The sequence below is a fragment of the Thalia democratica genome, chromosome 2 (genome assembly GCF_965202585.1).
Source record: "Thalia democratica chromosome 2, ktThaDemo2.hap1.1, whole genome shotgun sequence".
Taxonomy (NCBI): Eukaryota; Metazoa; Chordata; class Thaliacea; order Salpida; family Salpidae; genus Thalia; species Thalia democratica.
Window position 1 is genome coordinate 48,559,670 of NC_139166.1, and position 72,089 is coordinate 48,631,758.

At 26.1% G+C, this 72,089-nt stretch overlaps 3 protein-coding genes across 3 annotated transcripts; all 3 read right to left on the reverse strand.

The window, feature by feature from the left end:
- Positions 1–23,164: 23,164 nt before the first annotated feature.
- LOC145829838 (stAR-related lipid transfer protein 5-like) lies at positions 23,165–26,714 on the reverse strand. The gene is made up of 7 exons (XM_082937707.1): positions 26,590–26,714; positions 26,227–26,276; positions 25,662–25,794; positions 24,919–25,039; positions 24,386–24,412; positions 23,956–24,049; positions 23,165–23,679 (listed from the first exon to the last, which is right to left on the reverse strand). The coding sequence occupies exons 1-7, from the start codon at positions 26,674–26,676 to the stop codon at positions 23,514–23,516; spliced, it is 678 nt and encodes a 225-aa protein (XP_082793833.1). The 5' UTR covers positions 26,677–26,714; the 3' UTR covers positions 23,165–23,513.
- A 16,130-nt stretch (positions 26,715–42,844) lies between these two features.
- On the reverse strand, positions 42,845–48,497 carry LOC145829678 (uncharacterized). Its single transcript, XM_082937534.1, has 2 exons — positions 48,393–48,497; positions 42,845–43,986 (listed from the first exon to the last, which is right to left on the reverse strand). Exons 1-2 carry the CDS (start codon positions 48,459–48,461, stop codon positions 43,642–43,644), a joined length of 414 nt encoding a protein of 137 aa, XP_082793660.1. The 5' UTR covers positions 48,462–48,497; the 3' UTR covers positions 42,845–43,641.
- A 1,156-nt stretch (positions 48,498–49,653) lies between these two features.
- LOC145828638 (DNA-directed primase/polymerase protein-like) lies at positions 49,654–51,160 on the reverse strand. Its single transcript, XM_082936392.1, has one exon. The coding sequence runs from the start codon at positions 51,145–51,147 to the stop codon at positions 49,654–49,656; it is 1,494 nt and encodes a 497-aa protein (XP_082792518.1). The 5' UTR covers positions 51,148–51,160.
- Positions 51,161–72,089: the final 20,929 nt, after the last annotated feature.

Consider the following 72,089-nt stretch of genomic DNA (forward strand, 5'->3'; position numbering starts at 1 on the left):
TACAACTGTAGAAGTATCATGTTGTAAAATTATCAATTTATCCTACAGGAAAAGTTTGTTCTCAGAAGAGGAAGTTTATGAAGAGGGATGGAGGTATTTTGACGAGTGGGATCGTTACAGAACTGAAGTATTCAATAACACATTTGTCAGATTTAACCATTCTTACTTTATTGACATATGCATAACTAAAACGAAGTATGTTTGTTTTTTTAAACAAAATTATAATGAATAAGCTTGAATTATCATATTTAGTTTTAAGTGATTTATGTTGCTATATACTGAAATAATTTTTGCCAGTTTTTAGATTTTTTTTTATAAAGTACTATTATATCACTTCAAACTTTCATATCTTATTACAAAAAAATTGTTTCACTCGATTAAGTATTTTAAACGAGATCTTCAGTTGATTAATAAAATCTGTAAAAACTGTTATAAAATTAAAGAAGACATTAGACTAAACTTAAAATAAAACTGGCAATTATGATTTACTATTAATTCAAAAATGTTTAAAAACTTTCACTTATTAAGTTTGAATATTCTCAGTATGGTAATTTATTAGTATTTTCGAAATAAATACATTAAAGCTTTTCAATAGGTATGACTGTCTATATAAAAAAAGCTATGACTATTTAACCGTCCATAGAGTTTATGCACAAAATAAAAATTATTTTGATAACTAGTATACATTTTATTACACTTTAAATTCTTTTAAATTTTTTTTTAAATGTCAGATGTTTTATTTAATATTGAGATATAGGTAAAACATATTAATATATTTGAAGTATTTGAAGAAAGTTTAAACTTATTCGTTTTTTAATGTTTTTTTACAAAAATAAAACAGTTTATTTAAAATAAAATCTATGTAAAACGAAGGAAGGAATAAAACATGTATCAAAAAATTACATTTCAAAATATATTTTTAAAATAGTTATTTGTAATGTAAGTTTATGAAATTTAGCTATGATTTAGTTTTTCTTAATAAGTATTTTAAACCAGTTACGGATTCAAAAACTCTGAAGCAAACTACATAGTTAATCGGTTTCATAGGAGATTAAAACTAAAAAACGAAGAATTTTATAATGCTGGAATTGATCTAGTAGATATAAATGAATGTGCTGAAACTTTATGCTATTAATAAAATCTCTTCGAATTATCCTAAGCCGCCTTAACTAACTTTCACTGTATTTTTTAACTCATATGTTTTTTTTTAATAACTTTTATTTCTTTTTTGGAATATAATTCAATATATTCAGTTTTTTAATTTTATGTATGATTGTTGAAAAATGTGTTTTTTTTCGTATTTTTATGGTCTTAAACAAAAAAGTAGCAACTAGTAAAACTTAGCAAGTAGTTAAAAATAGATTACAGTAGACTACCGCTTAAGTACGCACTTTTTTTGGTACGCATCACGCCTTAAGTACGCACTTATCAAGAAAGGTAGAATGGCCAACCTGCTGAGTTAGCCTAAGACTTTCACAAATTTTAAACTAGGGTGAGTAATCCTGAGTAGTCTAAGTGGCCAATTGTGATAGTCCTGTTGCTAAATGTTAATAAACTAAATACTTATGTAGTGGTTGCAGAAAAGTGAAAAGAATAATGATGTTTGAGCTGTAATGCTATTAAATTAATAAATCTAGATGACAAAGCTAAAAAAACCTACAAATACAACATAGTTAAGTCATAACTTAATTAAAATGTACAAAAATTGATGTAATCAAAATGTTTGGTAAATACAATGTAGTTTGGTACTTTACTTCTAACAAAACAAAATATGGCTTAATATTCTTTTTTATACCATTGACTGACATTGACTTTCTATATTAATAGTATGTATTAATTATGTAGAAACTTTTTATAGACAAAATATTTTTTCCTTAAATCTAATAAAAAGTTTTGCAGATTAGAATTATGTATTAAATGTTATTTAAAATAAAAAGACTTGTTTATTTGGCTTAATTATTTGGTGGCTAGTTTTAAGAAAGAAAACAAACAACTAAAGTTCATATTATACTATGTCTTTAAAAAGTACGCACTACCTTTGCTAAGTACGCACTTTTTGGTCGGGTTCAATTTGCGTACTTAAGCGGTAGTGTACTGTATTTACTATTTTTCTAGAACTTTCTTTAGGTTATTTTATAGTTGAATACTAAAAGTAAAATCCTAAAATACGTTTATTAAAGTATGCCTATCTGGTCCTCATAACTTAAAATACAGTTGATTTTTTTTGATGTTATAGTGTTTATAGGATTCAGCATTTATTTAACAGATACCTATTGTAATTCAAACTAAAATTTACGGATTGGTTAGTTAGAAAACAATGAGTTTAGATTAATACTAAGAAGTTTAAACTATTTTTTTATTTTTTCAGACAATCGAACGGAAACATGATTAGTTTTTAGAAAAAATATATTTTCAACAAATAAAATGAATAAAAAAAACTCCTAAAGTATTTATTGTTTTTTCTTATTGTCTACAATTTTTATTTTAGAAACTTCGCTTTAGTATTAAAGTATAATGTAGAACGTATGTACAGTACACTGTAAATGTATTTAAAAATTCAATTTGTTAATGAATAACTCAAAGTTTTACACTTTGCATGTATCATCAGCAAATAATTATTAGTATGGCCTTTAAAAAATACTTATGGGCTAAAAAGCGCTTCTTTAATCTACATTTTTTTCTACAAATCTTATCATGTCTAAAATAGATTTATGTTTTTTTACTCTTCAAAAAATATAACTAGACTTTAAAGGAAGCTTTAAACTGTAGCATCTATTTGTTTAAAACCAGTATTTATTTCGGCCATCGTCAACAAGTTGAGATGTTTTATGCCATCGAATATAAACAATGAACTTCACCGCACGATCTACAACAACAGCATCCGAGACAATCCTACGACCGGTTTCGTCCTTATTAGGACTCATCAGGCAGGAATAGTCGCGTGAAACCGCTGTTGTGATCTAACCAAGCGGGCATAAGTACGAAGTACTGAAGCATCTGTTTGTGGGTAAAGTCCGAAAAATTGACGCAGGCAAATATTCACAGCTCAACGTCTTAGACATTGTCAGCTTAATGTGAGATTTTACTCTCTACGCTCGTTTTGATCAGTTTTAGCCAGTATTTCATATATTCAGTTTTTGAATTTTATGTATGAGTGTTGAAAAATGTGTTTTTTTTTCGTATTTTTATGGTCTTAAACAAAAAAGTAGCAACTAGTAAAACTTAGCAAGTAGTTAAAAATAGATTATTTACTATTTTTCTAGAACTTTCTTTAGGTTATTTTATAGTTGAATACTAAAAGTAAAATCCTAAAATATGTTTATTAAAGTATGCCTATCTGGTCCTCATAACTTAAAATACAGTTGATTTTTTTTGATGTTATAGTGTTTATAGGATTCAGCATTTATTTAACAGATACCTATTGTAATTCAAACTAAAATTTACGGATTGATTAGTTAGTTAGAGAATAATCTTTAGCATTCTACCGTATATAATTTTTCATCATTGTTTATTTAAACTTATACGTGTGCAGTTCTAAGTAACTTAGTAGGTCATTTAATACTAAACACTTACTCTATTTATATATCGCCTAGACATTAAAACATTGACAAACTATGTTTAACAGAACAGTTTTTAATTTTTAACAAACTTATTTGAAAATAGTTTTTTTGATTCTATTCAAATTCTAGTTTTTAAATAGCAAAAAATGCCTTAATTGTAGACAGGCCTATTGTGTTATAAATACTATATATAATATTTTCGATTTTTCTAAAATCTAGCATAAATCGCAAAAGAAATCAAATATATTATATGAATATATAAAAAAACGTCTTATGTCCAAAGTATATAATAACAGAAAATGCACATTTTGGTAATTTTTTTTTTTTTCATCCCGTTTTAGCAGAACTATTTTGTATGATCAAATAAATTTATTAAAATAGCTTAATTGTTTAATTTAAAAACAACATATAAGGTATTTAAATCAAGCTGTGTAAAATAATTTGTATAACCTAAGTTTTGTACGAGCAGTTGCATTTTTACAATAGGATTGAAAGAGAATGTTCGTTTACTTAAAAATTTAAAATAAAAGAGAGAATGGTATGCAATTTAAGAAGAAATTACCTGACATATATAGTTTTAGGTAAGAATAAACTTATGCATAACTTGAATGATATGATTGATATATATCTCAGCAAATAGAACAGCTTCTTTAAATATTCTTTTATTGTATCAATACATACAAATTAATGTATCAGTAGTAACAAAAGATTAAACTTACTTGGTTAATAAAACTATTAGTCAAAGTCTTTTGAAAACATACATGACTATGTATATATAAACTTCAAAATTATTAAGTGTTTTAACTTATATATTAAATAGTAAATTTTTAAAACTAGTCTTCTTTTTTTTGATATTTAAAATTGATTGTTAAAAATTGTTTATAAGAACAAATTTTATTTTTTTTACATTTCACTTTATTTTCTTTCACACTAAATTTTGAAACTTAAAATTTAATTAACAAAATAAGTTGTCTATTTAACACCTTTAAATATTGATAAACCCGGTTTAGTAAACATTATGAACAAAAATTTGTCAGCTTTTCAATACCGTAGCTTTATATATTGATGATTTTACATTTTTACACGAAGATTTATACAAAGCTTTCTACCCTGCTTTGAGCTTTTACTATACAACTTTTATAAATACTTTTTTTAAAACCTAAATATCGAAAAAGAAAAAGGCGATGTTGATCACTGCCTATATTTTGCTCAAACTGAAAACCGATTTTTTTTAAGTTTAGAGTTATTTAGTAATATATATTATTTTACTACTAAGTTAAAAAGAGAAAAAATATTCAACGAATTTTATTCATATAACTGAACAAGAAAACAAAAGGCTTCGAACTAAATAGAATGAGGTATAAACTTCAAGCAGTAAAACTGTACTAGCCTTGTTTAGATGTAATAGACTTATAATAAACAATTTGCATTTTCGTTGGTTATGTTTCACTTGTTATTACGTATAATAAATATTTGCATCTTTTAAAAATAGCATTTTTACCAATAATTTTTGTTGTTGAAAGTTTTAATAGAATCTCTAAAAGTAATTTTGAAGGAAGAAAAGGTTTCGAACACCTTATTAGCTTTCAACATCTAAACCAAGGATCGTTTAAGATTTGTTCCATGGTGCATCTTGTTTTTGGATTAGGATCTAAAATTCTGCACAGCAGACTTGCGCATTTCTGAGACACTTCGTTTTCTACCGGTCTCATGTCAACATGGAAATTACCACTTTGCGTGTCAGCTTCACCAAAACAGTGCTGTTTGGCAATGAGCAGGTACAGCATGAGTCCGAGCGTCCAAATATCCAACTGTGTCGGTAGCACCATTCCATCGCGGAAAAATTCAGGAGGGTAACAAACAGTAGTTCCTAAGCATCTATCGGTCGGCCCTTCCTGCGATGATTTTTTGAAGTACTTAGACAACAGCGTTTTATACTAGTATGTTGATATGAAGAGAAAATTTGCATTATGTACTTGTATGCAATCTTTAGTTTTAGTATTTCAGACTAAAAACGGTATCTTATTACTTTAAGTTTCAAAACGGTACTACGCACATTGTACATACTAGTTGGCTGAGAATAATTTTTTAAACAAAATACAGAAAGTTTTAGCTTTAAAAACTTAAATCAGTTTGCAAATTATTAACAATTAAGAAATTTACATAATCTAAAAAAGTTATGTCATTAAGATACATATTTTAATATAACTGTCAATAAAAGTTTCAGGTAATACATAAAAAAATTAAAATACACATCCTAAAAAATATGCATATATTTATGCTTATTTTTTATAAATCAACTTTTTTATTCAACTAACGAGTTAAAACCTGCAGTACTTTGAAATTACGTGGATGTTCTTAATTTACAAAAATTTTAAGCAATATGCTATGTGTTTATTTTTTCATTAGCTTAAACAAGTTTAAATACATTAGATTTCGATTTTAAATCGAAATATGTTAGTAGATCTTTTTATTATTTCGATATGGTAAGCAGTTTATTAAGTAAAATAGTTTTGTCTTTAGATTAACTATGCACAGTTTTAAAAATTTTTGAATGATTTTTTTCATAGGTTATTGTTTGTTTTAAGTTGTGATCTACCGATAAAAGGGTTATTAAAAAAATTCAATCCGGCAGGATTTACATAACATTAAAATTTTAAAGTAGTATATGCTAAATGACACTACAAAAACAATTTGAGTAATAGTTAGTGGTTTACCTAACATTATACTGTAGTTTTTACGTAAGCAAATTTTTAATCGGCGGGCTAGATATACAAAGTCATTTTTAGGACGGAATTATTAAAATTCTAGCATTTAATTTAATTTAACCAGTCATGAATTTTTTTTAGTTTGCTTTATAAAAATATTTAAATAAACACTACTAACCCTTGAGCTTAGTGCAGATCCAAAGTCAATCAGTTTAACTTTTAAAGTTTTTCTGTTAATTAATATATTTTCTACTTTAATATCGCAATGACAAACTCCTTTCTGATGACATTTAGCTACAGTAAGAGCTACCTGAAAAAAATTGTAAACATAAAATTTATTTATATAATTTATTCTCTAAGAAAAAAATACTAAACTTTTGTATTCCTTGCTTAAAATAAATGAAACAGTACTTTGTTTTGCTTTTTCAAATGGATGTTCTGTAACTTTTAAGTTATATCACATAGAGCATGAATTACTATTCTTAAAAAAAATGCATTATTAGTAGTATTATTTTTATACAGATGCAAAACCCTTTATTATTTTGTAAATCGGTGGTCTTTACTGTGTGTACCTGTACATAATGTGAGCACAACCTTTGATAAATGCTTCTAGTAGAAATTATTTTAATGTACACAGAAAATTTATTAAAAAAAACATATTTACCATGTCTTTTTCTATTAGAGAAGCTAATTATCACACAAACTAACAGTTCTTAGCATGCTATAAATAAATTAAGGCCCTCAAAACGTAAAAAGTAATGTACTTTTCATACTTTATAGTTTAGTATGAACTTGATTTATTTTGTACTAATTTAATTTGCGTAGCTTTTGAAAAGGGAGAAGACTAATAGATAGTCGGTGTAGTTGTCGAAAATCGGCTCAATAACAGTAAAGTCTAATAAAACTACATGTATTTTTTAAATAAAAATGTAATATTTAGCAGAAATATTCGAATTTTTTAACCTGTTTGAAAATATGTCTAACTTCTCCTTCCGTGAAATTTTGAACCCTTTTTTCTATGATATCTTCTATATAAGTGAACAGATCAACACAATCATCAAACAATTCGAGTACAATGACAACCAGTTTGTTTTTATCATTGTGTAGATTCTTTTCGATTTCAAACCAATCATACAATTGAATGACGCCTGTCAAAAAATTTGAAATTAAAAAAAAATCATTTAATTACAAATAAAGTTAGCACAAATAGTAGAAAAAAACTTAAATTTTAGTAATTTTTTTATTGCAAGCTGCCTTTATAGTGTAATTTTAATGTAAAATACTTAAACTAAATTTATATCTAAATGTTTTTTTTAAGACTAAAAATAGTCATTGTTATTTAGTACAGTAAACTAAAATTTGTAACCTACTTTCCTTTTTAATTTTAGATACAGTTTGAAGCCGTTATAACATTTGTGATCAAGATGTTTAGAAAAAAAGGGTTTAATGTTTAAGATTAAATGTACTGTACATTTAAAAACTCAATTAAACTGTTCTTATAATAACACAATAAAGTAGACTTCAGTAACATTCCTAAACACAGGGTTGCCACTCGTTTTTTCAAATTTTTTCCAGGTTTTTAAAATTACACATTTTTGGGTCTATTTTTAGTTTTAAGTTAATTTCTATAAGAGAAACTGTGTTAAATAGTATAAAAATATTGAAAAGATACTGTAAAGTTACTTTAAATGTAATTTTTAATAAAAACAATTTTTGATGATGGCAAAAAATCTTAATTATATGATAGATTTTTTGTGTCAAACCAAAATTTTACTATTGAAAATGTTAAAATTATTAAATTTTCCAGGTTTTTTGATCGAAATTCCGGGTATTTCCAGTTTTTTTTTCAAAATTTCTCAAATTCCAGGTTTTCCAGGTTATTTTAGCCTAAATTGTCAAATTCCAGGGTTTTCTAGGTTTCCAGGTAAAGTGGCAACCCTGTAAACATTTACTACAAAATAAAATAAACTTAAAACATCTAATAAAAATTATGTCACATACATTCTAAGAAAATTAAATTAAAACTTAAAACTTTTATTGATTAAATAAAACCAAAAAGAAAAGAAAGGAAATCTAGTTTTCTTCTATAAGGTAATAAATTTACATAAGTAAAACTTTATAAATTAAGCGGGGAGGATTTAAACAAGTAAAATTTTCTACTTAAAGCTCCTTTGAATGATACTAAAAGTCTATCATTTTCTTAATAATTTCTGCAACAAATTTATTATTATAAGTTATGAAAAACAGTAGTTTTATTTTATAACTACTCAAGTTTTAAAACTTTAAATCATTTTGTGTTTTATTCAGAGATATAACCTCATTAACAAATTGTTTGTCAATAGTTTGTGTAATAAATCTTTTTAAAGAAGGTTTACAAAATAAGTTTGCGTTTTGAAACATAAAATGTATATACAAGTAAAAATTTACAATAACTTAAATGTTTTTTAATACCTTGATTGCCATCCTTTGCTTCATTATGGTAGTAAATTTCTGCTGGAACTGGGTAATTTCCGCCATCAGTTTTAACTGTAACTTGTTCACGTCTACACCTTGATACTTTTATGACAACTTTTTGATTTTGAACACGAATGTTATATCCTGTAAAAAATACATAAACATAGTTTCCTATTTCCTTTAAGATTAGTTGTTTTTTTTTTGACAAATAATGCAATTTAATATTGTTTCATTGTATTCATTTTTAACATATTATTACAAAAACTTAACTGATAATGATAGAACTACACTCAAGTTTAGTTTTTTAATTAAATATTGTGTCATATGATTAAAATAGAAAGGTATTCATTAAAACATTTGTGTTTCAGCAACAAATTAGCATTTTGTTTCAAACAAACAATGTAGTATTTAAAAAAAAAATAATTAAAAGCACATTACAAAACACGTATTATAAAATTTTTAAGTTTGTTTATTTTGTAGATGTTATTTTTAAGATAAAAATGCGGTTAAAAATATTTGCTTGGCAAGCTGGATTCGGCTAGTGAGCCCAGATTACTGACACCTATTCTAAACTAAAGCCAAAAGCAGACATTAAAAAAAAATGTTTTCAGAAAAAAATAATTTACATTAATATTTCTTTCAACAAACATTAAGTCGCTTATACATTTTCTTTTTATATTATACAAATATATATAATTAATAAACTTTACCGCAAGATCAACAACAACAGCATCCGAGACAATCCTACAGCCGGTTTCGTCCTAATTAGGACTCATCAGGCAGGAATAGTCGCGAGAAACCGCTGTTGTGATCTTAACCAAGCGGCTTAATTACAAAGTACGGAAGCGACCGTTTGTGGGTAAAATTGAAAAAATTGACACAGCTAAATAATTCACAGCCCAACATCTCAGACATTGTCAGCTTATTGTGAGATTATAGTCTGCGCTCGTTCGATAAGTTTCAACCAGAAGTTATTACGGCCATCATCAACAGAGTTGAGATGTTTCGCGCCATCAATAATAATTAATGAACTTTACCGCAAGATCAACAAAATCTTTAATACAAGAAGATATAAAACTAGAAAAAATATTACTAAAATGTAAATATAATAAATAAGCTAACCGGTAAAAACTCTTGCCAATCCGCCTTCTCCTATTAACTTTTTCTTGTTTATTTTCCAATTATGTTCTCTGCACACACTCTGTAATTGCTCAAAATTTACTTTACAAAAGTCTTTATCTTCTGTTAAGTTTTCTTCTTTTCTGACCTTAACCACATTCTGGTTTTCATTTAAATGAGAAAAACTATTAGGATTTTTCAGATGCTCATACTTGTTGCCTAATGTTGGTAGGTTCGAATCTACTAAAGTGCTTCTGATACTGCTATTTTTTAAAAGCGTTTGAGGTTCAGAGTTACTGCTTGATGAAAGTATTTTTTGAACAGTTTCATTAATACTTGCCACTGTTTTTTCAATTACTTGCTGACTATCATTTTTGCCGCTAATGGACTTTGACGTGTTTTGAAAACCATACTGATCTCTTGAAAATTGGTCACCATTAGAACCCAAGTTTGCAACATTATTTTTTGTATTGTTTTTATTTACATAAAATCGTTCCTGTACATTCTGAAGTGGTTTTTCTTTATGATGAACTTCTTGAATATCAGGTAACACTTTTTGACCTACGAACTTGCCAAAGCTTCTTTGTTTGTTAACAGAGTTCGAAAAACCTCTTAAAGCTTGATTATTAGGCTGATTTTCAAAAGCACTTTCCACAGGAATATTTGCAGGTTGAACTTTATCTTCACGCAACAAGTTTCTTGTTATATTTATCTTTTTGCTGTGGTTGCTTTTATCCAATGTATCACTTTTTGATTCCTCATAAGTGGGAGGTTTGAGAAACTGAAAGTCTGCATTATTAAAAGTGTGTTGTTGAAAATTCGCAGGTCTATTTACGTCATCAACAGAACACTTGTTCGAAAAATTTCGAACATCTTTGAAGTCATGATAATGCATACTTCGCCTTTCTGGTATTGATTGATGACGCTGTCTGTGAGGTCGCATTTTAACATTGCTTGCAGTATTTGAAGAGTTTTCTTTTTTTGAACTGCTCCTATCTAAAAAATCATTTAAATCTGTCAATTTTCTAGATAAATCTTTTCTAGACTCAGATGAAGTTTTATTACATTCAAATCGTTCGCCTTCACTTGTATAGTACTTTCTTTCTTTGTCATACCCTTGGCGAAAATCGTTACTACTTCCTAAGTAATGATGCCTGTAAGACAAACCATCTGCATCGTAGTTTCGTTGATTAGTTTCTGTTACGCAGCGAGGACGGGACATTTCAAAATTTCGTCTACCTTGTTCAACTCTACCTTCATAACGATGGCAACAAGCATTTTCATTTTGTCTGTTGTACATGCCGTTTCTAAACATTTCAGGCTGATGGTAATCAGAATATTCTCTTTGGGGAGGTGAACTATAACAACTTTTTTCTACATAATGAGACTCGTTTTGCGAATCGAACCTATTGTACATACCATTGTTAGCAAAGTTTTTGTTTTCAAATCTTTTATTTTCAGCCAAGCATTGTTGTGAAAACTTACTCTCGCTACCTTTTAAGTTTGTTGGCTCTAAAACTTTAACCTGATTTTTATTTTTGTCTTTCTTCTTTTTCTTTTTAAATATTTTATTGAACAATCCCATACTAAGATATTATTTTACTTAACTTCTAAATTAAATTTTTATATGTTTTTTTATATAAATTTTAGTAAATAATTTCAATTAATCAAAAAAAAAATTAAATGTTTGGCATGATTAATGTCTAAAATTAATTTAAACTTTGCTCTTAAATCTGTAATAGTATATATGTCAACTAAATTTATTTTCCAGATAATATAAAACACTTTTGTATAGACAGATAAATATAGAGGGAATAAAAGATAAATTTCGTATATGTAAGAAAGAAGTGGAAAATAACAAGCTAAAAGTATTTAAATAATATAAGTAGTAGTTTAAAAAATAAATCTAGTTATAAAGTTAATTTTTTGTTAAATAGCCTTTGAATTTAAACAAAACAGCACAAAAAAGCATAAAGTTTAAGGTATGATATCAATACTTTTATTTAATAGTTAAATTGAAAATAATTAGAAATACATACAACTATTTATATATTAATTATTTCTTAATCGACTCATTAAACAAAACACTTGACAACATATTTTACTAAAAAAATAAGCTTTTACTAATTCCAGGGTTGCCAATTGTTTTTTAAATTTTTTTCCAGGTTTTCCAAATTTCTTCCAGGTTTTTAAAATTACACATTTTTGGGTCTATTTTTAGTTTTAAGTTAATTTCTATTTAAGAAACTGTGTTAATTAGTATAAAAATATTGAAAAGATACTGTTAAGTTACTTTAAATGTGTTTTTTAATAAAAAAAAAACTTAATGATGACATAAAATTTTAATTATATGATAGATTTTTTGTATCAAATCAAAATTTTACAACTGAAAATGTTAAAATTATTAAAAATTCCAGGTTTTTCCAGGTTTTTTGATCAAAATTCCAGGTTTTTTACAAAATTTCTCAAATTCCAGGTTTTTCCAGATTATTTTAGCCTAAATTGTCAAATTCCAAGTTTCCAGGTTAAGTGGCAACCCTGTAATTTATAAAACAAAAAAAGTTTCACTTTAGACCACTAATCCAAAAAACCTAAAAGAATAAGTAGACATACAACAAAAAATATAGTAGAAAAAGTAATTTGTATAAGTCAGACTTTAAAAATAACCAAAACTATTTAATCGTTAAGAAAAACAACTTAAATGAGTAAAATGTATAAAAGAGATTAAAATTAATTATAAACAGTTACAAAAATAAGATTAAATTGTGTACAAAAGTATTTTGTAATTTATTGTAATTAGATACAGTTATCATATTAATCACTTACTTTATATAATTCTTTCTTTAAATAAAGAAGCTTTTAAATATTAAAATTAATTTTTTCTTTCCTTTTAATTACCTTGACTTTCAATATAAATAAAATCTCAAAATTAAACTGCAAAAAATAATAAATGTTTTTAAATAATTTCACAATTGTATATATTTTTAATTTGTTTCAAAACCAGTCCAAATGTACTAATCAATTTAACGCTTATTACTATATAAGACTTTTGCAAGTCACAAAAAGTATAAGTACCGTATTTAAATCAATCGGAAATGGCTTTATATATTTTATTTGTTTTATAAAGACTTTAAATGCTTTATCACTTAAAAAATTTATATAAGTTGACTTTATAAAAGTTCAAAAACATTTTCCTTAAGTAAAGTGGTGAAAAGAGAAAATTTAAAATAAAAAATCTGTTGAAACAATCATTTACATTTAACTTTCAAAATTAAAAGAATTTATAACTGTTATTTTTATACACAATTTTAATAGGGTTTCCACTTTTATAGACAAAACAGCCATCCTGAGTGATTAAACCCTATCCTGAGTTACATCAAGCTCACCTGATTCGGTCTTTGAGTATGAGAAAATTGAAAAAAAAAAACACATTTAATCTACTGTTGTTAACAGGGTTGCCATTTTCTACATCGAAAAAACTGTCTTAGGAATCAAAAATCTGTCTTGAGTGATTTTAACTTGTCCTGAGTCATCCTGATTTTTTTTTCTTAACTTTTTTTTAAATCAATAAAAATCAAGTTTTTAAACAAAATTGGGTATACATTTCAAAATATTACGACTAAATTAATTAAATCTTATTCAAAAACCAGAAAAAAACTTGCCTGATATTTTCAGATATTTTAAAACTATGTTGAGTAATTATGGAAAAAAAAAACATGCTTTAGTCACCCTGAATTAAAAAAAAACAAACAAGCCCGAGTTATCTTGAGATTTTCAAAAATTTAAAACTGTCATGAGTTATCTTTAGTATTCTGAGTTTGTGGCAACCTTGTATTAAAGCTTAAATATCTACTAGTACAAAAATAAAATGAACTGATAATAAAAGAATTTTTAGGAAAGAAAGAATCAAACTCAAAAAAACTAGGGTTTAAGAAAATTATAAAGCCTAGAATATTTTGCAAAAAATAAATCTAGCAATCCTGAGTTAAATTGAGATTTTCAAAACACTTAAATTAGCCTGAGTAGCTTAAATGTTTAGCAACCCTGTTTTAGAACTTTTTTGAAACTTTTAAAAATACTATTGTAAATTATATTTTTATAAGAATTACATATACTTTTCAATCTGGTGTGCATAGGACTTTTTCTTTAACTATTTATTGTGTACAGATATCTAAAAACTAGAGAAACAATGACTTTAATTAAGTTTATCTATTTATTTTTTTACTTTTGATAACAGTTTATTATTAGATAATATTTAACTTTCATCATTTTAAATTATTGGTTAATTTTTATAAAATAAAATTTGCTTTAAACTGTTTTTTAAATACAGTTTACACAATTTATAAAACCATAATAAAAATCAACTGCTATGAAATTATTAAACTAAATGCAGGAGCACCAATTAAGTATGATAACAAGGATGTAAATGTAAATTATTTAACATTAAATATAATTTTATTAATAGTTAAAAAATTATATCAGCTCTAAAAAAAAATAAATTTCTGGTTTTTTATGATTAAAAAAATAAACATGAAGCTTGTGATATGAAAAAAATAATTTAAAGTTTTTTTTTGAACGTTTGTTATACAATTGATTTTTTAATATTAGGATGTTAAAAATTGGTAAGTGTCAAATGTGCACCAAGGGACACTTTTGCACAGATTGAATTTTATTTTTTTATTTTTTAGTTTGCATTTTTTTAGTAAAACTGTTACCCCTAACCCTTATACTTGTTTTTTTTTCCTATTTTTATTATGTTTTTTTTCTCTTTCAATGTATATTTCTTAACTATCACTATACCCCTAACCATTATTGTCGGTAACTTTGTTTTCTTCTTATCATAATTATTTATTTTGTCTTAATAATAATAAAAAAATACACGGTCACTGTTACCCCTAACCCCTGCCCTTGGTTGGTTTTTTATTTACTTATTTATTAATATCTTATTTTTATTGTTACTTTTTATTATAATTCTATTTTACTATCACTGTCACCCCTAACCCTTGGTTGAATATATTTTTTTATTAATTACTTTATTATTTTAGCTCTCTAGCAAAAATGACCCTTTGTGCAAAAGTATCCCTTCGTGTAAAATTGATCTAATCAAAAACCCTTACAACATGCCAAAATGAATAACTTGTTAGTAGATGGAACTTTTAAATTTAATTTCCTTATAACAGGGTTGTCACTCTTTGAAGTAAAAAGTCAGCTTAAGTGATCAAAAACTAGCCAAAGTTACATCCAGCTAACCTGAGCTTATAACAAAATTGAAATTTTTAAGTAAAATAAGCCTTTAACTATATATATATATAATATCTAACTACAGGGTTGCCAAATGTTTTTTCCAAATTTTTTCCAGGCTTTCCTAATTTCTTCCAGCTTTTTAAAACTACATATTACTGAGTCTATTTTTAATTTAAAATTAAGTTTAAGGTTAGATACTGTGTTAAATAGTATTAAACATTGGAAAGATACTGTAAAACTACTTTAAATATGTTTTTTAATAAAAAAAAATTAATGATGACAAAAATATTTTATTTATATGACAGATTTTTTGAGTCAAATCAAAATTTTACTACTGAACATGTGAAAATTGTTAAAATTCCAGATTTTACAAGGTAAAGTAGCAACTATATTTAAAGTACATATTTTTGGGTCTATTTTTAGTTTAAAGTAAGTTTAAGGTAAGACACTGTGTTAAATAGTATAAAGACAGTGAAAAGATACTGTAAAGCTACTTTAAATGTGTTTTTTAACAAAAATAATTTTTGATGATAACAAATTTTTGTCAATTTATATCATATATTTTTTGTGTCAAATCGAAATTTTACTAATTAAAATGTTAGAATTGTTAAAAAATTCAGGTTTTTTTAGTGATTTTTGTTCAAAATTCCAGGTTTTTTAGCCTAAATTGTCAAACTCAAAGTTTTCCCAAGTTGTTGCAGGTTTTTTGGCAACCCTGTAACTACAAATATTACTTAAAACTTTGCTAAAAAAAATAATATATAAAAATAATAGTAAAATAACTTTACATAAACTCAGTTTTTAAGAAGGATATTTAGAGTCAAAAAAACTAGCCTGAGATTTAGGCAAAATACCACAAAAGTCTGAGATTTAAAATAAATTTAAACTAGTCTCAGTTGAACTGAGTTTTTCAAAAAAAATTTGAGTAGCTTAAGTGTAAAGCAACCTTGTTTTAAATGCAGTGGGATCTTGGTTTTATAGTCACAATTTTTTTTTAAATAATTCAAAAGTTCTTTTTTTAGTTGCTGGCCCACTGAGAGTTGTCACTATTTCAATCAAAAAATTCAGCCTAAGTTATTAAAAAACCTGTTTCAGCCTTAGTTTATACTTAAATTGAAAAAATTAATAAAAGCCAAATACTTTAAAAAATGTTAACACGCTTGAAAACCCTAAGTCAAAGTATTGTAATAAAAAAATAAACATATAAGAAATAATAAAAATTTAAAAATAGGTGTCAAGTCATAAAAACTAAAAGAGAATATCAATTAAGTCTGAGCTATGCTAAAAAAAAACTTCAAACAAAGCTTAGTCAGCCCGAGTTTTTCCAAAAACTAAGTATTAAACTAGCCTTAGGTATTCTGAAGGTGTTGCAACCCTGATAAGATTCAACATTCTCTTATAAGCAACAATCAGGTTTATAACTATTAGTAATTGAAAAAACATTTATATTTAGTTTGCGATAAAAAATTTAGTAAAACTAAGCAGTAGAAACTTTTTTCCTAACTTTGATTTTTTTTCCTGTAAAAGGGTATAAAATAAAATGGTTGTCTAGAAATAAAGTTCCACTTAATAATAAACAGTTACATAAAAAATATTTTGAGTCAAATTAAGAAACCAATGATATATACCATAAAGTTTTGGTATTCAAGGGTTATAAAGTTACATTAATTGAGATAGTAAAGATATAAATCCTTAATGTATTTTGCATTATTATTTAAAAAGTTTAAAAAAAAAATAAATATATATAAACAAATAAAATGTAGGCACATAAAAAGTACTTTTATAAATTATTTAGTAAAACACTTATAAGAACTTTTTTTGCAACACTATTATGCAGAAAATCCAGCCTGATTTAACACTAAAACAAAATAAAAACTAAAATGCCAAAAAAGTAATCTTAATTAAACTTAAAGACCTGAAAAAATGACAGAAAAACTTGAAGAGAAATAATTAAAAGGCATACTTGAAGTAAAAAAGCTAGTCTGAGATTTAAGAAAGTTATTCTAACTACCCTGCGTTTTACAGAAAAGTTCAAACAAGCCTAAGTCAAGCTGAGTTAAAAAAATCAAACTAGTTTGTGTTAGTCTGAGTGTGTGGGTACTGTGATTCAACCAATTTATAAAAAAAAATATTTTTAAACAGACTCACTCTCAGTAGAAAACTGAGAGTGAGTCTGTTTCTTTTGATATCCGCTTTTCATTTTTATAAATTTATGATCAACTATTTAACATATATTGACCATTACATTACTAAGGTGACATATTAATTTTTATTTATTTATTAATTTAACTATAATGTTGTATTATTTTTAAACACATACAAAAATGATATAAACATATTTTCAAAGGAATTGTAACTAGTTTTTAGGCAAAAAGATATTAAAAAAAAAATAATTTAAAGTAAAAAAAAAATTTAAGTCTAAAAAGTTGAAATGCAGGGTTGGCAAATTTTCTCTAGGTTTTGAAAAGTAAACATTTTAGGGTCTATTTTTAGTTTAAAGTTTAAGATAGGAAACTGTGTTGGTTAGGACAAAAACATTGAAAAGATACTTTAAATGTGTATTTTTAATATTTTTTTTTCCATGATGACAAAAAGTTCTTATCCTTATGACAGATTTTTTGTGTCAAACTAAAAATTTTCTACTTAAAATGTTAAAATTCCAGGTTTTGAGGCTTTTGGCAACCCTGTGAAATATCATAAATCTATACATAATCTAAACATAATGCTGTCATCAGTAAAGTTTTGATATTTTTCAAATTACATGTCAATTTCTAGTGAACAAGTAAAAATTAAAACCTAAAAAAAAAAGAAATATGAATCAAGGTAAACAATCTGCGGCATTCTGTATTATTATAAACCAATTTTAGATTATTTTTTTCTTGATTAAAAAGATTTCTATATTACTAAAAAAGTGTAAAGCTAACTTTTTATAGGATTAAGCTATTATGGCATTTTATCTGTAAAATATTGAAACAAGAAATACTTTTGTACTAAACTTACATACTTGAAAAACTTTTTGTACTGATAGTAACCTTTTTTTGAATTGTTTAATTAAAATTGTAGTTTTTTAACAAACTTAAATAGCTGAGTAAAGTTTTACTAAGTTATTAGTTTTTAAATTGAAAAAAAAAAAAAGCTTCTTTTTGTCTGCTTATCTAGTTTTTGATAAAAACCTAGAAATTTCATTAATTTTCTAGTTAAAAAGGGGATTAAAGAAATATTATTGCCCACTGCCTATATTTAACACATATTTTCAGCTTTTATTGATCTTTTGCATTCTGCTTCTTTTAAAAACACATGCATGTAGCTTTTTCAGCTACGGTTTGTACTGATTTTGAATGTTACATGTAATTATTTAATTTGCTTTTAAACAGACATTAAGTTTTAGCACTAAAGATTCGTAGCTATGAAAAATTTTTACAATGGTATAACATTATTCAAGGTTACTATTTCAATAGATAAAGGTATTTCTAAATCAAGCGATACAATTAAAGTTTATATTAACAACAATAATAATTTTAAATAAAATAATTATTACAAAGTAATGGTGTAATTAAATTATTCAAGCTGTAACTAAATTTTTTTTGTAAGTACTATAAAGATTTTAAAAAACAATAAAAATTAAAATATACAAACATTTGTTGAAACTAAATTATAGTCTGACTGATGTATTACAACAGTTTAAACAACTTTAACGGGTAAAATACAGAACAGACTTATTCAATGTTCAAAAAAATAAGTCATTTAATACTATAGATAGAACATTTATGCCATGGTTTGATGAAAGTGAAATTTTTGTAATTCTATCTGTTGTAAATGCTGTTTTTTACACTTAATCGTCATTTAGCTAGTTTTGGTAAAACAAATAGAAAAGTCATACTTTTTACAACCGCTATACTTAAAGTAAGATTCGCAAGTGGTAACTTTGTTATACAATAGTTTGGTAAGAATGCCAGAAATAGAAAATTATTAAAACTGAATAAACAACTTTTTGTTTTTGTTTAAACTATCTGTTCGAGTATTTTTGGCTATACGTTTATCGCTAAAACAACAGTTATGCAGTATGCTATATAAGAATACAAGAAATGTATACTTAAAGGTCAGTTAGAGCTAAAAAAAGCTGAGTCAGACAAAATTTAAAAGCATTTTTCATTAGTTTTTTATTTATACCTTTATCGGTAACCCACCTTACCTAAACTTATTATAAATTAAAGAAAAAAAAGTGTAAACTTATCATAAATATGCTAGATTAGAATAAAAATAAAATTTACAAAGCATATAATCTAATTAAGCAAAACAACTAAAGTTTTAAGTTAGCAATTTGATTTCTTAACTTAAGTAGTTACTTTAATTTTTTATTTAGCTTGGTATAACTTAGCTATCATCCTCTTTTACTGAAAAAAAAGAAAATAAAGGTTAAAACAGTATACTTTTTTAACTATAAGGCATAATCTTTTCCATATTTTTGTTCAATATTGTTATATACAACTCTCAAGTAAAAAAAAACTAACTGATTTGTTACCTTGAAAATAATTGTTTTAAAAACTTTCACAGTGTTTGTAATAACCTAAAAAAGTTAAATAATTACTAGTACATAAAGAAGTTAATTTGTGTGATTTGTTTATACAAAACTATTATTTAATAATACATACAAAGATTACCGAGATATCATGAAGATAATACTAATTTTGATATTATTTGATGATTAATAAGATTTAAGTTAGACGCTACTTAAACTTAATTATAGTTTAAGATTATTATGCATTTTTGCATTACTTGCTAATTTATAAGGTATTGTTAATAGTTGGCTAACTTTGATAAACTAAGATTGATTTTAAAAGTGTAAGTTAAATACACTTATGCTGTTAAAGATTACTACATTTTATCCTAGCTGTACCAAGCTAATACGAATTGTGTTAACAAAAAGAAGAAAACTAGAAAAACCATAAAATTTGTAAAAAATATTTTAATTTATTACCAAACCTAGCTAGGTAAGTATATTTTTACTTATTAACTATAAACTAAAATCTAAAGTAATATACAGTAGAATAAGAAAAAAATGCTTTAATATATTTTTTAGTTTAACACAAACAAAAAATTGTTAAAATAAAAAAAAATACAGAAATTTTACCTGGGTTGGGTACCACTTTTTTCTGAAGAACATTATGAACTAATTTTTTATTCTTGCTTTCTTTTTACTGTGTAATGAGTTTAGGCTGTATCTATTCATCCTTAGCAAAACACAAAATCAGTATTTAGTAAATATTTTTTATTTTAATTCATTAAAAAACTGTACAAATTTGAACTTTATTGTTTACCTAATTACTTTAAAAGTATATGCTGTAGTTGTAGTTCCTTTCAATAATATTAAGCGCGCGTTTAAATAGTATTTAGTGAATTATATAGTTTTGTGTGTGTTTTGTAAGTTAGTTATAATTACTTTAATTTAATTTCTCAAAGAAATAGTATTAAGTTTGAGTTGAATACGGATTTCACAAAACAAAGCACAAATAAACTTTTGTTTTTTTTTTGATAAAAACTATTTAGTTTATATAAATCTATTAGTTATGTAAAATTATTTTAAACATTATCGATTAAAATAACAAAATCAGTTTAGTATTTAAACATTATTATTGTTTCTATTCTAATTCTTAACCAAGAACCTACTTTTAAAAAGTTTACGACATTACTGACTTAAGTTTTTGTTTTTTAACAAGCTAAATAAGCTAAAATATCTAAAGTTTTTTCTAACCTTTTTAATGTAACTTATCTAAAACTACATTAACCTGCCTCAGTTGTGAGTTATAAGCATTCTACTAAAATATAGAAAAATAATTAACTACTTTATCTTGAGACTAGACATTTTTGGTTATAACATTTAGGTCTAAATAGCATTGGTTCAGCCTCGGTTGTAACATTAAAAGTTATATTTAAGTTTTGTAAAGTATTAAGTTTTGTATTTTGAATTGTTTCACTTAAGAATAAGCTTACTTTTTGACAATTAATGAGTTGATAAATTTGTGTTTATCATTTAAATGCTATTGTTTATCATTTAAGATTATTTTATTACTGAGTTCAGTGTTATGTTTTGAATTTTTTTTTTATTATATCTATTCATTTCTTCAAAAACTATGTTTCCAATATTAATTTTTTTTATTATTTAAAACAGTGTGAGGGGAGCAAATAAGTTGTAGATCTATGAACGGGTACGTGTACGATTGCCATAACTTAATAATTCGTATAATCATAACAAGTACGTAACAAAACATAACAAACGCAGTTTTTTTCAACATGTCCTCTTGTATTCAGAAATCTTTATTTTAAAAACAATTTGACTTTTTGTCTTTTAGCATAGTTGTCATATCGGTTTTTAGCGTACCGCCACAACCGCGAGGTGTTTGTAAAGCAGGACGACCGTAAATCTACCATAAGTCTAGAAGTTATGAAGTTTTTTGCGATTATTTACTTAAATTTACTTGTGATACATTAGTTCTTAAGAAAGTAAAGCAATAAAAGACTAGAATTTAAAAATGTATAGCTGTAGGAGTTATGGCAATCCTGCTGAGAGGCCTGCATATATTTCAAGGCTTACTTGATCAATTTTTCTATTGTTTTCAATAAACTAGCATAGAAACAAATTGAATTTAAAAACATATTTTTGACGAACATAAGGCATAGCTTAAATTTTTTTTTTTTTGATTGCGTTAAATGCTTCAAAATAATCAAATCTGTTTATTTGTATAAACAAGTTTTTGAAAACTTCCAGCAGAAAAAAATTTCCTTTAATACGATAAAATAGTTAATTCTATATTTATTAGTTTGACTAAGTTATTTATTAACAACTGTACTAAACTGATAGTTTATTAGAGATTAAAAGAACGATACTAAAAATGTTTTAACTATTTTATTAAGAAATTTAGTTTACTAAAACATTTTACTTTTTAATTAAAAATTAAAAAAAAATTATTCTTTTTTTTTTTAATAGGTGTGAAAAACCGTTTTAAATTCATTTAGAATTTTGGACGTTTTTGACATTGATAATAAATAGCTGGGAAGACATAGTTTGCTGACTGAAAACTTCATACTTTTATAAAGTGTGTTAAGAATTTAAAATATTTTCAAATGTAAGTGAAATTATTTGCCATTTAAAAAAAATCACGCCACAAGTTGATATTTCTAAAAGTTTATATTAACTTTCTCCAACAAAGTAATTAAACCGTTTCGTTTGATCTGTTTTCAGAGAAATTTAAAATAAATACATCACTTTAACTCGAAACATGGAAGATTTAAAATGTCATAGATTTTTTTAAAATTATATGCTCAGTCGTATGAAAATTTCAAAGTATATTGTTTTGAAAAATAACTTATTGCTTCAGGCATTATTGCAAAAAAAAGTTCATAGATGCAGTGAAAGTATGTGTTTTGTTACTGAGTTATAAAGTTCAACTTCATCATGAATGTATTTTGTATAAAGTTTATTTTTATCATCAACTTAAGCCTGTAAAATGTTTGGATTTTTTGTAGTATTTTAATATAACTAATTTCTATAAACCTTTAAAAAAATATAAAAGAAGTAAGTAAAAAGTCTTTGTTTTAGCAAATATTTCAACGATTAAATAGTTATCCATGTGTAAGTAATAAAGACAACCTTGAAAATAGTTATATTCTCAATTTCGATTTAACGGTTACCAATATGCTAAAGCAACATATAGTTAAAATCGTATTAAAAAAAAAAAATTAAGGAATTAAAACATAATTCTTTATTTATTTTTTATGACTAGTTTTAGAGCTAAAAGAAAATACTCAAGAAACTTTTTACTTGTCGAAAATATATTTAAAGATTATTAAATCTTTTTATTTATTTACATCAAGTTGGTAAAATAAAATTGTTTTGACAAGAGGTTAAAAAAAACCTAAAAAGCTCTTTCACAACATATATATTAAAACTTATAAAGTATTATAGTCTATATATTTTTTAAGAGTTTTCTTTTATTTGTTTTTCGCAGTCTGAAAGGTTTTAGATTTTTCAATGTCAAAAAAAGTTTTTTAACAAACAAACCTACAAATTGTAAGTTATAGTTGAGTAAAAAGTAAAATTTAGTATTTGAAAGTTTATAAATTTTAATAAAACTGTTTTGAATATACTTTGTAGAGCATGTAACCTGGTTTTACCTTAGAAAAAAACTAACTTATAAAAATAAAAACTTTTGTGATATCTTTGAATATTTATAATTTATTGTTTAAAAATACTGGAAAAAATTAAAGTACGAAACTTAGTATTCTAAAACAACCTATAAAACACAATACTAGATTAAAGAAACTAGTTTTAAAATTTTTTGAGAAAAATAAAAAAATATCGGCAAACTTCAAGTTTTAAACTATACTTACTCATTTTAACCTTGTAGGTTTTAAATACGTCCTAATAAAGTTAGTATTTAAGTAAATCAGATTCTTTTGACAGCTTAGCTTGCTTGGCAATAGACTTGAGGTATTGTATTTGCTGTCCAGGTAATGCTATTTCAACCAGCGACTGAGGCAGCAACCCTCCTATGTCAGTGTTCACGTACAACTCAACATAGCAACTTTCTGGTTCACTGCAAAAAATTATTAGTAAAGTTAACAATTAGTCAGTGACATTTTTAGTCATTAAGGGAGTAAAAATTAAGGTTTTAGTACAATTCTTAAAAGTATGTTTAAAACACTTTCAGCTATTTATTAAAAACAATGATGAACTTTAAAAAAAGTTCTTAAATTTACAAACTTCTCTATAACTATATTTTATAACTATATTTAAATGTCTAAATACTGTAAAACTTTTCAATAATAACCATTCACTAAAAGAATCAAAAAAAATTATAAAAAATTTAAACCTAATTGAATCTGCTACCAGATATCCGGTTGGATAGTTCGTAGCTCTAACCGGAGACGAAACAACTGGAAAGTCAGCATCTTCAACACTGCGAGCTTCGATATAAAAGAAAAATTATTATTAAATCAAAAACAGTTTGTTTAAAGTATGAAAAAATTTTTATTCCTTATAAACTACAAATTAAAGACAATAAATGTTTATTTCGGTGCTTAGTTTTTTTCTTACAAGTTTGTTATATGCGTTTTTGTTTCGTTTTTGAATTTAGATATTATGATACTTCTTTTAGTTTCTAGTATAAAATCTTGGTTTTTAGATAACGAAATGAAACAGTAATGTAAATTAATAATACATTAATCTATATAAGTCTTTATATAAGAAAAACATTTCTATGCTAAACGATTTTTTTTACATCTAAGTTGTTAAAATCTTACCGAAAACCCAGCTTGTCTTTCCGTAATCTGTAATAAGTTTTTGTATTTAATTACATAGACTATTCTGAAAACTACAAAAAAATTAAAAATAATCAGAAAAACCAAAAAATTTTGATAACTTAATTAGTTAAATTTAATGCTGTTGGTCATAGTTTACAATAAATATTAGTTTATTTAGATGGATTGAAAACTTTAAGGTATATTTAAGACGTATATTAGTACTAATTTAATAACCTAATAAAAAGGGTGTCGAGAAATATAAAATTATAATTCCAGTATATAAAAAAAATTAAAGTTTGATACGTCAAACAAAATTATTTTGCTTTATCAACTAAAGAGTGTGTAAACAATTTCACTTGGTCATTAAACAACCTACTATTTATAACAATTTTTATCGTATGATAACTAAAGTGTTTTCTAATTTACTTGTTTTAAACTTAGTGTTAATATTTTTTACGCAGTTAAGTTTATCTTAACCTAGCAATTGAAATTATCTGAGTGTCAAGTAAAGTTTACTTCAATATATCAAAAACCTGGATCAATCTGAGGAGCAGGATTAGAGTCGTGTTTTGTGTGAAAAAGTGTGATAAACTCACGCGATGCTACAGCCCCCATTACAGCTGCGTTTGTTGTTATGCGAGATACGATGATATCCTGTCATGCGGTGAAGTAGTGTTTGATAACAAAAAATATATGATAGTATAGACTATAATTTATTTTTTTATAAAAGAAAGGTGTTTCTAGATATAAAAATATATTTTCATAATTTTTTTTTTAGACTTAATGTTTAACAATACTTAAAAATTATTTAAGCGATCATTTATTTAATAGTTGATGTCAGTAGTTCTCAAACTAAATACATTTTTTTCTTTTTTGTAAAAACTTAATTATTTTAAAGCAATCGAAAGCTTTATGAAATTAAACGATTTCAAGTTTTATTTTTAACTTTTTAAAATAAAATAACTACATATTTAATAGCTATTTAAAAAATCCATAAAAACTTTACAAAGTTATTAAATTTATAATTATTTCATTGTTATATACTAAACATTTTTATTATCATTTTATATATAAGAATGACAATTTTCAGTGCATTTTAAATACTTTATTTGAAAATTTTTTTTGCATAAATAAAAAAATGTTTTTAAAATATTTTACAGTGATAAATTTAAACACAGAAGTACTTTTTTGTGATGCAAATACTTTATCAGCTTAAGTGTGTATTAGAATAGAAAGTAAAATGTTTAAAATAGTTTCATGTCTTAAGGCAACTTACATCAGAAATGTTTCGTATGCATGAGTAGGTCGATATACTTTTATCCCAATCTGCTTTTTTAGATGCAGTAGTTGGTTTAATCAATTGCCAAACTGTATCAAAAGGAGCTTGAATCAAAGTTTTGAATTTCCACCTTTAAAGTATTTGAAAGTTTGTTTAAGTTTTAAATGTAAAGCTTAATTGAAAATATAAAGTGTAAGTACAATTAACATTGTTATTTTTAGGAAAACAAGTTTTTATGGTAAAAAATAAAACACATTTGTACCTCGATAAAAATGTATGCAAAATACTTTAGAGTATTAACTTATAGAACACATAAAAAATACAATTTAGTTTGTTTTAATATTTTAGCGCTTTACTTAATTGATTAAATAAATGTCTTTGTTTTTTAAGTTATGTGTTGTAGATGTTCACTTAATTTAGAGTTTTTTTTTTTAAATGTTTGTAAAACATCAGCAAACTGTAAAAATAATCTAATGCATAACAATCTAATGCATAGATAATTTGTAACAGTTTATCGAAACATATATAGATATTGTGATAAAAGTAGAAATATGAAACTCACGCATTTCCTTGAAAAAAACTAGACTTTTTGTAGCTTACTTCAACATTTTTCTGAAATACGTAGTTAAAGGTTTGTGAAAAAGTTCAAAATAACTACTAAAAAAGGTAAAAGTACTTGTTATTGATATGTCTCTAATTGGTTTTTAATGTTACATTGTAAAGTATTAAAAGTTTAATTTTTTCTAATTATAAACTAAGTACGTCTGATTTAATTACTTATATATTTAAATTCTCTAAAATGAAATCACAATTTTCATTAATATAAAATTTAAATATTTAGTAATAGTAAACAAAAATAGACTATAAAACTTTAAGTTTTTACAGCATAAAAATTTCAACAAAGTAAAACATTTAAATAACTAACAGTTGTTTTGTATTTTATCCATTCATCTTTATTAGTTGCCATTTTCAAAACAGCTTCAGCTGTTTCTGTTGCAATTTTTTGAAACATGGTTCACGAAAAACTAAAATTCTGCAAAATAAATGAACCCTGTAAAGTTTTCAAAGATGTTTTGAAATTTTAGTTATTGAAAAAAAAAAGATTTTAACTTATTTAAGCTGATGTAAATAAAATTCGCTTTATTTTTCTCGTACAAAATAGGCTGAAACTAGTTAACTAACAGTTTATTAATACAATACATTTAAACAATGATACGCTAAATATACCATAAAAAAAATTTTCAAAACAAAGCTGAAATACAAGAATTATAGAAATTATGAAAAAGATAATATTAAAGTTTAAAAACATGTTTGTTTACAAACATATCTTTAACGCTCTTTAAAGTATAATTTCTTATATTTTTTACAATCTCTTCTTTTAATCTCTCGTATTTTGAACAAGTTTTATAAAACTATTTTAAGATACTCGGAAATCATTTCATATAAAATTATTTAAACTTAAGTATATGCTGACATAATTGAAAAACAGTCGATTTTCAATAAAATCTTTCTAAAAATTTTGTAATTTTAATTATACATAATAAATATCAATTAAGAGGAAAAAAAAAAAAGTAAAAACAATTTTGACAACAGTCAATGGCAAGGTTCACTTTTTCAAAGAGCAAAGACTATGTGAAACAAATTATCACATGTGTGGTATCATGTAAGAGGGTGGAACATTTTCGCTTAAAACAAAAAAGATTTAATTTAAATAGTACAAATATCAGTAAAATTCAGTATTTTTTTACAAAAACAATACAGATTTTTTTTAAAATATTTTTCTCATCTAAGTTGACTACCGATTTATTAATTTTTCAATTTGTAATACTAATTAGTTTTTTTTCCCTACGCCTCCCTCCTAACAGAATATTAATTTAATTTAATTAATTTTGCACAAATGTTTTTGTAAGACTTGAGTTATCACCCTTTAGATCGTTCAAATAAGTTTAAACTCATTAATGAGTTTTTATAATTTTAACTATGTTTGATGTTTTGTTTATGTTTACTTTTTGTTGAGTATAAATAATTTTATTTTCATTTTTCTCATTGTGTGTCCTGTTTAAGTGGCTCAGGTTTTGATGTCTGAGTCCAACATTGTACAACAAACAATATAATAGTAATAGAAATCTTTTTTTAATCATAAACTGTTGTTAAATTACTTTCCAATTGGTACCTTTACAGTTTGTATTTAACATTGCATCTAAATAAACTATGTTGAATCGAGTAAAAAAAACTCAATTATAATTACTTTATTAAAAATTATTGAAAAAAAATATATTTATCCTAATTTGTACATATATGAAACAATTGTTAACATATACAACATTTTGTTGATAATTATAGTAGGTTTGTAACTAATTAAGATTTTGATTGTCAAATTTAATTATAAATACTTTATTCAATATGTCTGTAAAATCTTTATTTGATATACTATGTTTTTATAAATGTGTGTTTTGTTTTACTAAGTTAATTTGCTAAATTATTTTAAATTATACTAATTATTAAATCAAATTAAATATATAAATACGGAAATCATTTTATATTTTATATTTTTAAGTAGTAGTTATTTCATTTTATGCAATGCTAAACTTCTAAGGTCATGTTTAATTGCAAACTAGATATATTATGCTTATAAGGAGTTAATACTACTTAAACACATAATTTAATTACTAAAGATATCTAAAACAAGTTTTTAAAACAATGATTTAATTTTATAAGTTAATACTAACTACTAATCTCATTTTCAATTGATAATAATGTATGATAAGTTAACAAAAAGTTATAACTAATAAAAATTGGGCAACAATGTATGTGTACTAGTTAAAAAATATTTCTGCTTAGATGCATAATTTAGTTTTCTAAATTTTAATTGTTTACCTTTTAAACTTAGTATTAATTTTGATTTATTAGATAAAAATATTAGTAGAAAGTTTTATAATGTTATGATATAGACAAACAGTTTTAAAAACTTGATAGGTTATTAAGTTTAAACTATTAGCTTTATTTGCTTCAGGTTAGTGTTTTGTCGACATTTGTAACTTCTTTCTTTGTTTTTTAATTTTTATTGGTGAATTAAAATAGATCATTCTCCTTATCATGAAGTCAAGAACTTTTATTGTGGTCTATAAAGTAAAAAGTGCACAATTAAATTTAGTAGCAATAAAACTTAGAAAATACAATTATTTGAATTTTTTTAATCCTCTTTTTAAATTTGGCTTGAGAATACTATGTTGTATCTTATTACCAGAATTAAACTAAACATTAAGGGTTGTAATACAAAAGTACGTATTTTTTTAAGATAATAAAATATTTTTAGAGTAGCTTTAAATTTAATATAATTAGTTTTGTGGGAATTTACTTTAGTAATTACTTTTAAAATTTAGTGGCTAATAACATATATTTTTTGGGCTTAATATAGGTAATTAAAGACCAAGATTTCTTAGGACGCACTGCCGGCTCGGTACGCACTTTTGCGCATTGTTCAAAGTGCGAACCTAGTTGGCAGATTACTGTATTTTAAATTTAAATTTTTATACTAGTTCGTTCACATTCTATTTTTCGATCAAAAGAGTTTTCTTTTATAACGTTTAAGAATTTTTAAATATTTTTCAAATAACTTATATCTTATAATAGGACGAAATATTAATTAAATTAATTTCCATATCTTTTATCTTCGATAAGCTGTACTCAACCGCAGGGGTGTGTTCAGACTGGTTTCCTGGAGTTGGTGCGTCCCTGAAAAAAGACGAAAATGAAGGTTTTATTAACTAAAAACATTGTATACTCGTATTTACTTTTATTAACAGATTTGCTAGTGTTTTCTTTCCAAAATTGTAAATGTTGACAAATCGAGTATTAAAAATGCCTTAACAACCAAGTGCTACAACAATAGATAAAACTAGAAGTAAACTATTTCAACAGTTGAAAAAGTTTAATAAAAAAAAAACTTTTGTTTTCAAAATAGAAAAAACATTTGTTATAATGATAATGTATTTTAGAGTAATTATAGATAATAAAATAAACAGGTCAGAACACCTTAAAATGATAAAGTGCGTGCTTATTGAAACAACAAGTACAAATTATTTAATTAAGCGTGAAATTTTAACTTAAACAAACAAATAGGCAAACGTTTATTAGGTACTTAGTTTTCAGATGGTATAATAAGTATGGGAACGGTTCAAAATTGCACGAGGTTACTAAATTGCACAAGGGGACTAAATTGCACGGAGATATTTTTGCACGATAGTAAAAAAAACATTAAACTAACGGAAATAATTGTAAAAGAAAAAAAAAATAAATAAAAATAAATTAGTTAAAAAAATAGTACCGTACGAGGGTAAGGATTAGGGGCAGAGATGTTAAAATGCTAAAAGTTACTATGGTAATTCAGCAATGAAGTGTTTTATTTTTGGTTTGTTTTAAGTTAGTAATTTCACGCTTGAGTAAACAAAGCAGAGCTTTTTAACATGTCTGATTAGGGGTAACAGTGATGGTAAAAAAAAACTCAACCCGTGCAAAAATGTCTTCGTGCAATTTTATCCCCTCGTGCAAAATTGTCTTCGTACATAAGTATCTTCGTGCAATTTTGTGCCCTCGTGCAGTTTCGTACGCTCGAGCAATTTTGACAGCTACCCAACAAATATATAATTTTTGCAACACTGGTAGAAAGTAATTTAATAAAGGCAGTTCGTATTTTTTATAAAACTAGGTAGTTTTTAAACGACAAAAATTTATATTTAGTTAAAATTTAACTTTTCATAAGTCATATAAGCACTCAAAAATGTTTGGTCCAATGACCTAGTGTAAGAAAAAACCTTTTGGTTATCAAGTCGTACACTACTTGGATACAGTTTAATGTCATTTCCAGGACTAGGTACGGTTTGTTGTTTTGGAGGCAGAACTTATATAACTAACACTAATGAAGTCAACGTTCTGTAGTTTTTTAAAGTGAGCTCTTCGGAAACACAGAGCAGTTATGTGATATACCTGCTACTTACTAAAAGAAGTTAGAGTATTAGCCATAAAATTTTAAAATTTAGAATTTTTTTTTTGAAATACTACTAATGTAACAAAATCTTAGTTCAACAATCTCATTTTTTTTTTTAAATATAATACAAATATATCAGTTTAGTTTACAAAAACCAATGATATATGTTATGCAGTGTGCCAACCCTTGAGTGTTTAAAAGTATTGTTATCATAATGAAAGAACAAAAAACTCAAAGGATGCAGATAGAAAGAATTAAATTGGGTGAACCTCAAAATACGAAAGAGAAAAAGTACAAAGATTTTATAATTAAAATCAATAGTAACCGGGCGCTGTCAAAGAAATGCTATGGAAATTATTAGAGGAATTGCACATATCCTCAATTAATCATATTGTATCTGTATTAGTTTTGGTGTATTTTTTTGTAATTAAGTTCTTGTATTTACTAAGTTAATTGATAAACAATACAACTATTATTATATAGTCAACTTTTCATCTCACAATTTCATTAACTTTTAAAATTTAGTTGTTTTAGAAATGTAAAACGCATCGTATATAACAAATTTTTTTTATAAGTTCTTTAGTGGTATTAACTAAGTTGAATCAAATTTTATAGAACTTGTTTCAGTCCATAACTTTAACTTATTCTTATAAGTATCTGTATCAGTTTTCGTTTTTGTTCGTTATTAAGTTTGTTTGTTTCTAAAATAGATTAATAACTTCTTTAGTTATCAATATGTGGTGAATTTATCTCCAAATTATTATTACATATTATATTAATGTTGATAACTTATTTGGAAATACTTTAAAACATACATATTTAAAAAAATAATATTTAAAAGTTCTTTAGCGGTAATAATTAAGTTAAATAATTTTTTAGGAGACGTATAAAACTAGCATGGAAGACAATTATTAAACATGCATTTAAAATTAAGTTAAGATCTTTTACGTTTTATTGATTTTAAATTATACAGTAAGATTCACAAGTGTCTTAGTACTTTTATTGTTAAACTGGGAACGGGTCACTTTTGCACGAGCGTCACGTTTGCACGAGGAAACACTTTTGCACGAGCGTCACTTTTGCACGAAGGGTCACTTTTACACGAGGGGACATTTTTGCACGGCGACTCTTTTGCACGGAGGGTCACTTTTGCACGAGGGGACACTTTTGCACGGCGACTCTTTTGCACGGAGGGTCACTTTTGCACGGCGACTCTTTTGCACGAAGGGTCAGTTATGCACGAGGGGACACTTTTGCGCAGCGTTACTTTTGCAAGAGGAGAAATTTTTGAACGCAAGGTCATTTTTGCACGAGGAGACACTTTTACACGGCAACATTTTTTCACGATGACAATTTTTTACGGCAGCATTGTTGCACAACGATAATTTTGCACTGAGGGTCACTTTTGCACGAGGGGACACTTTTACACGAGACTCTTTTGCACGGAAGAAACTTTGCACGGCGATATTTTTTCACGATGACAATTTTTTACGGCAGCATTGTTTCACAACGTCACTTTTGCACTGATGGTCACTTTTGCACGAGCGGACACTTTTACACGGGACTCTTTCGCACGGAGGGTCACTTTTGCACGGCGTAACTTTTGCACGGCGATATTTTTTCACGATGACAATTTTTTACGGCAGCATTGTTTCACAACGTCACTTTTTTACTATGAAATTTTCGCACAGCGAAATTTTGGCACTATGACTTTTTTGCACGGAACATCAATTTTGCATGCAGGCCGATGAAAAGTTTTTTTTAGCTAGTACGAAATCTGTAACATAAAATAAACTAAAAACTAAAATTTTATAACATGCCTATATTAAAGGCAAAAAATAAAAGGTTTAAGATCTGTCTAAAGGTTTATGTGTCTTTCAGTTTAAGTGGTCTAGGTTTTGATGCCTAGGTCCATCATATGGACAATAAACTTGTAGCCGTATAGTAAAAAAAAAAAGGCATAGTTGTTGATTAACATATCAAAATTAAAAATAAACTAGAACAATTTACTTACACTTAAACATTATTTAATCCAAGTTTCTAAATAAATTAATTTTTTTGTCCTGGTATGAACCTTTTAAAATAACTTAATTTTATCCTTTCGTTAGTTTGTTTCTAACATTAACTTTTACTGTTTAAGATTTAAAATCTTTCATTTTTTGCCTTTAATATAGAAATGTTAGAAAATTTTAGTTTTCAGTTTTTTTTATGTTACATATTTGGTACTAGCTAAAAAACTTTTAATCTGCCTCTATACAAAATTGATGTTCCGTGCGAAAAATTCATCGTGCCAAAATGTCGCTGTGCATAAATTTCATCGTAAAAATATGACGTTGTGCAAAACGTGCAACAATGCTGCCGTAAAAAATGTCATAGTGAAAAAGTGTCGCCGTGCAAAAGTGTCACCTTGTGAAAAAATGACGCCGTGCAAAAATGACCCTGCGTGCAAAAAGAACGACCGTGCAAAAGTGTCCCCTCGTGCAAAAGTGACGCCGTGCAAAATTATCCCCTCGTGCAAAAATGACCCTCCGAGCAAAAGAGTCGCCGTGCAAAAGTGTCCTCTCGTGCAAAAGTGACCCACCATGTAAAAGTGACGCCGTGCAAAAGTGTCCCTCGTGATAAAGCGACGCTCGTACAAAAGAGTCGCCGTGCAAAAGTGACCCTTCGTGCAAAAGTGACGGTCGTGCAAAAGTGACGCTCGTGCAAAAGTGACACCCACCCTGTTGAACTATCTACCACAACAGTCTTTGTGTAACTGTAAGTTTTTATTAGTTGTTTAAAATTTATTTCTAGCATCCTCCATTTTCGGGTCAGAATGACACAGCGACAAAATGACACAGTCGTCAAATAGACACGGTGCGTCACTTTGGCACAGCGACAAAATGACACGGTGCGTCACTTTGGCACAGAGGGTCACTTTGACACAGCGACCATACGACACTGTGCGTCACTTTGGCACGGAGGGTCACTTTGGCGCAGCGAAAAAATGACACGGAGGGTCACTTTAGCACAGCGACAAAATAACACGGTGGTTAATAAGGGAGGGAACGATTTGTTGTGAAACTTCAGTCTCATTGGTATGGACAACGATCTTATTTTTCTAGGAAACTTTTCGGTTTCCTGTCTTCTAACCGGTTTTGTAGAATCAGCACGAATCACATTGATTAACTTTAAAAACAAAGACCGCAGGAATTTTTGATTGTGAATTCATAAAATAAATTGAAACACGTAATGTTTATACCTTCTATTGTCCATCGTCGTACTTATAAACAATATACTCATTTTTAAGCAGTAGCAAGGTGTTAGGTGTGCTTAAAAGCTGTGCTTAATAAACGACAAATAATTATTTGTATCAAACGACGTTTACAAAGATGCAAAAGCAGCAACTTTTTTAACAAAATACGACTGCCAAATTAAAGAGAATTTATTTTTGATATCTTTCGAATGGAAAAACTTAAACACAGTTTTGTACTAGAACTTGAAACGAGTAATGAAAACTAGAAAATGATTTGCCATTTCACGACTAGAAAGATAAAAAATTAAATATAGACATATTTTTTGAACTTCAGCAACATCTGATTTAAAAAATACAATCTACATTTTAGATCAATCATTCAGCACATCAATAAACTAGTAGATGTAAGCACAGAGAAAAATTTGTTTTATAAACTAAAACTCAGACGTTATCGAAAACAACTTTTCTGCTGTTGTAATTCTAAATTCTAATGCGGTTCTTATTTTACGTTTTTATGCTTAAAAAAAGTAATACTTGCGCTCTTTTGGCGACTTAATAGGTTGCAATTTTGAACTAAATTGCTGCGTTCCCTGACGATTTACGTTAGTAGCAACATCTTCAAAAAATCATTGTGCACTTGACTTAAAAGATCGAAATATTGCGCCTCTATGCGACTTATGTTAGTTGCAACATATATCGTGCACTTAGAGGTAGAAATATGATGCTCTTTTTCTAATAAAATTGTGCACCTAAGCACTAAAAATGCATAGATAATAGTATAAGTACAAATAACCGCAAATAAATTAGTTTTTTTTAGCAAAAAATTCCCTACATCAAGCATCTCTTTAAATAAAATTCAATAAACCACTACTACACACTTGTAATACAATTGTAGACTTGCTTTAACAAAATACAATTTTTCTTACTATTATAATAGTAAAACTTCGCAAAATGAAACATTATCGCAATTGATATTGTCAAGATTTTAAACTCGTTAAAAAATTGGTTAGTAATTATCTAAATTGTTTTCTCGCTGCGTTTTTTAATGTATTAGGCGTCTGATTCCTATAAGAATATTCCTAAAGCTCAGGCAACTCGTGGTCTCCAATATCTCAATACAGATTTTGGAGACCCCGGGTTGCTCATGATAATTAGGTAAATAGCACATCGCTTTCACCAATTACTGCCGAATGCCCCATACTTTCAAAATGTTGTCTATTTTATATCAAAAGCAAACAAAATTTCTTTTTTTACTTTTTCATCAGAAAGAAATTAACTCCTAATTAACAAATAATATTGTTTTAAAATTTTAGAAAAAAGTTTTTAGAAACCCTAGAAAATGTATTTACTTTTACAAAAAACTCATTTTTTTATTTGCAAGATTAAAAATAGAAAATTAAATATTATTTTCATAACAGAGTTAAGACAAAACCGAGTTTTTTAAAACTTTGTAATAAAGCTCAAGAATATAAAGTAGCAGAAATATTTTACAAGCAAATTAAAATTTGCTTTTACTGTATTATTATGAAATTTATTTACTGATTTTGTTTTAAATATAAATGCTATTTAATTCCTTATATGCAATTAAATACTATAATATCTGTCATACTCTAAGTTTGGTTCTTTATATTTTAGGCTACAAAGTTTAATTTCAAAGCTACAAAGCTCATATTAATTCCATAAAATTTTTCCTGATTTTTTCTTAACATAACAACTAGACTTACCAGAAGAATTAACAATAGAAAACAAAAGTAAGTTATAAAACAGTGTATTACTATTTTGTAATATTTTTTTAAGTTTTAGAATAGGATGTTTTTAAATATAAGAAACTTAAATTGTTCAAACAACTAATTTATAATTTTTATTTTTGAAATTTATTATAAAACTATGGTGTTATATTCATAACATAATCTATTACCAAAACCTTTTGTTGTTCAAAATTACCTAAACTAATTAACTTATTTTAAATAATCACTTGATTGCACTTAATGCTATTCTATACAAACTAGGCTTTAAAATGAGTGAATGGTATATTTTACTTTACAAAATATTTTGAATGTTTTAAAACCCTTAAAACAAGTTTAATACTCAAAGAAAGCTGTTTTAGAATATTAATATTTAAAGGTGTTCAACTACTTAGAAATAAAATCAAAAGATACTTAAAAGTAGTAATGAGTGATTAAAAAAGACTTAGAATAAATCAATGAATAAATACAATTTCAAAAACATGTTGATTCTAGGCTGCAGCAGCAATGTTGTATGTATAACCTCTAGTGCTTAATTTTCTTAAAAGTGATAATTATATAAATGCGCATGAATGGTTGCATCAGACTCTTAGTTTTCTCTCAACTGTTCATTCATAATACTATTTTAACTTTTTCATAAATTTAGGCTCCAGGACCGTTTATTTTAATTATTTGCTTTTAGACAAGTTTATTATATATTTTCAATACAGAGTTTTAAGTAAACATCCTAACTTATCAACTTTTGTTGAATATTTTTTTGTATGTTTTTGGAAATTTAGGACTTTACATTAAAAAAAATATTTTTAACTGCTCGTAATAGATTGTTAAAGAATGTGATTTACGACTCGATAACTGATATATTCTTTGGTATAACTTTTTTAGCGATAACCTTTTGCGTTTAAAAAACAGTAATAAAAAAACTTAAATGTTTAAACAAACTACTAGGTTGAAATATTAAACATATTTGTAATAACTGGCTAGTTACTACAAAAGCAGCTTAACTCTGTATTTTAAAAAAACTAGAGTTAAAACACGCATGACTTAATCTTACAACGAAATAAGTCTGTATTAAGTTAAATCTTAGTTATTTTTTATAACAATTCCCGATAATAAGTAATTAAACGTTTAACAAAAAGTACTAAATTTTATTCATTACATAAACATGAAAAGTCATAAAAAATAAAACTTAAGAATATTTTTGTTTTTATACTATGACTTAAATTTAAAAGCATTGTATCATATAAAGTTTCAAATGTATCAAGCTACTATAGTTTGGAAACAATATAATAAACCTTTTATTTAACTAATTACTATCACAATTTTATAACTAAAAGTTATATTACTGAAGAAGTTTAGTTTTGCTTATAAGTTTGTTAATCCATGCTATAGTGACGCACCGTGTCATTTTGTCGCTGTGTCAAAGTGACGTATCGTGTCATTTTGTCGCTGTGCCAAAGTGACGCACCATGCCTAAGTGACGCACCGTGTCATTTCGTCGCTGTGCCAAAATGACGCACCGTGTCGTTTTGTCGCTGTGCCAAAGTGACGCACCGTGTCATTTTGTTGCCGTGCCAAAGTGACGCACCGAGTCATTTTGTCGCTGTGTCATTCTGACACCCACTCCCATTTTCACATAAACAATGAAACGTATTGTTTTAAAAATCTATCTTTTTAGTTATATAAATATTAAGCTTTTTTTCTGCTAAATATAGAACACATGAGATTTAGTTGGTTTTAAAGCTAAGACTTAAAGAAATGCTTCTCTGAAAAACAAATATGTTTTTAGCTTGATCTGAACTAAACTTTAGTAACAAGGATGGCCTTTTACTAGTAAAAGACCATTTTTCCTATAAAAAGCTGATCGTGGGCATCAATAGTTTAAAATCATTGTTAAAATCAACAAAAGAAATACTGTTTTAAACAAGAAATATGATCAATAATAAAAGATTCAGTTTAAAAAACTTCCATTTAGAAAATTATTCCGTAAAATAATAATTTCTACAATTATTATAAAAGTAGATTTAATCGGACAAAAATTTTTACCATAGAAAATTTTATTATTAAAAATAGTTCGGTTACTAAAAAAATTGAATTTTCTTAAAACCTTATCTGGATTTTATATAATTAGTCATAAAAGTCTTTTAGAAGAAACTTGCCAATTTTCCAAGAAAAGGCTGCTTGCCGGTCGTAATTACTATAAAGTAATTAAGTAATTAAGATCAAAAGTAATTTAGATCAAGAGTATAATAAAATAAGCACTAGTATCAATTTTAAGTTCCATAACTTTCATTAAAGAAAACTATGTTGTACAATACAAAATTATTTAACTGTTTTAATAATAATAAATATTATTTAAATAATAAGTAATAAAAACTATAACTTTATTAAGTGTCAATTGTTCCAACTCGTACTAAAGTAGATTTAATTAGACATAAAAAAGTTACCATTATAAAAAATTCTAAGTTCCGATACTAATAAACTAAAAGTGCTTTATTTAAAAACTGGATTTAATTTTACTAGCCATAAAAGCCTTTTACAAGTAACAGGCCAATTTTCTGCTGCCCGCGGGCCGTAATTTAAAATTACGGTGTTAATCAATAAACAAAACCTGCATTATACTAAAAACACTACAAAACTGGTTATAACAATTTTATTAAAAAAAACTTTATTAAAAGAAATATCCTTTAAATCACTAAACTTATTCTTTAATTGTTTTTATAAAGAATAAAAACTACAATTTTAATGTCAGCTCCTTTTTTATTAAAATTTTTGAATTGTTCATGAATATATTTAATTTGAGTTCTTTTAGTATTAAAACTTTTAACTCGTACAACAATAAATTAATTTAAATTTGATATTTGATTGGGAATTGATTCAGGTGGAATTTAATCAGGTGGGAATTAATCCGGCGAGAATTGATCCGGGTGGGATTTGATCGGTTGGGATTTGATTTGGGTGGTATTTGTGCGCGGGTGGGAATTGTTAGTATACCATAAAAGGATAATTTATTATGATTAAGATATTTTATTTGTTATAGGATGCTGAAAAGCAAATGAGTTTTTTAACTTTATTGTCTTAATTGTTATATTTTGTTTAAGAAATAACTATTTTTATAAGTCTGATTTTTCTCTAATATCAGAACTTTTGTAATTTTTACAAAAAAATTATGCTCTGTAATACTAGATATTAGTTTTACATGTCATTTTGCATTATCTGTTTCTTTTCACTAAAAAATAGTCTTGTACAGTTTTACTATCCTTAAATTAGAAATCTGTTAGATTTTAAAGACATTTTTTACTTTATCAAAATCATCAATAGAAAAATATAAGACCAGGTAGAATAATAATAGAAATACTTTAAAACAATATTTTTTTATTCTGTTCTTCGACACTTTTCTTCATTATATAAAAAACTAGACATTTTTTTTACTTTATATAGTTTTTTAAGAGTTTGTATATTAAAATTTATACAAATTTTGAAATACTTTGTTCAGATTTATTTTTTATATAGTGGTGTTTTAATGTAAATCTTAAGTCACTTTTTGTAAACACAAGTAGCTTTGTTTTCTATAAATTGAAAATTGTAAGTAACAAACAATATGATTACAGAAAAGCCTTATTAATTTTTTTGCACTAGCTTGAAAATATCAAAGTGAACAAAATTATTACACTCAAGAAACTTTTTAAAGTATATTTTAATTAAAACTGCAAACAAATATTGTAGAAAAATAAACTACATATACAATTGTTCTTAAATAGATAAGTTTTCAATTTGTATGCACTATATAATACAATTAATTTTTAAAACGTCGTAGTTTACTTAAAATATTTATAAAGTATATTATAGTTTATTGCTTTAGTGAATTGTGTTTAAAAAACTATTAAAAACGGAAAACTTAAGGTTTTTAAAGTTTTTTTCTTAGACTTTTTATAAAATTAAAACAGTAGATGCAGTACTTATAATAAATGTGCTCAATGAAATCTTACTAGTTGTAAATAAAGTTTCTGCATCGTTAGTAACAAAGAAGTGTCTACGACAAGGGATGTCAAACATTCGGACCATATTGCAGCCCACTAAATGTTTTTCTGTAGCCCACTATCAATTCAGAAAGTTTATGAAAATGATCTTGTTAAAAATATTTTAAAATAATTAAAAAACTCGGATTCTTACTTGACAAATAAATTATTATAATTGATTTTATGCTCAAGTTTCAAAACTATGTTGTTTTTTAATTCTAATATTTTTTCAAGATAGAAATTTACAAGAACTGTTTATTCAATGATATAATACTAAATATCTCTTTACCTAAATAACATCTAGATTAAGATTTGCGATTTAGTTTAATACTTACGTTTTTAGTACGACTTGATAAATTTAGATGTTAGATTTACAATTCTAACAGATAACAGTTTTGAACTAACTTAATAAGAAAACCTACAAAATATTGAAAAACTTTCTTAGACTTTGAATATAAAGTTTATAAAAAACAAGCATCTTAAACAACAACTAAGTAAAGTAGTAGTCTTTTCCTGATAAGTTTTAAAACATAAAAAATAAACAAAAACTAAATTTAAAAAAATTCTTTACGGATAACCGATAAATTTTTTTAATTACTGTTCATTTTTAACTTTTTTCATAAATAGAGCGTTCGACAATTATTATAAAGAGTTCGTCAGAATTTTATAATTATTTGATTATATTCCAGCGTAGTGACCCGCTTTTAGAGTAATTGATCAATAGCTTGTTATTTAGTACATCTTAAACACTTAGTTATAAACTTAGAAGTGTGCATTTAAAAACTTTTGACCTTATCTATGTTTTTATTCAGGGAATAAGTGCTTGAAAATTGTTATAGTAAACACTTACCTTTGAAATAGTTAAAAGTTTTCTTATTTTATATAAGTTAGCAACTTAAATCATAAACATTTTAAAAATACTTTTTAGAAAAATATTTACTGCTTGGATTTAAAAAAAAATTTCGAACATTTAGTAAAATTAAAAAAACTTACTTAGATGTTTCGTTCAAACTGTGGCAGATAAATGCAATGCTTTTTACTTTAGTAAAATTTTCATTTAATTTTTATCCAAAATAAATTAAAAAAGTTAACACACAGAAAAAAAAAATTGTTTGGTCTTACACCACTAAAGTTTCTAATTAAGCAAAAGTGTAAACTTTTTATCGTTAATCATACAAATGACGCCCTAAAATCACACCACAATATTATTGAACAGAAAAAAAATTCTCACAAAAAAATTTGGTCTAAGGGCCTAATGTACAAAAAACGTCCGGTAATCGAGACGTAAACGACCCTTATACAATTTTATATAACTAGTTGCGCATTCAAAGTCTAGCCAAAAATTTCAGATAAGTCTCAATGCTAAAAATTTTCAACCTTTTTTGTCGTAGTAATAAGATAGTATAGTTACTTAGAATGACTAAAAAATAATTAAGTTCTAAAAATATGCTACATAATTTACTATATATTTATTATTTTTATTAGTTGAACGCTCGAAAAGTTAGGTCCAAGCACCTGGTGTACAAAAATTAATTTTCAGTTATCGAGCCATACACCATAACTTCAAGTCCAGGACAATTTAATTGTATAGCATACATCAGTTACGATTAAAAAAGCTAGATTTTAGGGCTTTTTATTGTTAAAATATTTTTATTCAAAAACTTTATCATAACATTTCTAGTCCATAAGTTCTTATTTTCTAATAATATAAAATAAGCTAATTGGCAACAAGCTATCCAGCAGGAAAAAAATGCAGCTTTAAATAACACAAAAAATTTATTATATCATTGCTTTGAAACAACAAAAATAGTATTGTAACAAAAAATTTAAAAAGTTTTTAACTATATAATTTAGTTTTTGTAATGCATTTTATCAACTATTTAGTTTAGTTTTTTTATTAAAATAGTTAATATGTACGATTTTTTACTGCTATGAAAAATTTATTTGTATCAATCATTTTCTGAGCAATTATTTAAATAAATATTAATGTATAATGTTTGTTGGTACTGCAGCAACTTTTAGAAGATAAAATATTTTGTCTTAACCGATTTTATTAAACTCAGCTTTATGCTGTAAAATAGGACTATTAACTTATACCTACAACTTTATTTTTTTATATTTACATTATAGTCGTAAGTTTACCGTGTTCTAACACCGTTTTCAAATGTTTTCTATTATTTTAAAAATATACTTGTATATTAAAAGTATACTACAACTAAAACACGTCTAAATATCATAGCATTTAATTGATCCAATATTGCTTAGGTAGGTATTTAATACATAGCTTATAAATTTTGTACCAAGTCAATGTACAAGAAAAAAATATTTGGATCAAACACTTTAACTTTTTGATATTATACGGATAGATTAAGTAAGTTTAATGACAAAGCAGTGTATACACGCTTTAAATTCCAATAGGTTTTATTTACCAAAGTTTAAACTTTCTGTAAAAGTATAAGTACTTTCAAATAGAAAAAAGTGTAGACGTAATAAAAAAAAACTACATATCTCAAGTACTGTTGAAAACAAAAATAATTAAATTAAAATCTGAACTTTATTAACATTATTCAAAGTTTTTATTTACATTCTTCCCTGGTAAATAGATCAAATATAAAATACACTCACTTAAAAAAATACATATTTTACAAATTTAACTAAAGAATCTTCGGATCAAGTAAAATAAAAGACCCCAGCTTTTAACAAGTAAAAATAATGACCCTGGGGTCATTTTATTTTACTTGATACGAATCTTCTATGACCTAAATTCATTTTGGTTCTATATTAGACATAAAATTTACGTTACTACTTGACTATACGTTTTAAATAAAGGTACAATATTTTTTAGAATTAGTTTTATAAAGCAAAGTATATAAAAGAAATTTTAATTCTTATTTCTCAAATTAAATTGTTTATAGAAACTTGATATAAACCTACTTATATTGTATGTTCTGAAAATCGAACAATTGTAGAGAATTATAGGTGAAATTTACTAGAATATATAACAATGTTAAAACAGCTTTTTTACGCAAATATTTATTAAAAAAAAAGAAAAAAAGAATATGTTTAATACATTTTTTATACATGTATTACATAATAAAATCAAATTTTAGATAAAAAAACAAAAATTTATTCACAAAAAACTCTTGTAGAGAATTGCTTGTAAAGAAACTAAAAAAATAATAATAAAATAGGGAATTAATGTGTAGAGCTAAAAATAAAACTTTGATCATTGTTGGAAATTTTTGTTAGCAATAACTTTCATCTATTTTTAAAAGTTCAGAAATAAAATATATATGAAAAAAGTTTTTTTTAATTACTTAACAACACATTACTCTGACTTTTGAATTTTCAAATTGTATAAAAATATCATTAATGTATTCAAGTTTGTTTATAATTTTATATAAAATATTATAACCTTTTAAAGCCTACTTAATGTTTATTTTTAACTTCTTGTAAAATAGTTTCAGCAACTTTATTATTTTAATATTTTAAACTACAACTCAGCAACATTAAGGAAAAAGTTAACTGGAATCAATGAAAATAGTAAATTAAACCCAATTCTATATTTTTAAAGCAGTGACAAATAAACTATACTATTCAGAAAAACTAAAATAATGTTGGTAAAGTAATTTAAATAATCACTCATTTTGGAAAAATAAATTCACCATAAATTAGCCGATGACCACAGTTTAAAAAATAGTCCGAACATCTAACTTAAACTTTTCTTCAATGACAAAAACATGAAACTACCACGGTTTAAACAACATTTAAAAATACTTAAATTAAATTGATCTTAATTTACAAAAAAATAAAACTAGCTAGAGGCTTCTAACATTAAAAATGTCCAGATGTAAATACTTGGAAACTGATTAAATAAAATTCCCGTAAAATAACAAAAGTAAAATTAAGTTGCAAATATGGGATTTGAAGATTTTTTTTAAGTTTATAACTGAAATTATATATTTAAATAGTGGTGATTAAGAAGAAAATAACTTCAATACCTTCCAAGCCTGTGACCTGGAGGCTGACGCGGTCGTCTGCCTTGTTGTTGAGGGTTTTCCACGTTCTGCTGCTCTGATTGGCTGATGCCAAAGAAGATGCAGACAATACAAAAAAGGGGAAGACCCTGAAAGAAGAGAGCCAAGGCGGCGGCGACGTACCAGGCCGGCGTTATGACGTAAGAAGAAACGGTGATTGGTGGAGCGCCCAACTCCAGCAGTTTGTTGTTGAACTGAGCGAATATTCCGGGGCTTTCCCCTCCCCTCTGCTGCTGGTTGCCATGGTTTCCGCCGCCTTGCAGGGACCCGAATCTCTCGCGCGGCTGACTTGATTGAGGCCTCTGTTGAATGTTAAAGTTATTTTTATTTAGTTTTTGGAAGAAACGTAGCTAAAAATACTAACAAGGTAGCCCATCTTCAAAACAAAAAATCATCCTGAGTGACAAAAAACTAGCTTGAGTCAGCCGGACTATATAAAAAATTGAATAAAATTATTAATAATAGTAAATCTAAGTTAGCTGGAAAGCAATTTCTGAAAAAAAGTAAGCTCATTTATAACAAATAAGTTGCAATGTGCTCATAATTTGATTTTCTTCCTAGAAATTAATCATTTAATTGTAGTTTTATAGTTAAAATGCCTTTTTATTTGTTTTGATTACGCAGCCAAAAAATATAAAATTTTAATCATTGACATCCAGCCTGCAAAAACTTTTTATAGTACATCTGATCTATGTAGAAGAAGTTTTTGCTCCCCACTTTACTATGACATAATATGAAAGTATATAAAATGTTAATGTTACCAGTAGTGATGTACCGGACCCACAATTTCGGGTCCGGCCGGACCCGGACCCGGACTTTTTTTTCAAATTAGAATCCGGCCGGAACCGGATCCGGACTTTTTTTTCAAATTAGAGTCCGGCCGGAACCGGATCCGGACTTTTTTTTCAAATTAGAGTCCGGCCGGAACCGGATCCGGACTTTTTTTTCAAATTTGAATCCGGCCGGAACCGGATATCAGACAAAAATGGCTATATCCGGCCGGACCCGGATAGTGAGTCCGGTACATCACTAGAATAAACTAGCCTGCGTCAGAATGAGGTTTTTTAAAACTGAAAAAAAAAAGAACTTTAATCTAATAATAAGTAGAACAGCTAGCCACAAGGTTTACAAATTTAGGTTTTATTTACAAGTAAAAATCTGAAATCATGTTCTTGAACAAAATACACTAGAAAATTACAAAATATTGAAAACTGGATCAGCTCAAACCCATTCAGAATCTAAAAGAAAACTAGCCTGAGTTTTTTTAAAAAACTAAACTAGCCTGAGGCAGTCCAAGATATTCTAAAATTCCCAAAAATTTTCAAACTAGCAGGGTTGCCATTGTTTAAGTCAATAAAACTAGCTAAAGTGAGTATAAACAAGCCTGAGTCAGAATGAGGTTTTTAAAAACTAAAAAAAACTACTTTAATCTAATAATCAGTAGAACAGCTAGCAAAGGTTGACAATTTGGTAGTAAAGTTGTGAACTGATTGTTGTACACTTAACTTACTAGTACTACCCATCATAATTAAACCCTACCTTATTTAATTAATATCTAACAAATACTAAATTCTAACTGAGACTACTTTCAATAATCAGACACGACAGTTTTGAGTGATGAATCTTTTATATAAAACACAACAAGAAATACTAGCATATACAAAATTATAAATTACTTTGGTAACACTTTAAAAACTGGAAGCTATTTAAATCTATATCAAAAGACTTAAAATAATATCCTAAAAATTAAATAAAACTTTAAGTAAACAAGAAACTGTAATTTTTTTAATAAACTATTAAACTATAAACCCGGCTTAGATATTTAAACAATTAAACACCTGTTGAAATATTCACTTTTAAAACAAAACACTACTTACAATAAGCATTCACAAAAACGTTCAAAATATTTTGTTGCTTCAAGCTACAAACCAAACTAACTAACTGTTACATATAAACTGCCTGTCATGTTCTGATGTTTTGTTGCATCAGTATTAAGTTTGAAACATTTCATCATATGACTCTTATTGGCTCGTACATTCAACCGTATTAACTCTAAATATTCTCTGAGCTCAACTTTAAACAATAAATAATGCAAGTATTCATTTCAAAGTTTTCAATTTTACAACATATGTAAAAAGTTGCATTTCATGAAATGTTTATTTTATAGTTTAAATGTAAAGAAGTGTAAATTAGTCACGTGTACAAAATGAGTCATACACGGTAGCTGTTTAATTTTAACTGACGAAAATGACTCTTATTAATTTACACAGGGTTTGTTTTTGAAATAATACTTTTCAGTGTGCTCTTTTTGACTAACAAGATCGGGGTCCGGCCGGATCTCTGTTAGGATCCGGCCGGACCCGGATCCGGACTTTTTTTTCAAATTAAAATCTGGCCGGAACCGGACCCGGACTTTTTTTTCAAATTAGAGTCCGGCCGGAACCGGATCCGGACTTTTTTTTCAAATTAGAATCCGGCCGGATCCGGATATCAGACAAAAATAGCAATATCCGGCCGGACCCGGACCCGGATAGTGAGTCCGGTACATCACTAGTTACCAGCTTCTTTAAAAAGGTAACTTTTTTTGATCTTTTTTTATATAGTTTTTGCTAAGCTACAAAATGCTTTTTACAGATATAAAAAATTCAAATTATTTTTTGAGATATAGCCGGTCAAAGTCGGAGGCAACAACAGGTTCCTTATGGGAGGAGCAAACTAAAACGGCAAAAATAAACTATTTCACTAAAAATCTATCTTGTCCTACGTTTTTTGAAATAACAACCTCAAATTTTCAGGAAATGTTCCTTAATATATTTAAAAAATTCTGTCTGAAGGAATTTTTTAAAAATTAAAAAATAATAATTTTATATAAATAATAAACAAAAAAATAGTTTTTTTTTAGTTTTTTTATTATAATTTTTTTTATTTTTTAAAATTCTGTTCTGACAGAATTTTCTAAATATTCCAAGGAACATTTCCTGAAAATTTGAAGTAGTTATCTTCAAAAACGTAGGAGGAGATAGATTTTTAGTGATTTCTAGTTATTTGCCGTTTTAGTTTGCGCCTCCCATAAGGTTCCTATTGTTGCCTCCGACTTTGACCGGCTATATCTCAAAAATTATTTTGAACTTTTTGAATCTGTAAAAAGTATCTTGTAGCTTAGTAAAAACTATATAAAATAAGATAAAAAACCAAAAAAATGGTGTTTACCCCCCCCCTATGCCCTTAAACTCACAAACAAGAAGAAAAAAATACCTGTTAAAAAAATAAATATCCTTTAAAAGTGAATGAGTAACAACTTTTGAATTTTCTCAGTGTATTATTTAAAAAACAATGGACAGTTTTTAGTAAGTAATTTTTAATATTCAAACCTAAATTTTTATTCTTTCTTTAATGTATCAAATTTCAAACTCTTAACCTCTATTTAGTCATAAAATTTTTGATTAAAAAAAATTAAAGTTTTCAAAGTACATTAACTTAGAATTTAAAATAAAAAGTTATTAAATGTAGAAAGATACATACTTTTAGTAAGCTCAAAAATTTTGAGAAAACCAACTATGAAAAAATTATCTTCCATATATTTGTATCAGAATGCTTTTACAAAGCTTATTATCTCTCATAAAAAAAATAAAATAACTTTATTATACAAAAAGTAATGTACCACCGAATATACTTATAAGCTGTCAAAAGTTTAAAATATGTAATACTGCATACTATTAAATGATAAAAGTTTGTTTTACTGCTAGTCAAGTCGAACAAACTCAAGTGTTCCTTGATTTTTGATTTAAAGAATATTTTATAGACACAGTGTAATAGAAATCATGTTTAAAACCATAATCAGGTTGGCAAACTTTAAGCTTAATACGACTTACAAAGCAAAAATTCGTGGCGGCCTGCGAGTTACTTTTTAGCTAAAAACACTAAAATGATTATAAACAACAATTATTTTGTAGTATAAACTTACAAATAGGGTCTACATTTAGTATTTACCAATTAGTAGTGCTTAACTGTTGCTTATTTTATCACATTTTAGTCAAAAGTAGTATTTTTTACTGATTACAACGATTGTTTCAAATAAATGCTGCCAACGAACAAGCTTTTTTTAATTAAGTGTGGCCTACAAGATAGTTTTTCTAAAAAAATTGGCTTGTGATTTATAAAAATCTGCTTAACCCTGTTTTAAACGAGGTGAATTTTTGCAAAATTTAAACTTAATCTAACTTTGTTGGACTAATATTGTAAAATTGGCAATATGATTAGAAACTCAAACGGGTGCACGATTATTCAAATTCGGACAATTCAAATTCCAATAATTCAAATTCTTAATAAAAGATTCAAACGACTAAAAGTAAAAAAGTAATGTATATTAGTCTAAAATAAAAAATACATATGTAAATTATATTAATATCTACAGGCCATTTTTTTCTTTTTGTAAAACATTAAATATTTTTTGAGATATGGTTTATATAAAATAAAAAAAACATAGTTATTTTTATTAATTTTAAAATATCTTAAAAAGTATTTTAGATTTTGAAAAATAGAAAAAGGTGGCTTTAGATATTATTAAGATCTACATATGTATTTTATATTTTTTTCAAATTTATATTACTTATTGAGATATAATCCTTTTATTATTTTTTTAAGAATTTGAATTGTCGGAATTTGAGTTGTCCGAATTTGAATAGTCATGTAACCAACTCAAACTTACATTTTCATTTTTTAGTCTTGGATCATTTTCATCAACTATTTCACCACTTGGTAGAATCTTCTTTCCCATTATATTTAAAATCGTTTTTAAACTTAGTATTAAAATAATCCTGAAAATTTTAAACATTAATATACATAATACTTCAAAGGTTTACAAAAAATAATTGAAAATAAGCAATAGCAATATTTAGAAACATAATTTAGAAAATCATACAAAATTTACATTTTATGCAATTTAAAGTTGTATTAGCAACGGCTTGCCAAGCAGTATTTTTGACCATAAAAATAGTTTTAGCTTGAGATTTACTTGTGTAAAACAAATAAAAATGATACTTTTGAAACACATGTTTAGAAATGTTTAGTAAATTTGGTTTTCCATACACATTAGTGCTTATAAATTTATCATTTCATTAAATTATCTTTTTTTAATATTTTAAACTTCATTTTTATTAAGAATATTTTAAAATTACGCTATCTGCAAGGATTCTTTTAACAAGTCTGTCTAGAAAATAAATGTTTTTCTAGAAAATTTTGCAAACTGTTAAACTTACCAACCCCCTTCATTTGAGGAAAGTTTAAAAACTAGCTTATAATTGAGAAAAAATATCAAACAAGCCTGATTATGTTACAACTATGTTGAAAAATAGTATTTTGTAACATTTGTTCGCAAACTTGTCTTTGTTTACATCAAATAAACACACAAACCATTTTTTTTAAGTCACAATGCTGATTTAACTTTTAACAAAATAAAAAACTATAAAATTAAGGTTATTAAAAACGGATAAATATAAACTGTTGTTATTGCAAATGAATTTTGCTAAGATATAGTTAGAGGACCCTAAAAAATTATTTATCAATTAGCATTTTAAAACTTGGTTTTCTCATAGAAAATAATGGTAAAATTGGTACAATGAATTTAAGTTTAGACATAGTGCAAAAAAAAATCATGAAAAAATATCAATAATTCAAGAGTAATAAAACACATAAATTAAAAACAAAATTAATTATAACTAGTTATGCTAAAGATTGCAAATTAAGATTAACAAAACTTTCAGAACAATAAATAACCTAAAAAATCAATATTTTATGAGCAGAAACAAATATATAATAAGAACTTTATTACTAAAAAGACTTAAATTTTTACAACTTTTATTAAACTTATTGATATAATGAAAACACTGTGAGAAAATACAATAATACTTACTTTTGATATATTTTTTTTATTATCAGTTTAATATCTTGAACTTTCAGCAAAAATTAGTTTAACAATCAAAATTTTCATCATTTAAAGAATTTATAATTTCAAAACTTTCAGCTGCATAAATTAAATCATTATCACAAGATTCAAACTCTAACAACTCTTTTACAGTTTCAGTGAAGGAAACAGGTTGTGATCTGTAGTCTTCATCTCTACATACTGGATCATAACATTTTTGATAAAAGACTTTTAACTTTAAGTTTGCAACAAACATTATTCTGTTACTTTTATGTTCTCTACCTATATTGCTGCAATACTTGGTACCTTCAATGTCAAAAACAATAAGGTCAGAGTTAGCCACTTGTGAACATTTACTTACTCTGGCGTTAGAACTATCTTTTTTTATATGATCAGCTATCATCTCTTTTAAAGCTTTTGTAACACGGCTATTTCCCTCTAAATTTTCAATAGTAGGAGACTTTTCTTTAAGATTTTGATAATGTTCACTAATACTTAATTTATATGCATTTGAAAAACTGTTACTTATTGTAATAATTGAAATAATATTTTTATTTATTTTGGATTTTTTCAAACAACAACAAAATGATGCTAGAAAAACTAAATTTTGATTGTCAAAACAAACAATTTTTTCTTTGAATAAACTAGTTTTAGACTTGTCAACCTCATGGTACTTGCAACATTGAAAGTTAGATGTTAATGGTATAAAGTCAAAGTTACTAAAGCTTGACAGCTTCAAATTAATATTTTTAGATATTTTGCTAGACATGTACAACCTAAAATTTCGGTTTTTGGTATATACTCCTTCATCAACAAACAAGCAAGGTAGTTTTGATATATCACTCGTTATAGTTATTAATTTTTTTAGTCTTTCTTTATATCTTAGCTTCTTAAACCAAGCTGTTTCAGACTCATTTCCTGTGTTATTTAAAAATTGTTTAAGTTTAAAACACATATCTTTAACAAAATATCCAATATGTATATTGTTTAAAAAAACTACATTCTTTAAGTGCCATATTAAATGATAACTGAACTTTTTATTTGTACTAGAATCTAATATTACCACATTGTTTTTATCAGATTTTATATTCAACTTGTATAACAAAAAGTCACAAACAAATTTTATCCATAAGTCTAAATTTTCAAACTCGTCTTTTTCTGTATTAAGATGCTTCAGATATTCAAGATCAAAATATAAGTGACATGTTCTATCTTCTTCAATGACTTCATAAAAATGTCTACTATCAACACCAAGTTGCTTATAATAAAACCAAAATTCTGTAACTGTTGAAACTATATACTTCCTAGATCCAACTCCTTTAAGTTCTTTACTTTCAACAGCAAAAATTCTAACATCTTCTTCTTGTTTACTTGCAAAATCAAACGCATCGGCTTGTCTGAAGAAAACTTGATGCCATACTGGAGAAGGTTTGTCCAAGTCAGACAGTTTAGGCTTGTACTTTTGTATGATAGGATTTTCTTTGTACTTTTTCTCTCTTTCTATCACTTTTGACAAAAGTTTAGAAACTTTCTTACTCATTTACTTGCTTTTATTTTCTGAACAGTAGAGTTAGTTTTTGTATATTTTTACAACACAAGCTAAACTTTTTGTTTTTTTGAAAACTATATTAGAAAAATGTGAGTAAATACTGTAAAAAACTAACAGTCATAAGCTTTAAATTCGACCACAGATTAAATTTAAGTTAGTTTGTAGTTTTTTTTTAAATAATATATATATCAAGTAGTTTATAACTTGTAAAAAATATTACTATTTTTACATGTAAAAGGTTTGAGTGTTTTTTTTTATGAAGTATAAACATTTAGTATAAATGAAATAAAGAATTAGGCAACTAACTTAAAATTAGCATAAAAAAATCAAACAGAGATTGCTTAAAAATTTAAACTAAAGAAGGTAAATTAAAGAAAGAGGCAATAAGGACAGAATAAAGTTACTTAGAGCCTGATTAAACAATATCTTAGAAAAAATAAAAATACATATTCTAAAATGGTTTTCTTATAATTGTATCAAATACTTTTATTAGTTAAACTTTAAAACTTTTTATACAAAATACTATTTGAAATTATTATCTTGAAAGTTCTTACAACAGTTAATATTTTCCAACATATACTTTTATACAATACCTTTATTTTAAAATAATTACTTAAAATCATTACCTTGTTTACACACAAGCATTGCAAATCGAAAATAAGAAAAACATAAAAGTGTACCTACGTCCTACATCTTTTGGAAAGTAATTTATTGCATATAGTACTATTTAACAATTCAAAGATTAATAAAACAATATAAAATGAAATAGTTATCCTTTTTAAAGTTTTTACAACAGGTTCATCTATTTAAAAGAAATAAATTATCAGTTAAATGTTCTTGTACTCAAATCACATAAACTCAAGTATTATATCCTAGACCTAGATGTAACAACTTGGATGAAGCGAATTTAAAATATACAAAAAACTTGAAAAAAAAAAATTGTGTTGCATAAAATTAAATAAATTTTTTTTATATATATACAATTTTGTCTAACACACACAGTGTAAAATATTTATTTCATGCAAGTAAAATCAGAGTGGCTGTTGGTTTGTTAGACTTTTTTTATAGGTTTTCTAAATTCTTCTATTATTTCTGACTTTTTCAGGTTTTTTAAAGTATTTTTTTTCTATTTAAAGTATAAATTTCAGCAGAAGATATAAAATGTGTTTTTAATTAGTTACCGTGTTTATTCATTTATCCGGACTTAACGTATCCGGACGCTCACTTATCCAGACAGTTTCTATCGAAAGAAAATTCAAAAAATTTTCAATTTTAAACACTAACATTTTGTATCATACAAATATTTAAGCTTTTATGCTGTAAAAAATTTTAAGTGATCTTATAAATTCCGTAAGTTTTCTGCTGAAAAACGTGAAAAAACTATTAAACATAAGTCTATTCTTTCTTATTTTAGCATAACTTACAATAAAAACTAGTTTATTAGAAGTGATATGTTTCAGTTAAATTGACTTTCAACTTAGTCAAAGTTTTTTGTTTTTCTTTATGTCTATTTTTTTTTCTTTATTTAAAAAGTTTTTTTTTCACTTAGAGAGATAGGTTTACACTATTTTTTAAAGATAGATTAAATTTATATTTTCTCTTAAACAAAAATTAATCTTATTTTAATTAATAGTAAGGGCAGGTGGAATTACAAATGATGAATTTTACTTGCTTGACCCTCAAAAAACTTATATAGTTGCAGAGGGTTAGTTAGTCTGATGTTTTTCTACCCTAGAAAAAATAAATTAATTAACCTAAAGTTTAGCTTTTATTATTTATCATTTTATTATATATTACTCACATTTGTTTTTACCATAACACTTTTATTATACATTGCACTATATTCAGCATTTTTATTATTATATGAAAAAATTGATTTTTTGTACTTATCTGGAATTTTGGTTATCCAGACATGTTTACAGAAAAATCTTGCCCAACGTGTCCAGATAAGTGAATAAGCACTGTGCTAATCAAACTACTTGAAAGACAGTGAAATTCTGTTTTTAATTTGTTTACAAGCATAAAGTTAATTTTATAGGCAAATTTATTATTTTTTTATAAAACATAAAACTTTAATATCAATTATTTTCCTTATCTTAAAAGCTATCTAAAAACATTTTTTTTATTATTGATAAAAATTGATAAAAGGAAAAAAAATTAATAAGAATGTGAATTACAACTTAATTTAATTATTTTAGTTTAATTAAATTTGTTGTAATTCACATTTTTATTATTTTTTTTTTTCCTTTTATCAAATTTTTATCTAGGAAATGGCCAAGGCAAATGATAGTGTGATATACATCATTTTGATTTGGGGCCAAATTGTAAAAGATATTAACATTATTTATAAAATAAACATTTAAGAGTTTAAATAACATGCAGAATAAGGGAAAATAAAAAATAAATAAATAAAAATATTTATTTTTGGTTCTAAAACAATAACAATGAAAAAAAAACAAAAAAAAACCTTTATTTTTGGAGGGACCCCATGAAATAATTCCAAACCCAAACCAAATATATTTTTTCAAATTAAAAACAAAGGTGCGTTCTCTAAAATAAAAAAAAAATTTAGATAGCTTTTAAGATAAGGAAAATAATTGACCTCAAAGTTTTATGTTTTTTGAAAAAAATAATAAATTTGCCTATAAAATTAACTTTATGCTCGTTATTTGTTTGCAACCTGTATTACTATTTTTTAAAATTTGGCAAAATACTTTTCATAATGTTGTTTTAAAGCCATAACACTGATGTAACATAAATGGCCCTAAAACCTATTTGCAATTTAAGTTAACTTTAAGTTTTAAATTATCTATTTTTTTATGAATTCTATTTCAAAAGCTGCTTTTTTTTAGAATACTTCAGATAAATACATTTTTATTGCATTAATAAAAGTTATATTATAACATTGACAAAAAATAAAATTAAGAAGTACATGTATATATATTTTCAAACATAAAAGATACTAAAACTATAAAGTTTAATTAACTATAATAAACTTTCATTAAAATGTGTGGCTTGGTGACATAAGATCCATAAATAGCACTGAAAACATTGATCTCAATAAAACACCTTATCCAATTAAAATCTCAATATATAAAAATATTAATCGAATGTTGTAAGATCAACACTCACTAGTTTTAATTTATAAAAAGTATAAGATATACAAAAATTGATTTATTTAAAATTTTTGAAAAATCTGCTTACTATTTAGCATAACACATCATTAGGTTAATATGTTGACAAGAATCACATTTATTCTATGAGATTATTTAACAACATCTTATTTGATTTTTCTAATCTTCTTATGTAACTAATAATTTTTCTTTGCAGAAAATTTTGGTTTTATATATATAATATATGTATAAATTAATTTTATATAAATTAAATTAAACACTTTTTTAAAACAAAAAACTTAGGAACACTGTAAATTTTATAAAAAATTATTAAATAATAATTGTTTCTCTCAACTGTTTATTATGGTACACTCTTTCAGTCAGAAAAACTATCATTAATGACTTTAAATTTTCCTGAATGATCTGGAGCTTCTTCAAATCATAAAAAAATTAACTATTCAAACTTAATAAAAATGAAGTTCTTTAACTACATTGGTAATAAAAAAATAAAATAAAGTAACTAAATAAACTAATTATCATTAAAAAATAAAAAAAAATGTCCTAAGATTTCTTAGAAATCCTAAAAATGTCCAAGTTTTTTATAAAAAAACAAAACTAACCTGAACCAGCCTGAGTTTAAAATAACAATCCAAAATATCCTGAGCTGTGCTTAGGTTTTCAAAAAACTCAAAATATCTAGATTTTTCTTAGTATCTTGAGTGTGTGGCAACTTTGTAATAGTAAACAATTAAAAAGAACAATTTAATTAATATTAGAAATAGAAAAAAAATAGGTTTTTCAAGAACTTTTAAAATAATAATTGTTCAAAATCCCTGTTTTTCAAAAAAAAAATCAAATTGAAGGATTAATGGCCATTCAGTAGACTGTAGATTAACTAAATAATAAATTTTTATACTTAAACTAAATTGTTTTATTCATACAACATCACTTAACTTAAAGACAAAACTTAAGTATTAGTTTATCATGTGTACATTTTAGACCGAGAATATTTTACCATTAAAATGTATGTAACCTTTAATTTACAAATAATTTATTTAATCAGGAATTAACAACCCAAGTTTTGTAGTTTAATTTTATGGATTAATATTATTTCAAGTTAATGTAAGTTAATATGTGAACATAATTTTCAATGAACATATATATTTGTTTTTAAAAGCCACATGTTGTAGTGTAAGAAGGTTCACTAATTCAAATATTAGTTGTTAGAGTTTTTATTTTACTATGTTCATTTACGGGAGCCGATCATTTCTAACCCGATATCATTTCTAACCCGATCACTTCTAACCTGATCACTTCTAACCCGATCACTTCTAACCCGATCATTTCTAACCCGATCACTTCTAACCCGATCACTTCTAACCCGATCACTTCTAACCCGATCACTTCTAACCCGATCACTTCTAACCCGATCACTTCTAACCCGATCATTTCTAACCCGATCATTTCTAACCCGATCATTTCTAACCCGATCACTTCTAACCCGATCACTTCTAACCCGATCACATCTAACCCGATCACTTCTAACCCGATCACTTCTAACCCGATCACATCTAACCCGATCACTTCTAACCCGATCATTTCTAACCCGATCATTTCTAACCCGATCACTTCTAACCCGATCACATCTAACCCGATCACTTGTAACCCGATCACTTCTAACCCGATCACATCTAACCCGGTCACTTCTAACCCGGTCACTTCTAACCCGATCATTTCTAACCCGATCACTTCTAACCCGATCATTTCTAACGATATAATTTCTAACCCAATCACTTCTAACCCAATTAAACACGATCATTTCTAACCCGATCACTTCTAACCCGATCATTTCTAACCCGATCGTTTCTAACCCATTTTACTTATATTACGTTTTTATTTTTTTAATCTGGATTTCATGCAAAAACAAACTAGTCTTAATGAAGTTAATAAAATAATAAAAAATAATTAAACTTTTAGTTACTTTAAAACATAATGATTTTAATGTGTTACGTAAAAATATTTTTAGTATAAACTTTTGTTTTAGTATTAACTTAACATAATCTTAAAATATTTTTATTACCTCATTTTTTAAATTTTTATCATCACATAATTTTAGTTTTTTTATATCAATTTTTTTTTTTTCAATACACTTTAAGAAACGTTTTTCGTTAATCATATACAATTAACTAAATTGTTTACTTTAAAGTATTTTGAACTCTTCTTTGTAGTATTTTAAAATAAGCAGTGATAATTATATTTTAATTTCATCTTATTGTAATTAACGTGACTACAATAGTCTTAACATTAGCAAATTTTAAAAAGTAAACTCTTACAATTGTAACATTCAGATACAAAAACTTTTATATTACGGTTTAAAAACTACATTGAAAGTCTGACGGAAATATTTTATTATTGCTTACTAATGTATTAACCTTTTATAGTAGGGTAGTTTTAAGTTTCATCTTAATAACTTATACAAATTGTTATGTAACTTGCATAGGCCTATTAAGATAATGGGATTCAAACAAACATTAGGAGAAGTTAAAAACTTTTGTTATATTAAGTGGAAAAGCCTGGTTTTTAATAGAAACTAGCTATTAAAACAGTCTTGTCATATAACTAAACCGCAAAAGTTTTTATGTCGATTGACCGTCTAGATTTCACATAATTAATAAATTCCTACTTAGTTTTAGAGCAAAAAAAAATGTTTTAGAATAATAGTTAAAAAGACAAGTTTATTTGTATAACAAGTTCGAGGGTAATTAAATCTTGCTTATGTTTTAATTGCGATATAAATTAGTACTTTAATTGAAAAACTTTTCTATAAATTACTTTATTATAAGTAGTTGAAATAACGAAAGTAAAAACAAAATAAGTATTAAAAATTAAACATTTTGAAATAGAATAATAAATTAATTATAGTTAAATTAAGTATAATTAGGAGCAGAATTTTATAAAAACTCCATTAAGTTCTTTGTTTCTTTTAATCAAAATTTTTTCCAGACGATTATTACACAAAACATTTTTTTTTATTCATTACTGTAAAGCTAGCTTGCAGTCTATTGACTTTATTCTCGGTGGTTTTTTGCACCTCTGAATTTCTATAAATATGATGAGTTTTTTCTTTATTAAAAATTTTAACCTATATAATAGGTTTCACAATACAAAATGGTTTTATTATTTTGTTATAAGTTTTTAAGTTATATAGTTTACTCTAATAATTTATACTTACATTTCATATCAATGATCGCTAAATAATCTAAAGTTTTTGTGTTTTTGAAAACCTGTAAAACAATAATTTTCAACAGATATCAAGAAAATTATTTTAGAAGTATCTGCTATTAATCGTGAGAATAATCGTGTTTTTGCAATTTTAAAATTTAAAAACTTTTAAATTTTTATGAAAAATGTAAATTTATTTTGCCCTACATAAATTTTATTTCAAAAGAAAAAGAAAAAATGCGTAATAACAAAATTTCGACACTAAACTTTCATAGTTAAGTTTATTATATATAATTATAACTTAAATACAGTTAATCTTTATACACAATTTACCAGTTGATTTAAGAATTAAAATTAAATCAAAGTTCAAGTATATGACAAGTTCTGAATATTTAAAAAACCTTCTACCTCTACTTTTGGCTTAAACAGTATACATTTTCGTTTACAGAACTTTGAATTTAATGCTATTAATTTTAAATGAAACCACCATTATAATTACAATTAGTAAATTTTATTAACTGTATTATTTAAAGTTTCATAAACGCTGATATTAATACTTTAAAAAGTTGTATTTCATATAAATTCTCCCTGAATTTGGAGGCAAATTGGTAATCTGGTTTCTACACTTAAAAATATATATTAAGCATATAGAATCATTTCAAAAGAAAGTACAGAATAGACTTTAACCGCTGCGATACTCATTATATTTCTTACATTGACGACTATCAAAACTTAATATTTAATCCTTAGAATACAAAAGACTTATACTTTTCCTAATGCTTTTTAAAACTAATTAACTACACTTAATTAATAATCCTATTTTAAATCTTATTGTCAAAACAATAAATAAACCAACTAATATCAATAATTTAATTGTAACAAAAGCTATCTGAATATTAGGTCTTATTTAAACAAAATAAACTAAACTTCACAAATAAACAATTTTGTTGAGGTTAATTTGTTTTTAAAACGAATCCTTATCTTAAGAGAAAAATAAATTAATATATTAATTCAGATCAGCTAAATAAATTTCGGGTTAGATATGATCGGGTTAGAAATGATTGGGTTAGATATGATCGAGTTAGAAATGATCGGGTTAGAAATGATCGGGTTTAATTAGGCTAGAAGTGATTGGGTTAGAAATAATCGGGTTAGAAATGATCGGGTTAGAAATGATCGGGTTAGAAGTGATCAGGTTAGAAGTGATCGGGTTAGAAATGATCGGGTTAGAAGTGATCGGGTTAGAAGTAATCAGGTTAGAAGTGATCGGGTTAGAAATGATCGGGTTAGAAGTGATCGGGTTAGAAATGATCGGGTTACAAGTGATCGGGTTAGAAGTGATCGGGTTAGAAGTGATTGGGTTAGAAATGATCGGGTTAGAAGTGATCGGGTTAGAAGTGATTGGGTTAGAAGTGATCGGGTTAGAAGTGATCGGGTTAGAAGTGATCGGGTTAGAAGTGATCGGGTTAGAAATGATCGGGTTAGAAGTGATCGGGTTAGAAATGATCAGGTTAGAAATGATAGCGAGTTAGAAATGATAGTAAACCGTTCATTTACACTAGATAGGTAGGTAAGGTAAGGTATACTTCAATAAAGATGTAATTCCGTTTTCTGAAGCATAGTTTTTTTAAATCATTTGCTACAAAAAAATTAATAAATTATACAAAAACGAAAAAGGCATGGTGAAATAAACAAGCACAAAGATAACTACCCTTATGAGACTAATTCTATTTAATGTTAACACTTCACAGTCAAGTCAAGAGTCAAGACTTTGTGGATAAAATTTTAGTATAGATTAAAGTCAGCGATTTTAAAAGCAAATATTTCTTAAATTTGGATCATTAAGCGTCTAATGCAGCGGTTTTTAAACTTTTTACTTATTTATTCAACTATTAATGTAAAGTAACTGATAAATTTACCCTCAATATACAAAGTAGTATTTGTTTTAACACTATCCAAACTTAAATATAATAAAATAAAACTTCTATAACATTTAATTTTACGGCTTTCCTAGTTTTTTACAACGAGCAAACTAACGTCTGGAGAACTAATAGATAATGCACAACGAATGTCTGATTGAACGTCAAGTCGGTTTTGTGCTTTAGGTTTGATGGTAAGCAATGCTGAGAAGCCGAATTCGCACAAGTAAGTTGAACAAGACAGAATCAAAATATTTGGGTGTGATTGTAATGTGAAGGTGTTTCTCCTAATATTTACTGAGTCAGTGGATAATTTAAAGCTTTTAATTTTTTATTTTAATTTATACCTTTATCCCTAACTCATTTTACCTAAACGTATTAAAAATTTATCAAAAAATTAATTTTTATTTACTAAAAATAAAATAAAAACATGAAAATAAGCTTTTTTATTTTACTGATTAGGCTAACATTAGGGGAAACACTCCATTGTTTTAACAAGACTCAAAATAATCGGGTAGGCTACAGATATTACGTTTTGGATTTCTTTTTTAATCATAACATTATGCAAGTGAAGTAAAGTAATGATACATCAGTATATAATTAACATCTAAAGTCTAATCCCCTACATCTAAAATGTTTTCCTAAAATTTTCAATCTCTACATTTAACCAACCTTAGTCAAACATTTAAAAGAGGAAAAAAGTCTTATTAATTAAAGATAAAATTAAATAAAATACTAGCTAATCAAAAGCGCCTTAGATTTGCAGCCGCCAGAAAATAATCAGAGCTTAGGTACATCTTGTTACTGATGGCAGCGTTGTGTTTTATAATCCAAAACGCCTCAAGGTTGCAAGAATGAAACTTAATTTTCGCAACATATAAGTTTATATGTTCGTTAAATCCTTCTTGTTTGGCTTCGGGAACATCTTCTAGTAAAGGCTAGCTCAATCTATCTAGAATTTTTTAAACAGCTTTTACTACAGCAACACTGATACACTCAGTTTATGAAAATACACTCTCATTGATAAATATATTCACCTCAAAAAAAAGAATCTCAAAGAAACTCAGAAACTTTAAAGCATTTGATTTCACAAATCCTGACATTTGCTAATACTCCTTGAATTTTAGTATCATTTAGGCTACAAAATTCTTAACTGTAACACTTATTCAAATATTAATTAGTGCACTAACTTGATAGGAAGTAAATTTAATTTCTTCCGAAACCCCAGGTGTAAATTTATCCCAGTTTTTGAATCGTTAGTTTAGTGCAGGGTTTCCCAAAGTGGGCGATATCGACCCCCTGGGGGCGATTTTAGTGATTTGGGGGGCGATAATTAGTAAGGGGGCGAAAGGGTGGGCGATAACTAGTAAGGGGGCGAAAAGGGGGCGATTTTAAAATTTTGGGCTGTCATGAGATTTTAACTTTTTTTCTTGCTATTTTACTAATTTTAGCTTGCTATTGATTATTTGACCCTGAGGTAAAACTTAAACAAAAAAGTTTATTTTATTTATGTAAAAAATAGAAAAAAATGAAGTGGTTATGACTCCTACTTTCAAGTAAATACTATATTTTCATTCATATATTTCCTTGTTTAACAAGTACATATATCATAGATGATTGAAATCCCTCTCACTATTTTATAACCTGATATATATGTTATTTGGGATCATAAATGGTTTGTAAAAATCTATGTTATTTTTTATTAACTATCACCTCATGAAATTTCCAGTTGTTTTTTGAAAATTCACCAACTTAGACTAAGAAATAAAACTATACAGGGTTGCCAATTTACCCAGAAACCTGGAAAAACCTGGAACTTGACAAGTTCGGCAAAAAAACCCTGGAATTTTTAACGATTTTAACATATTAAGTAGTAACATTTAGATTTGACACAAAAAAGCTATCATATAGATAAAAATATGGATCCCTTCGAGGCAGATACTTTTGAAATAAACGACATACAGGAGACCTTCTCAGACTTACAAACTGACCTTAAACTTAAAGTAAATTCTTCCAAAGAACGATATGAAGGCTTTTTGACTCAACAAAAACCAAGGCAAAAGTATCCAATCATTTAAGAGAAATTTAGATTGTTGTTTATAGCTTTTCCTTCTAGCTATGTTGTTGAGAAAGCTTTCAGTTCAGTTATCAACATCTTGAGCAAAAGATCTAATCTAGATATTTATAAAGGAGGTGACTTAAGGCTCTATTTTACTGATTAAGAATTAGATTAGAAAAACTTGCAAGCAGTCATGAACCTCATCCTTCACATTATGTTAGACTTCAGTAGCAGACATTATTTTATGAAAGTTTTTTAATTTTATTTGATCTTTTGAAAACTTCTTATTTAACCTGGTTTGTATTGTATTTAAGTAGTCTTTTTATAATAACAAATTTATTAAGCTATTTATTCTACAACAGGTTTGCATAATGCCTAATGAATAATAATTACGGTGGACTTCCTCTTGAGTTCGCACTTTTTACCCAAATAAAAAGGGCAAATTTATATTTTCTTATATATAACTAAAGTAAAGTCTATTACTAACCAAATATTAATAAAACTAAATGTATATAGTATTTTTTAGCTTATATAGATCTGTTTTATTTTGCTGAAAATTTGTTTTATGTTTTAGTGGATTTCATGTTAATTCATAACATTATTGCATATAACATATTGAAATTTGTCGTTTTGTTAAAAAAAATATGGTAATAAATTTTTAATTTAAATTGTTCTTTTTAATTTTTTTCAAAGTGCGAACTTAAGCGGAAGTCTACTATGTTTATTAAATGGTTTATGTTTTAAAGTTATTAATAGTTTTATTCTGACCTGCTTAATTTTGTAGTTCATATTCGTCGTTTTACATTAAAGTTTTTATAGCATAGTGATAAGATTAAAATATTTGTTTGAAAGACCTTTATTTGACAGGTTTTTGTTATTACTTGTTTAATCCGTATATAACTTATATAACTATATAACTATTATCTGATTGTAAAATTTTGATAACCATTAAAGTTTTAAATTCTAAAATGAATTTTTTGGTTTTAAAAGAGTATAAATTTGAAGTCTCTATTTTAAATGACTTCTACTCTTTCATTTAAAAGTTTCTTAAACTCAATTTTATTTTCTAACTTGATTTATTATTGTTAAAAAAATCATTATTATATAAGGAGTTTTAGACTATTAGTACAACTGTTTTTTGTTTTTTCTTAATTTAATTATATTAGCAATTAGAATATACTTAGTTTATTTTAATACTTCAACACTAGCTTTTAGTTTTTCACTATTTTCCTCTGTTAAATTATTATGGGCTAATAGCTAGAAAAAAAATCCTTTTAAACAGAATTAAATAAGCCATCAAAAAGACTGCTACAGTAACAAAACAAAATTTTAACCTAGTTATAAGTTTTTTTTAATTGATTACTTTCTGTTCACAGAGTTAAGTGTAAAACATTGGATTTTTTTTTAGTTTAAAAAAAGAAAAAAAAAAAGGTTATAGAATTAAGGTTTAGTTTCCTAAAGATTACTCCAAGTCAAGTACTATTTCATGGTATTCTACTACGAAACAAATAGTTTAAAAAGTTTAAAATTAAATTTTTTATTTTACAACTAACTTGCTTACAATATATCTTAGTATTGAAATTAATAAATTTACTGCATTAACTGAAGCTGTTGATGAAACCACTTTTTATGTGAGAAAATCAACCAGTCGGTCAAACTTCCTCAAACTAGATCAGAATTAAATTTTTAATTTTTATTTTATTATGTGTATAATAAACTGTTCATTTTTTTAGTTTTTTAATCTCTGGTATAGTTATTTTAGAATATGCCTATTTATAAAATAATTTAAGTATTTTGTGCGGCTTAAATAAGTTACTTAGTATTAACTTCTAAATGTCCAAAATTTGTTATATGAGATATTATTATATTGTCACGTTTAAGTTAAGATTTCAGATGGGTAACGTAAGGCTCAGATCCAGTCGCAGATCCGGTCGAATTTCGACCCGCTAAGTAAATTGAAAACTACTTGTGCATAACAAATAAAATTTAGTTTTTTGATACTTAATATTTTGAAATACGCTTTCATTTCGTTTTCAGTTCACAATATTATTTCCTAGATCACAATAATAGTACATGAGTTAATTACAATTTTGCTCGAGTTTTTTATTTTTCTTATTTGTTATTTTTTTAAAATCATACAGCCCGCAATTACATTTTTTTAACGAGTTGAAACTACAAATTTTTTTAGTAAATATGAATTGCTGACTAAAAAAATTGTCCACCACTGACCTAAAAGTTTCATTAATTTCAAAACAGTTCATATTTAAACAGGATTGATAACAGATAACACAAGGCTTTTTAATAATTAAGTATTTTAATACACTTTACTGGGCTTCTAAGAAAATAACTGTAAATTATTTTCTCAAGCCCTGTAAACTACTTTGAACACAAAAGTGCGTGCATAAGAAGTACCAGACTAAATTACATTTCAAACACAAATTTTTTTGGCTCAAAAGTTTGTACTCAAAAGAAAAACTACTTTGTGAAATCAGGGGGGGGGCGATTTTTTTTCAAATTACTGAAAAGGGGGCGATTTAGTAAATGAGTTTGGGAAACCCTGGTTTAGTGTCTAGTCTGATAAACTAAGTTTCAAAATGTAATTTTTATAAAGTAGTGTTTTGTTTGTTACAAACAATAAAAAATTAAGATTCATGTTGTGCTGGGTCGGTGTTTCCTATCGGTATCAGCAAATTTTAGGGGAAACACCGTCTTATTACAATCGGACCCAAAACTAACGCTTAAATATTTCGGTCAAACAACCGTATAGAAACTCTTTCGGTCTTCAAGCTAACTATTTACTTTATCTACTTAGCGTTATAAAAGAAGCAGAAAAAATGTATTATTTAGCATTAAAGTTTTTCATTTTAAATAAATAAAGTGAAAAAGAAGTAAAAAAAACACATCATGATACTTTATTAAGAATAACGTATCGTTTAAGTTGTTAAATGTTGTTTATTGAATGACAAAAAGGGCTCAAAAAGTTTAATCCAAGAACTGTTGTACGGAAAACCGTTTGGTTATCGAGTCATTCTCCACGGAAACAGTTTTATGTCTTGTCAAAGACAGAAATAAATTCATCTTTAAAGACAAGCTTGGCCAATTAGTTAGTCTTAAGTTTTTGATAAATATGGATATAAACTTATACCTATATAGGGGTTTAACGAATGTCAGCATTGAAGAGTGATAATAGATTACTAACTACAGAAAAAACTGAGCTTTCTTTAGCAAGAGACTATTCATAAGAAAGAAGCATATTTTCATATTTAGAAAAATAATGGATGAAGACAAGGGGATTAAATTTATATTTAAAAATTTTTTCTGATTAGTCTCTTGCTATAGAGAGCTCAGTTTTTTTTTTACTGCAAAGTGAATACTTAAATTTTTTCGCTGTTATTAAAAAACAAAAACTAAATTTATTTTTGTAAAATATTTTTTATTTATTTTATATCTTTATTATACTATTCTACTTTTAACTTAACTAACCTTGAAAAATCATTAGTTAAAAGTATTTACGATTAGTTCAAAAAATTAAGCAAACTAAAGTCTAAAAATAAAAGAACTATTAGTTTATTGGTTTGTTTTATTATCAAATACTAAATAGTTCCACACGTTACAACATGTATCTGGTAATTTTGTTATGACTTTATAATTCTTATATGGAGTATCACGTTTCGGTTTCGCAGCAGGATAGCTCATTTACACTTCTCTTCCAGATTAGCAGCAGCTCTAAACAGAAGCACAGATTGATTTGGAAGTGCTATTTCGATATACTCGCTAGACAGATGTTGCACGGCACTCCCGAAATTGATGCCAACAATGCAATGCCACACTGGCCCGAATGCAACTTCGAATTCCTGAAAAGAAAAATGCATTAAACTGACATGCTGTCGTGAATAAATAAAAAGCAACTAATTTAGTTAAATATTTAACTTAAAATGAACAAAGTAGTTATTAAAGTTATTAAAACTTTGAGCAACTAGTTTAGTATAAATACACAATTTATAATTCAAAAACTGCAATAAAAAATATTACTTGTAATAAGGCGAACTAACTTTTTTGATATATTCTGCAATGTCTTCTTCCATTACAAACTTAGAAGATGCTCTCACGCTAATTTCTGCGGCAACTTCTTCCATATTTGACGACATCGATGAAAAAGTTATCATTTTTCTGTTGTGTTTGTCATTTGGGTACATAAGGTCCCTTGACATGTGCTGTAAAATAAAATAATTCGTTTCATTGATGCAACTTAATTATGGATTTTAAAAGTTGTAAAACAGAAAAGTTAACTGTCATATATTTTTAAAGATAATAGTTCTACAGCACTACACTTTATGCTATAAATGAATCAATAAGTTTATCTAACTATCAGTTTTTTAAGATTGAAAATAAACATCAAAATTTTCAAGTAGCTTGCTAGATTATTCCTTTGATTAACTGTTAACTTTTTAAATATTGAATAGCACTAAAGAAGAAGCTTTATCGCAATGTGTTTAAGTTTTAGTTTTTTTTCATTATAAAGTGTGTTTGGTAGAATATCGTCAACGAAACACCGACCTGCTTGATAGTCTTAGTTGTTTTAGGCTTGGTCATCTTCATTTCGCCCGAGAAGCTGATGGAGATGCTGCTGCAGGCGAACAGAAGGATCGAAGCGAGTCCCGAGAGGTAGTAGGAGGAGGAGACCGCTGGCACGAAGCTGGACGCCGTCAGCCAGGTTTTGTACGAGGGGCTTTTTCCCATCAGCAGGTTCATTTGGAAGGTGGCGATGATGCAAGCGGTGACGTTCGCGATAGCTTTCGTACAAAAATAATTTTAAAGTGGTTAGTGGGTAAAAATAAAACTACTTTACAATTTTTCCTAAAAGTTTATGAAAATAAGAAAAAAAAACTTCAATATTATATTTTTTTAATTTAAAAAGCATTGTCGATTTTAATTTCAAATTGATTACTTTCATAATAAACACCGGTTGTAATAAAAAAATATGTTATTTAACTCAATGAACCAACCAGCAATAAGAAACAAGTACGACGGAACGCGCTTTGCCTTCTGACTTCCCATCAAGTCGAGCAACAGCTTCTTGGCCAGCAGCACCACCATCACGCACGCCGCAAACGAGATGAAGGCGCTCAGAAGCACCAGGTACTTGAAGTAGTTGGTGTCCTTGTCTATCACCTCCACCGTGCCCATCCTAGAAGGTTTGCAACCCAACGGAGGCGGCAGTGGCAGGCAGACCTTGTACGGATTTCCTGTAAATAATAATGATTTTAATGATAGAGTGTAGTTTTACGAGCATTATTATAATTTTCTTAAGCAACCTCTATCAAGCTAGTCAAAACTAAAAAAAAAGTATTACATTATATTAGATAATTCTCTTGTATTTCTAACAGTTTTTATCCAAATTAATTAGGTTTACTCACTACTTTAACAATAGCTTGTATAGAATATACATTGCTAACCTTGACGCTTCCATTTCCCCCAAGAGTTGTATTTGTAGCTACAAAGCTGCAAGACCGTAGCAGCAAAACCAACGGCAGTGCACAAAAAGTATTTTTTTCCCATTTTTATTATTTTACAGGTTTTTAAAATATTTTTATATGAATGTCGATATAAAACATATCCTGACTAAAATATAAAACACAAATATTCTTTAAAAACGTATTTAAACTTTACATTAAATCCTTAGCAACAGTTGCTTATGACGAAGGCAAAGGTAAAGTTTTGATTGGTCGACAACAAAGTTTATTAAAAATGTTAAATAATTTATGCTAATTTATGCTAATTCGACTAACTAATTTATTAATTATCTTGAAAGTACACTTTATTCTCACACATCATTACAAACAAAACAATATTTTACTGTTTTATCAAATTATAAGAGATCATCAGTTGTTGAAACAATTCTGAAAATATTTGAATAAATGGAAGACATTATTAAATATAAATTAATATTGTTTAATTTTAAGCAAATTACAATATCTTGATAATATATTAGAAGGAGGCAAATCCGGCTTGTCAATTATATTATAGTTTATTGAACGATAAGAATAGACGCTTAAAATATTTGGTCCTAGGACCTGGTGCACGAAGAACCTTTTGGCTATCGGGTCGCACACCACAGATACCTTTTAACGTCTTGTCAAGCATATATTTCAGCTCGATTCTTTTAAATTGTTGAAAGTTATTTTGATAACTCTTAACAAAAGCAAACACTGACTCAACTTTGTTAGCTATACTTTTTAAATGTGCACTTTTTTTATTGTTAATAAACCAATTTGTTTTTTTTTTTGCTTAATACAGAAGTAATTTGTTATAACTAGGATAACATTGTAAAAAACAATAACTTTATAACACACACAAACGAAAATATGGAGTTAAGTACTGTAACAATGAGTTAAATGAAAAAAAAAACAAGAGTTTATGAAAGGAACAAAGAGTTAAATTTAAAAAAAAGTCCTTAATGTCTAATAGTTAAGGTTATGTTTGAAAAAAATAACAATATTTATAAAAAGAGATATTTTACAATGGTTCTGAATTAACATAACTTGGAAAGTCAGGGAGAATTGTCGTGGAAAACAAAGTGAAAATAAAACGTACTAAGCTACAGTATATTAAAAGGGAGAAATAAAGTTTGCACGAGAAAGTATACTTTATTTAAATACACGTTTATGACTTTGAAAGGTGTTTAAGTGTGTTTTGTACTTATTTTTAAGTTTTAGCCACACGATCAAAGATACTGAAATAAAGTTATAATAAGGACTTTTAAATAAAAATTAGAAAATCTCAAACTATTGTTTTACAAAATGGATATTTTTAAGTTATATTAACTACTAAAGTTTTTAGGTAATTAAAAAAAAATAGTTAAATTTTTCATATACTTAGTCTAAAAACTTAGTAAGGTCCAAAAAATTGTATTAAATAAAAAAATTTAGTTGTATACATCGGTGTATGATATATAAGCTGTTGAGAAAGTAAAAACACAATTTTCTTTTTGTTTGTTGTAGTTTTACTAAATAATACTTAGTTATTAATAGAAATTGTTCCTTGTAACACTAGCTATTTTAATTTTTATCTACATAGTATGAACAAGTACACTGTACTGTACAGTACTCGAAACTAGTTTGTGAATTTTTCAAACAACATATTTATAAATTAAACTTATATTTAATACTCATGGTTCAATAGCTGCGTTTTTAATAATAATTAAAACAGTTTATTATTTAGCGCCTTAGATACTTTTATTACACGTTAAGTAAATATGTAAACTCAGTATAATATAATTTGCCAACACTTTTTTTTATTAGACTGACATATGATTCTGTGTTTAAACGAGTTAACACACTTCAAGAGAGTTCTTTAAAAAAAGCAACGAGTGCGTTGCTTATATTCATAATTTCATCAAACATCATAGAAAAATACTCTAATTACTCACAACGAAGAAAGTAATGGGGAAGGTGTAAAATTAAAAGTTCCAAGCTAATCATTTGTTAATAAAGATGTTAGCGAAGCAAGTTTAATTAGTTATTATTATATACAATTACACTTATTATAATTGTATAAATTTAGGGAACGGGTCAAAATTGCACGAGGGGACTAAATTGCACGAAGATACTTTTGCACGGAGACAAATTTGCACCAGAGTAAAAAAATTGTATGCTCATGCAAAAGTTTCTTCGTGCAAAAGTACTTTCTGCAATTTTGTACCCTCGTGCGATTTTGTACGCTCGTACAAATTCGACAGCTACCCATAATCTAATTCTTTAACTTAAGTTAGTCTTTTATATATGTAATTTTTACTTTATATTACTACATTAACTTCCAAAATTAATAAAAAACTAAATCATTTCTAATAATATTAATGCATAGTTTAGCTGGCTTATTTATTAATTAGTAATTCCTAAGCATAAATTTGACATTGTAAAAGAAGAACCTTAATATTTATCATATATTTTATTAGTTTTTAAACTATTTGTTATTTAAAATTTAGTTTTATAAACTTGTGTTAGAATTTTTTATGCACTATAGTCTACTTAGTGGTAACAAAAACAATGTTAACAAATATAAAAAGACTGTAATTTTATTAAAAACATCAGTTTAGAATGTTCTTGTGTTATCAAAATAGTTTTATCATGAGCAAAAAAAGCTTAAATTAATTTACTTATCGAAATCAACAATTGAAAATAAATTAACTTTGTTAGTTTTTAAGCTTCTAGAAATAATCTCAGAATTAAAAAAAATCAGTAGAACTTTAAGTGAAAAAAAAAAATATTTAATAAAAGTAATTACACTTTGCATAAGTTAAGGAAAACGTTAGAGTTTTTATTAGATCGGCTATAAGCAATTTAAAAAATGTTTTAGGTTTTATAATCTAAAAGTTTTTTTTAATCTGACAAAAAAGAAAATAAGACACTGGTAAGTGTTTCTTTTTAATTATTTAAGTGAAAATTTACTAAAATATTTAACTTTTCTACACCTTCAAAAAGTAGTGATTTAATGATCATTAAAGATGAACTTTAATGCATTGAGTAACTAAAACTCGTACCGTTTTTATAAGAAATGATTAAATTTTGTTAGAGATCAGTTTATCTAGTAATACTTAACAATTTTCTATAGATTTTTATGCTACTTTGCTATTCAAATCTTAGATTGGCAAGAATGAAGAAACCAATGTATAAAAATGCATCAAAGTTCTAGCCGAGAGAACCCGTTAATATGAATTTCAGATAGTATTAAATATATTTTTATTTTTGATTTTAGGCAAAGATCAATTGTACATAATATTAGGAGTTTTAACCTTTCTGAACTTGAAGTTTTTATTTCTGCTTTAAGCATCTAGGTCTGCTTTAAGCATCTAATTTTGCAGTACAGTTAACTTTTTTATTAGCACTACTAAAATTTACCACAAGTATTTTGTCAGCAAAACGAAAATTAAAATAAAGTACTAAACACTTTTTTACTATTAAAAAATAATGTTGTCTGAATCTGTATAAAAGTTTTTCAACGAAAATTACTGGGAATTTCTTTTCTGATAATTGAATTTTGTGTCTCCTAGTAAAAATGTCTTTTATATAAGCAGACTAATGTTACTAAATAGGCTCCTGTAAAGGGGAAAAACTGCCCTAGAGTAGCAACCTAATGCATTGATAATGTTTTCTAGGATCTATTTTTTGAAAAACAAAACAAGTATTAATTTAAAACTTTAAATATAATAAGAAACTTCGACTGTATAAAACTAATTGACTTGTCCAATTATAGCTAAAATAATTTATTGGTACTAAAACTAACGTATTTACATTTATTTTAATAAAAAATTAAATTACTAATCACCAATCTTTTTGTTGCTTTGCTTGTAATACCAAATTTTATAGTGTAAGGACCCTATCTAGTTTTAAAAGTGTAAAATGCTAGTGTTTTATGTAAATTATCTACTAATTAGTTTAGTTATAACTGAAAACACTAATAGAGTGAAACATTGTTTTATAACAGACTTTTTTAATTACAGGTATTTGTAACTGCTAACTGAAGTTTATTGATTATAAAATTAAATGTATAAATTAATATTCTCTTCATAATAATAACAATAAAATTTTACCAGAAATCGATTAATTTTAAATTTTGAATATTTAAACTCAATGTATATTATTTACCTAGTAAATTGTTTAAACATTAAAACTTTATTTTAATCTTGTTAAATCAATAATTATTACATACCATAAAAGGCTTGCACTTTATTTACTTTCTAATCTTAAATTTAAAATTATTTGTAAAAGGTCATACATGCTTTTACAATTTACTTTTTAATTATTTTACATACTTAATTTTAGTTCCTCTAAGTCAGGGTTTCTTCTTGGAGCCAAAGAGGGGACCATGACTGGTAATGAGGCTATAAGCCCACAATTTGAAATTTACACTAGATATTGTGGAGTTTTTAAACTTTTTTAGCTTAAAAACTCATTATATCTTTAATTATTTTCCTTAGTCCTGGAAAAGACGTTAAAAGGTATCCGTGGTGTGCGACTCGATAACCGAAAGGTTCTTAATACACCAGGAGTTTTAATTTTCCCGTAATATCTAGTATAATTTTCAAAACTATCCTTAAATATGCATAAGACTTTATTTTTTGCTATTCATTATAAAAGTAAAATGTACTGTATGATAATTTTATACAGAAGTACTAAAGTGATTTTGAAATTTACATTTGTTAGTTGATTAATACTAACCTTTCTAAAACAAATAAATCAATAAAAATGCTTAAATATTTTATATAAACTATCAAGTTTTTGCTTGCAGATGTTTAATTCTAGTTCAGTATTTTGTTACGTTAAACAATATTAATGTTTAGAGGCTTGAAAATTCACGAAGTGTTTTTCTTCGTGTGTTTAATTTAGACCAGTAGTCTTCGAAGTGTGCACCAGTGCTTACAAATTTTTTTTTGGGGTGCATTAATCGTAACTTAAAAAATTATCGTAAGTTTTGAAACTTACACTAGATATTATAGAATATAGGTGGGCAACGTAAGGTCTGCGGGGTGAAAATGACCGGACCCGGACCGTTTTTTTAATTTTATCGGGATCCGGTCCGCAAATGAAAATGATCGGCCCGCGAGCTAATTTACAGGCCCGT

Bases quoted from the DNA above. Each gene is read 5' to 3' on its own strand.
- LOC145829838 (XM_082937707.1), bottom strand. From the start codon at position 26,676: ATGTTTCAAAAAATTGCAACAGAAACAGCTGAAGCTGTTTTGAAAATG. The intron at 25,795-26,226 runs GTGAGTTTCATA...AATACTTTAAAG, and splicing joins AGTTTTTTTCAAGGAAATGC to GTGGAAATTCAAAACTTTGA. The intron at 24,050-24,385 runs GTAAGATTTTAA...TTTATATCGAAG, and splicing joins AAAGACAAGCTGGGTTTTCG to CTCGCAGTGTTGAAGATGCT.
- LOC145829678 (XM_082937534.1), bottom strand. From the start codon at position 48,461: ATGGGAAAGAAGATTCTACCAAGTGGTGAAATAGTTGATGAAAATGAT. The intron at 43,987-48,392 runs GTAAGTTTGAGT...AACATTCAACAG, and splicing joins CAAGACTAAAAAATGAAAAT to AGGCCTCAATCAAGTCAGCC.
- LOC145828638 (XM_082936392.1), bottom strand. From the start codon at position 51,147: ATGAGTAAGAAAGTTTCTAAACTTTTGTCAAAAGTGATAGAAAGAGAG.